Consider the following 72,089-nt stretch of genomic DNA (forward strand, 5'->3'; position numbering starts at 1 on the left):
TAGTGACTTTCGCACCGGGCGACAGAGTGTGGCTCTGGACTCCGATTCGACGTCGGGGACTATCTGAAAAACTTTTGAAGCAGTACTTTGGGCCATACAAAGTGCTCCGTCAGCATAGCGACGTCACGTACGAAGTGCTTCCGGACGGCTTTTCTTCTACTCGTCGCCAGCAGAAATCCGAGGTTGTCCATATCGTGCGCATGAAGCCGTACTTTTCGCGAGAAAATTAGCGCACCGCCTAACGCATGTTTCTTGCTTTATTTTTTTTTTCTCTCTGCATTCGAATTCATCAAGTTGACATTTCTTTTTTTTAGAGAGGGGGGTAATGTAGCGTGTGCAACAGCAGCCGCTAGGCGGCTGCTCATCGAGAGTCTCGTTCGCGGACTCGAAGAAGTGGCCCCGTGGCGTTCGAGAAGAAGCTGAAGTCTGCTGCTGTCACTCAGTGCTCTCTGGACCTGCTCTTCTGTGCTTATTAGGTCAACCCCCCTATTAAAACCAACCTTCTGGTTACGGGCCTGAACGGCTACGTGACAATATCTTCAGAAGTTTTTTTTTTCAATTCGATGCCTAAAGAACTGAAATTTGGCCAGCAGTCCCCACAATTAAAACCACTGTGGGTCGTAGGTACTCACCGCAGGCAGACTTTCATGCGGGGGCAGTGCTCCCACCAGTTATACCAAGATTGGGACACAATCCAATTTTCGTACAGAATGCCTACTGGTCTTGAATGCGCATGTGCAATAAATAAATAAATATATAAACGGTTTCTCGCTGCATACAGCACACAATTCTTAGCCAAGTTAGAGGACGAGTCGGTAGAGGGATTCGAACCGACAACATATGTACCTTCATAGAAGGATGTGTGACTATTGCTCTATAGCTCGTTGTATATACAGTATTCTACAGCCAGCTAAAACGGGTTATATGGCTCGCAGCCTGCAGCTTTAGAGGCATTGACATTTCTATAGACAGCTAAAGATAACTTTATGGCTACTAGTTCATAGCTTCAGGAGCATGCACATTTCTGTCGCCAGCTAAAGCAGCTCATATGATTTGCATTCTATAGCTTTAGAGGCATTTTCATTTCTATAACAGCTAAAGGCAGCTGCATGACTGCCAGTCTATAGCTTTATGAGCATACACTTTTCTATAGCCATCTTAACTAGTTTGTATGGTTCATAAGCCTTAGGCACAGTGGTATAGAATTTTTTATAGCTGCCTATTGATATTCCTGTAGCACTTTGGGGCTGACTATAAAAGTTCATAGATAGGCATAGTTGACCTTAAGGTTTCCATTGAAGTACATAGACCATTTTATATGGGAAGCTAGTAGCACTCATGAAGTATTTATATTAAACATTTGCATTGAAAAAAAAAAATCATTTTATGCATTACGGTAAGATATATACTATTTTAGGGCTGTACCGCATTTAAGGTTTTCACAAGTATTTGTCAGATTTTCCCAAGATTTTTTTTCCTTTCTATTATGCGTTTCGTATTTTTCAGGTGGAATGCTTATTTTATCTAAATGAGTGGTTAAAATCTTTTCTAATCGTTTTGAAATATGCATGGCTTATTCAATAGAATACCGACACGTATTATAAGCAATATTTTGAACTGAAAAACAGGGAATTATGTAGAGAGAGCATTTAAATATCAAACACCTGCTCTTTCAGGCTAAACATAAGAGCTAATCGATTGACAGGTTGTATCGACATGAAACTGCTTTCAACTTTTTAGTTGCAATACCACAGATATCCCTACGCTTCGGTGTGCTCGAGGGCCTAGTATAGCTTGCAGAGCTTTTTTAGTCTCATACTACAGGATATTGATTAAGTGTATTTTGCCATCTTCTTACGAGTATATCGAGAGTTGCGTTAATTGCGACTGCAATTCTGTTGAACAGATCCAATATTTTGTTTTGATACCTGATTTTAAATTTGCGGATTGTAATTATCTTTAGGTGGCATGTATTATAGTAACCTTTCCAAATTATATTTGCAAGCATATAGAGAATGAGAATATATTATTAGCACACCTATCCGTTATTGCTGTCGTTTCAAACTGTGGGAGGGAAAGAAACTTTTCGAGGCATTCCACATATATCTTGTTTCGATTCATATTTCAGAAAAAACATTAATCATATTTGATTTCGAATAAAAAATTATCGGCATCGGTGTTGCGTTGTCCTTCCGCATTTTGCAAGAAAAGCTTTTAAAAACATCAGCTCTGCTTACCGTGAAGTGAAGGGACAATTCCGCTAGAAACAACTTCTTCATCGTATAGGCACTGAAAAATAAGCGTAAAGAAGGGTTGAATTAATGTTCACGATGGAATAAGCTAAGCTATTTATGGTATTTACTGGAAACGAGATCCCTTGACTGCGTCTGAATACCCCCCACAAATTCATGTGTCCTTCGGAGATGCGGTACTCGGGTACAAATTTACTAGCGAAAGATATTAGTCACGCCAGAGTTGCTTTGGCGAAATAAGGTCAACCGCGATGCTGACCGGACCTTTGCCTTTTGTTGTTCAGGTGCTCGAGCTCGGCGGTGGTCTTGCTGGCCCTGCTGGTTGGTCATAGCCACCGCGTCGGTTGGATTCATCGTCTTTAAAGCTTCCGTAATACTGCACACTCGGATTAGTGTACTTGTTTCATGGCCATCTCCTCATTAATGTCAGCATGGCGTTGAGACCTCTGACGTCATCCTCGGCCCATGCTGTAAACCTGTCCACGACAGCTGCACTTCAGTCATACAGAAATATACCTACGTAAGTAACGATCTGACAACTCGCCAGGCGGTGAAGCCATATGTGCGTTCACTTAACATCGAAGGTATGCTGTTTATCAACGTCCACCTGGTTGCATCCATGCGTCCCATTTTGATATAGATGTTGGTGCTGTGCCTGTCATAAGCTGCCGGTTGCGCCCACCTGACCGCCAATTTTACCGCCTAGCTACCTTTTTCCGGTAAGCGATTTTAAAGCGGCAGCTTTTTTTTTTTTTTTTGAAGGTATGAAGGTTTATTAAAACGAAATACAAATCAATCATGAAGGCATAAAATGTTTGTACAGTAGGAGGTTCCAAAGTAAGACTGTCTGGGGACCTCCCATCAGGGATACATGAGTATAAATAAGCAAATGTGGCAGATGATCTGGAAAAAGATATAATCTAATTGAAACCCATTAGTAAAATTTGGGGAATGAATAGGCTACACAGTAGTTACCCAACGTAAGTTTAACAAGAAGCATTATGAAAAACAAAAAAGAAATCAGACACAGAATGGGCAATGGAAGGATGCAAAGATAACAAAAACAGAAGCGGAGAGAGATAAGAATGTTAACAATGACAAACACTTTGACCGTTTGCTGTCGGAGTGGGCAACAGAACGTGCGATTAAGGAAACCTTAGGTAAGGTATGAAGCTGAGTTGTTTGATAAGAGACGCATTTTCAGTAGAGTGTAGAAAGCTGGTTGTGAACGTGCTGATTTAACTTCTTGCGGTGATGAATTCCAATTTTTTTATTGCGGAGAGAAAAGTGGATTGTTTTTGTAATTTGTGTTGAATTTTGGCACTAGCATATTGCTTTGTTCAGAGAATCGAATGTTATTACTCTTAGCGAGGAAAGCTTCAGAGAAACAGAGAAGTTGACATTTAGCAATGCGAGCGCGGTAAATTAAAAGGCCTAACCTAAGATTAAAGATGCATTTCTAGGGAAGAATGTTTAGATCAGAGTAAAGGCGTGAAGCAGAGGCTGTGTAACGGCCTAAAGATATAATTCGAAGCGCTTGGTTTTGAAGATGAGAAATACATGATAAATGGCATGAATATACATTACCCTATAATAATATGCAATAATTGAGGTTGCTGTTAACGACGGCATATTATAGTAATAACAGAACATGGCGTTGAACAAAAATGTCTAGTTATTATCACCCTTATTCCAAATGAGATTATTTTACAGATCGATTTGGTGTGTAAATTAAACTTTAGATCACAATCGAGCGTGATGCCAAGAAATGTAACGGATTCGGAGACAGAGATATGATCCTCCAGACAAATGTGTGGCTTCATGATAATTTGCATTCGAGGAGTGCAGAATATCATGAAGGTGGGTTTTGTCGGGTTAAGTTGTAGCGTTTTATCTTGGCCCCATAAAATAATATTCTGTATGTCTATGTTTATTTGTATATTAGGCGTGTGAGATTACTACCCTGAGTGAATATATTTGTATCACCCACGAAAAGTATACACTTAGTGTTAGGGACGAAGGCAAGTCATTGATATAAATAAGAAAAAGAAGTGAACTTAATTGGAGCCTTGTGGCAATCACAAATTTATAGTTACAAGGTTAGAGAGAGTTTCTTGCAACCGGTCAATTTGTGCATGGTTAGTAAGATAACTACGTAAAAGAGTTAAAGCAGGTCCAACAGATGCCAAGGGATTCTAATTTGATGTACAGTATTGTGCTGTGAAGAGTGTCAAATGCTTTAGTGAAATCTAAGAAAACAGCGCCGGATAAAAAGCCATTATCTATATATTGTTTAATTCTGTCTGTGAATTCGATTAAAACAAGCTTTGTGGAGTAATTAGGGCGAAACCCAAATTGCTCATCTGCTAACAGTTTGAACTTAAGGAGGCAGTTACGATCACGATTACGGTTAGCTTTTCTATTATTTTAATGAAAAAAGTACTATAATAATGAGACATTAACTAGTTACGCATACTTTCTTGCCTTTTTTGAAGATCGGTATGACTTTACCCTTTTAGGTTGAGCGGGAAAAACACCAGTCCTAAATACTAGATTAATTATGTGACATTTCGACAGCTCAAGACCAACCAGCTTTATTTTGAAAGACGGAATTGCATCCACTCCAGGAGTAGTATGTTTTTTGGCTGGAAATTATCTGATACACTTCGTCTGGTGAAGTAGCGCGTAAGCAGAGTGAATGAGGGCATCGACTTGGGCCACAGAAGCTGCTTGGAGGCAAGAAACCGCGGCGGAAGAAAAAGAAGTTAAATGCATTGACAATGTCGGATTGATTAGTTAAATTACTATCGCCACCGGAAACTTTTGTTATGCTTATTGTATTTTCAGCTAGGCTTAAAAATTTTTTGTTTCCCAATTTTTACGAGTGTCAGTTCCATTTCTAAGTATCTCATTTGATAGCATTCTTGTTTACAGCGTTTAAGTGCTGCGGAGAAAATATCCGAATATTTTTGAAAGCGCTGCTCAAGGTGAATGTTAAATGGCTGTGTCCTAACCTTTCTGAGAAGGTTATTTTTTTTATACAGTTGAGAAGGCTGTTGGTGATCCATGCGTTCCGCAGAACTGAATATCAATGAGTGAAGCGAATTATTGGTGTGCATGAGCTAATCAATTCTTTGAGTTTGACGGAAAATTTGCTGAAAAATGACTCTGTTATCAGCAGGGATGTCAACAAAAATATCCCGCTTTTCCCGCTTTTCATTGGATCAATCGAGGTGTGACGTCACAGGCCGCGAATTTCAAACGAGACCAACTGTACTTCGATGAGTATTCACCTAACTAATTAGAGGGTTGGTGAGGTAGGACACTGAGTGAGTCTCGGTTGATTTAGTTAATTATCCAAACAGGCTAATTCACTAAACTGTACTAATGTGTACCTCGTCAGTAGCCAGCAGTAACTAATATTAACTAGTCATTACAACTTCTAATAAGTCCTTAGTCATGACTAAATAGTCATGAGTAATGACAGATGACTGAATGTGACGTCTCAATTGGCTGTGTCTAATAACCGGAAGTGATAATGACTTCACATCCGGTCATGACGTCATGACACGGGAGACGAAGGGCTCCTTTTTGGTGGAAATAAAGTTTTCATTCATTGAATCCTTAATTCACGCATATATCAAGCTTACCCCGCCGGGCGTCGATCGAAGCGGATCCGTGCGGCGTGTTTCATTTGGCGTTTGCTCGAACGCCGCACCAAAGAGCATATAGAAATAGACGCAATGCTTCCGCCTTGAAGCACTTTAGTGAGATAAAGGGCCCCCTGAATTTTTTATTTGATTTTTATTTGTCTTGATGACATAAATATGGAGTATGTGAATAAATTTCTACACAAGGTGGCCCAAAGACAAAAAAACGGGAGGGGGCCTCTTTTGATTAACGATGATATTATGGCAAGCCAAAGATACATACGTGTGCCCGGGAGGAGGCCTGAGCCGAAACGAAGAGGCGTCCGTGTGCTGTGCGATGTCAGCCCACGTTAAAGATCCCAGGTGGTCGAAATTACTCCGTAACCCTCCACTACAGCTCCCCTTTCTCTCTTTCTACTTTAAGTCCCACCTTAATTACTCCCTTCTCTTACGGCGTGGTTCAGGTGTCCACAGACAAAAGTGTGACAGATACTGCGCCTTTCCATTCCTGTGAACCAATTATTATTATTATTACTTTTGATTAAGTGCAACATTTAAGCGCGAATATAAGGCAGTAGAACAAGATAGGTGCACAGAGAGGACTTAAATCGTGAAAAGAAAGCAAATGGAAGGAATGTATGCACAAAGGTCGGTACAAGCAGATACGTAAAGAAATTATAGAAACAATAGTAAACGATAACAAAAAAACTAATCAATACTATTGGCAAGGAATGCCTAAAGAGGAAAGAATGTTATCATTATTACAGAAAAACTACGATATAAAATAATATGAATACATATTTGTCAAAAGAGAGCATAATATTTCGGACACTAATCACCAGCAATAAAAAAAGAAAAAGGAAAATGATTCACAGTGGTAACGCATTTAATAAATAGTTCTTCAATGATTGATGAAATGATCGTGGGTTGGTAATTTCTGAAAATTTGTTATGTTTGACTGGAAAAGGGTGCCAATGAAATCTAATTTGCGTTCATTATTACGAATGCAACATATAAGCAAGATAAATTAGCCTTAAGTTGAAGGTCGAGAGGAAGAATATTTAGGTTAACGTGTCCTTGGAAAGTAGTCGATCTGAATGGGGCAAAAGTGATTCTACGGATGGCGTGATTTTGCAAATCACGAAAGCATGAAAGTTGAGTGTTTTAAGTATTTCCCCACGATTATAAGTAATAAGTTAGATGGCTATGTACGAACGAATAAGAAAGAGAGCGAAGAATATGCAGCTGAAAAGAATGACGTGTTCTAATTATTAAGTAAATTCGAAATGAACATTTAGAAATTATATACCCAAAGTAAAAATCACAGGTTCTTCTTGTTCTTCTTTAAATCTTCCGCACCTCTCCAAGCTAGGTGCTCCTCGATTCGGCGGGCGACGTGCAGTTCAAACGCAAACACAATGAGACGAAGGCCGACGAACTTGCCTTAACAAAACAAACATTAACTTTATAGAACAAGAACACGAAGCACAGGATACAGAAAACTTAGTTAAACGAGACAGAGAGGCGACATACTTTACAAAAGAGACTGAGCTAAAAACTAACAGCAAAACGAGCGCATCACTCTTTTTAACGACTTCTCAGTCGGGGCCTGCCTGCTACGCTGTCTTCTCCGAGCGAGAATCGGATCAGAAACAGAACCAGAACCGTCAGTAACTGCGCGGCGCGCTCTTAAATAGCCAGCGCCGAAACTTCTAGCTGCGGGGGAGGAACGGAAAACAGCTTAGCGCTGCCAAAGCTATGCCTTCCCCCCTTGGCCTTCTGGAGAAGGCTCGAACGTTCTCGAACGTGGTCAACACGGGCGGCCCTCCCGCGAGAAGCGAGGAGGAGGGCCGGGACCGTGCGGGGGGATGCACGCTTGCCTCCGCGCATGGCGACGAGGGCGAGGAGGCGCAGCAGGGTGGCCGAGATGACGCAATCGGTCGCGTAGATTTCTCGTAGCTTGGGGAAACTTCCATCGCCGTTTTCTGCGGCGCGCGCGCCGGAACATTAAAAAAAGGGCCACCGCGGCCTTACACGCCCCACCATAAGAGGATTGCTGGGCTTTTTTGCCGAGCCAAACCGAATACACACTAAAAGGCCGCGGCTCTTCGTCCGCTGACACACGGTCTACATGCACAGTTCCCTTTGCTCACAGTCTCAGGGTGGCACGAATGACATTCAAAGTTGGTCGCAGTTCCTGGCGCAGAAAGCTCACAAGCACGAAGTTCAAAAGCACTTCTCTCGCGCACAGTCACTACACAGCAGGCAAAACGTTCAGGGTAAGTCCCAGATCCTGGAGTTCCACACACATTATATGCGGTCAAGTCCGGCAAGTGTTCTTCGCGCGCTTCGCTTGTCACTCCGTGCTCGCGAGCGCACACTCAAGCACAGGCGAGCAGGACCGCTCACGCCCGCCGGCGCAACGCTGCTCAGGCACAAGTGGAGAATTTATTTCATCTCGACACTCGTTAGAACTAGGGAGGGGCGCGGCATCATGCGGCTCGTGTAGGTCTGCAACAATGCAGCCTGCCAAACACTCGCCTTCGAATGGTAGACTCGTCGCTTTAATGAGCGTCTCGTGATCACAAGTGGTAGCGGCGGCCAATTCCGCGGCTGTTGCGGTGTTGACTGATGTTCGCGACAGCTGCTGGGACTTCTTCCCTACAAACCCCATCACTCGTGCCCGCTGTCACTGAACCAACTGTGGCGCCCTGTTCTTGGTAAGCGCTCGCGCCCGGTGTCGCTGTTTCAGCCGCATTTGCTACATTTAACGCGTCGGGATCAGTTTGTAAACACGCTGCAGCTTTACGTTCTTCTATTACCTCGTCTACAGCGAGTTTTAGTTCGGTCTCCTGCTGCCGCGCGTCTTCCCATGCACCTGACAGGATGCTGACGCCTTCGGTAATCTGAGCGCACGTGGGCACTTCTATCGCTACGGCTTCCACAGTTGTTTTGGGGTTGTTTACTTCCTTAGCCGACGACGCGCCGTTCATGCCGACTGAATTTCTCTCCTCGGCGAAGGTCGTCTCCGCCGGATCTATGCTCGCGGTAGTGTCTGACGCTGAAGCTGCAGCGTTACCTGACACATTCCCTTCGAGCACTATTCGGGGCCGCTCTTTCGAAACGCTCTTTGTAGTTTCTTCTACTTTACTTGCTTCAATTTGGCGTCCGAGGGGCATTTGTCTTACTTCTAATAACTGGACCTCTGCTGGTACACTTAGAGCTTCAGCTATCGCTTTTTGAGTTTCCAGTTCGTACTTTCTCAATTCTGCCTCCATCGTTCTGAATTCTATCTCCATCTTTGCGATTTCCAATTTAGCTGCTATCTTTCTCCTTTCCACCTCGGCTTCCATCTCCATCTTTCTAATTTCTAATTCAGTCTCTGCCTTCACCTCTGTCTCTCGACGCTTCGCTAGGTCCTTACTATTCGTCTTTGTTACGCAATTCTTCCGTCTCAGTGAGGCTATGGGGACTCTTACGGACACTCTGGTCCATCCGGAAAACACTGACTTTCTAGTGTTCATGTTTGCTAACCTAACTACACGTCGACACCGCGCACCTCCCGCTCCCAATGCCCGAGCCACGCACACCAACGGACGTAAGAAATCCCGCTCACCTGAGCAACGGTCCCGCCTTTCTCGCCGCGTCGCTCCTCGCTGTGGGGCACCTCCGATCGTCGCTGCCTCTGACCGTCACCGCTGGGGGTCCCTGGGTCCTTGCACGCGTCGACGAAGCTCCTTACCCGAACGACCGGGAGATCTCGACACCTCAGCAATGGTTGCTCCCTCCTTGCCGCGCCGCTCCTCTCTGGTGGGCACTCCTATTCGCCGCTGCCTCTGACCGTCTCCTCTTGGGGTCCCTAGGTCCTTGCACGCGGCGAAGCTCTTCCACCTAGAACGGCCGGCAGACTTTGGTGAGCGCCGATAACGTTGCGACGGCTCGAGTAACGGGCTGGGCTTGCGGAGTGCCGCAGTTGCCGAATCGTCCTGTCGACTGCGCCAGTAAAAATCACAGGGTTCTTCTTCTTCTTCTTCTTCTTCTTTAAATCTTCCGCACCTCTCCAAGCTAGGTGCTCCTCGATTCGGCGGGCGACGTGCAGTTCAAACCCAAACACACTGAGACGAAGGCCGACGAACTTGCCGTAACAAAACAAACATTAACTTTATATAACAAGAACACGAAGCACAGGATACAGAAAACTTAGTTAAACGAGACAGAGAGGCGACACACTTTACAAAAGAGACTGAGCTAAAAACTAACAGCAAAATGAGCGCATCACTCTTTTTAACGACTTCTCAGTCGGGGCCTGCCTGCTACGCTGTCTTCTCCGAGCGAGAATCGGATCAGAAACAGAACCAGAACCGTCAGTAACCGCGCGGCGCGCTCTTAAATAGCCAGCGCCGAAACTTCTAGCTGCGGGGGAGGAACGGAAAACAGCTTAGCGCTGCCAAAGCTATGCCTTCCCCCCTTGGCCTTCTGGAGAAGGCTCGAACGTTCTCGAACGTGGTCAACACGGGCGGCCCTCCCGCGAGAAGCGAGGAGGAGGGCCGGGACCGTGCGGGGGGATGCACGCTTGCCTCCGCGCATGGCGACGAGGGCGAGGAGGCGCAGCACGGTGGCCGAGATGACGCAATCGGTCGCGTCGATTTCTCGTAGCTTGGGGAAGCTTCCATCGCCGTTTTCTGCGGCGCGCGCGCCGAAACATTAAAAAAAGGGCCACCGCGGCCTTACACCCAATACAACTGTTTCCTTTTGCCTTCAGAAATAACTTACGGGATTCTTGGGCTACGGACGTGTTATCAAGTCATTTCCAATGCTTATTGAGCATATTTTGTAGACGTAACATAGAATAGGAGCCGTGAGGATATATACACAGTAAAAAATTTTACACCCTTATGGGTGCTCCTGCAAAATACACCCACTGGAGCACCCTTCTAGCACCCTAATTCTCATATATACACCCTTCATTTCAGCTCAAAAGGGTGCTTTCGCCACTAAGCACCCTTGGTTTTATGTAGGGTGTTGCAAAGGTGCTGAAAGGGTGCTAAAAGCCTGCTCAGAAATGAGTGAAGATTGCATTTCAGTACTTACATATACCTTATACAAAAATGAACAAGCCCGGAACCGCGGTTAAAGAACCGCCAGTGAAGTACAGTTTTCCAAAAGTGCAGCTCTAAAGGGTAATTTGTCTAAATTACATGCTGGAATACTATCTTCGAAACATAAGCTTTCCAAGATCGCACGCCATAATGAGCATTCCGAACGCGCCATCTTACCGCATTGATGACATGGAACAAGCTATGCCAACAATCATCCACTTTATTAACTCTCTTCTTTCTAGCGCGATATTCGTCATGTATATATTCATGTAAGTTACAGTTATTCTTCCATCAATATAAGAATGGATATAATCTTTTTGACTGTGACCTTTGCATTTAGAGAGATTCTAGTATTTGATGATTAAATTTACATTTTATTTCAATCATCAGCTAAACAATCAGGCACAAAGGAATGTCTTTCAACAATCGCTATTTTATTCATATGTAGTAAACCAATGCATAAAACATGGATATAAGAGAGAAGATGCCTAAGGAGACACCCCGGCTAAAATATCTGACCGCCTCACCTACGGTCACGAAGAAAATGTGAAAACCTGTCATGTGCAAGGAAAAAGGGCCATATTTAATTAGTACTGCTTTTATACCGCTCTTCATGGAATCGCGCTGTAGGATGTACAAACTATTTCAAAAAATAGTTTATCTGCGAGAAAAAAAAACATACGCCATCAAAGTTATTATCCAGCCTCATCCCCACCATTTGCGCAAATTGAAGCCGAAGAAACTGTTCGTCCACTGCAATTAATTTCTCTAAATCAAAACAATGAGCTGGGATACAACCTTTTTGGTGCAGGGCTAGCGCTTAGTACTATAGGCCAACGCTGATCTCGTGCACTTCAGTGTACAAGAACCGACCTGAATCAAGAGTGAAAACTGGGTCTGATTAGCTGCAGCATCTTTCAGTCGAGCATTAAACAGATTACTTGCAGCCTTAACAGCATATCGTATCGAAGCCTGGAATGCATCTGCTAAAGATAAGGAGAGAGCCGAGTCGGTCTAGTAGGTGGGTAATAACAGAAACGACAGAACAGCGCTGTATAAGGGTTTTTGAAAATACGAACTAAACTTATTAACAAAGTAAAACCTGAATTCGCACAATATAAGAAAGCTCGAAAGAGACAAGCTGGGGCGTCAAAAGTTCAAGGCGATTGAACAGCCGATCATCGAGGGATTAAAAAAAAAAACGGCCACCTGCAACGCTTTTTACAATGATCCATATATCCAACAGCTAGCTGCAACACGATAGAACAGGGGCGGAACAGCTTTGCTAAAGCCGACAACGTGCGCTCGCTGATAGCCGATACGGTCCGAGCTGCCAAAGCGCATACGTGCGCCAGCAAAACACGTGTGGCGCTCGTGTTTCTGCGTTTCTCTACTGCCTTTTACTTTTGTATATTTCGTGGTTTCTGCAAGGCTTCAAGTGTACAGCAGAGAACGGTGATGTGAAACCGAACCGGTGCGGTAGTCCAAGAGACGACGGTGACCCTATGCCGCCGTGCACAAAGGCCCCAAGTTATTCTATCCGAGTGATACGCGTTGAAAGCGCCACGAAATGCACTGTGCGCTCTCAGACGCTGGCCATTTATTTTTATTTATTTATTATTTTTTTTTTGTCGCTCCTTTCCTCACACTCATGTTGGCTAGCTCTGCCTCCTCTGCTTGGGTGGAGAGGAGGGCGCAGCACGACGCCGACTAAAGCCCCTCAATAAACTAAAAGTAGCGCCATCTCCTCTCTCCTCCTCCGGCGGCGCCGCTCCTCCTCTCGCATTTCGACCGTGGCTCCACCTACGGGGTGCGCGACTAGCGCGCGCTCTCCGGAGCAGGCGCCCTTCACAGCCGTCTCGATAACGGCGATATGTGCCGGCGATATGTGCCGCGCGCGCGCCGTCCGCCCCGCTGGAAAGGAGGAAGCTGCACGCCCAACAAAAAAAAAAAAAGCGCGCGCGCACGTGACGGCGCTCGGCCAATGAGAGGGTCGAACGACGAAGGAGAGCGCAGGAGAGGAGGCGGGCGGCAAACTTTACATGTTGGCGCTACTTTTAGTTTATTGAGGGGCTTTAGACGCCGACGCCTTTCCCACTTTCCCTCACACTAGGGTGCCTCGATACCAGCGCCGCCGTACCGGGTGGTGACACCCTTTGGCATGCCCCGCGCCGCCACATTCTCCGCGCTCGCCATCTTGGGGCAAGTCGCTTCGTGCAGTTGCTGCAAAGTGTCCGAAACGGTTGTGTTCTGCGCTGGGCGATTGTGCTGTGTTCAGTCATGCAAAGTAGCATGCCAGGATGTAGTGTTCCATTCTGTGCTGGCTCAGCAAAAAAAAAAAAAAAAGGAGCCAGATCATTTTGTTTTCCACGACATAAGAGACGGAGAAATGTATGGGAGGCGAAAGTGAAGCGTGAAGACTGGACGGCGAATGGCAACGCAAAGATCTGCGAGGTAAGCCACAATACCTGTGCTGCTTTTATGCATCCATAAAATTTCTTTTGAGCGAATAGGTGCATTTCGATTGTGTAAAAAAAGGTCTAGTGCAGACACAGACCACTAGAAAGATGACAAACACACACAAGCGCCTGCGTATGTGCGCGTGTCGTCTTTCTTTCGGTCTGTATCTGTTTATACGAAAGTGTTTTACAAGATATTTTTGTACTTTTCTAATGCAGTTACCCACTCCTGTATGGAATAACATTATCTCACGCCGCTTCACCCATCTGCTTGTAAGCACGAGCTTTGTGCGATTTTTGGCTTCCCAATCTAGCATTGTGCGCAACAGATTTTGGTCTGCCTTCTTAAACGTTGAAGCAGGTCGAAGCATCGCATTGCCTGGCATCGGGAGTAGCACGGAGTGTTATTTAAGTCTAAATTTTGAATTTTCAGCGTACGTGATGGCTTCTAAGCTAAATATATGGACAATTGAGTCTATGTTGTAGTCACTCGGGAAAATTTAGTGTAACTGTCAGTGAGTGGCACTCGACCTTAGTATCATTCGCGTAGTGTCACACAATAATATCTGTTGTTGAGGATCTCCCTTTCTGTGTTCATAGCCGCAGTCGAGCCTGGTATTTGTCAAAGGAATGCACCATTGCGCCCTTTCGATCGCTCCCCTTTACACTCGATCTTGAAAGCTAACGTCAACCACCGAGGCTTCAGATTCACACGGATTACATTCCCTCTCCCCTTCTCGGGAAATATTACAATGGAGACCGACGGATGGCATGTCACCTCGCGACAGAGTAGGAAGTGAAACGCAGTTTGTAACAATTACTTTGGTCGCAAAAAAAAAAAGAAACTTCCCGTGAGTGGGCCCGCTGGAATTTGGTAAGTGGGCTTATCGCTAGTACAACATTTCGCGAAACAGAGATAACAGGTCGTCTGAAGCTGCTTTTTTTTATATATATACACAGGAGCAGATTTTCGCGAGGTTTGTGAGATTCGCAATAATATAAAAAGTTGGGTTCTCGTGAAAATTAGTTCGTTTTAAGTATATGATTGGCAGCTCGACAAGTCACAAAGAAACTGATCTCGTGAGCTGTAAGGTGTAGCGGCATCATCTTGTGAAAGCGGTCGTGAGGAAGCAAGGTGCTTGCGCAGTACAAAAGTTCATCCCGAATGCAGCTTTTCCTTCCCTGTGTAATTAATTACCTATCGCAAAGCGATGTGCACACCCTGTTGTCCCCGCAAGTACTCGTCTAAGGTTAGGCCAAATTTAGGTGAAGCTAAATTTGACCGCCTGTCACCCGAATTGGTGCTGTCTCTTGCTTGGCATCCATAAAATAATTGTGCTATCGCACATGTAAATATCGCATTGCTTCTATAATGTTTTTATTATTTCATTTATTTGCGTGCACACTACAAAAGACGCAAAATGACTGTTTCGTCGCCTATCTCATTTCAGCGCCAGTTCGAGGGCAAACACTGTATGGACGGCGGCTCCTCAAGTCAACGGCTGTCTCGACATCGTTTGATTGCGTGTAAAACTTTATTGGAATAAAACGACATCTGCCATTTGAAGAGTCTAGTAAAATCCGTTAAATGCCTTATCGAACAAACCGCTCCGATTCCAGTGGTTAATTGCGCGGAACACCCAAAGCTGATCAGCAGACTGTTAGAGCGGTTTGGGACGATGCGCTTGCACATTTACTTGAGTTGGCTAAGTCAGCCAGAAAAATCAAATGATCTAAGAAAATCGAAATCAAATCGGCAGCTAAACTGTAGCTGGCGCCAAACTTGATTAAAAGATGTCTCCTAGGCGTGCATCCAAAATCAGCTTCGAAGTCTTGATGAGGGTTGTTTTGGAATAAAATGCCGTGTGCATCAGCCTGCGGCACGTGTCAAAGGTTTATTTACGTATTGTTTTTTGCTGTGTCTTTGTATGGTTTCTGCGATACAAATAATTTGCGATATACGGCTGACTGAAACGTAGACATGGTTGTTGATCTATAGCAATAGACGCAACTGAATGTTATGCACCTCATAAACTCATTCATATCCGGCAGAGCAAAGTGCATTGCTTTATAAAACAGCCAGTCTTCAAAATAACCGCATTTGAGCATTCGAGACTGCGAACGAGTAAAGGCTTACTATCTGCAATTTGATCATTTCCTCTTAGAACTACGTCGCATGCTAGCAAGCAGTAGTTGCTTTCACTTTTTTTTTGAGCAAGAAAGCGCTCAGGATTGCGAGTATGTGTGTAAAAACGTTAACTAGCTGAGCCTGCTAGCGCAAGCGCATGCTGAATAAGAAATCGGGCCGACGCTCCATAGCCCGCCGTGTGTACGCTTGCCCCAACATGGCGCCGTCGACGGCGGTACCCTGTACGGCGGCACGCTACATCGAGGCACCCTACCTTACACATAGAGAAAGAGATTGGTAAAGAGCGGTCACTCGGCGAAAACTGGCCCCAGGAAATGACGCGCGACTTTTTGCGCTGCCGCCGATTGATTAATGGCGGCACCAATGTGCGCATGCGCGGACGCGCGCGCGACGGCACTCGCTGCAGCGGTAACCCGCCGGAGCAGACGACAAGAAGTTGTCGAAGGGAGCGGTTGTGTGCTCGTGCCTCGCCGCGCTTGTGCCATAGAGAAAGAGATTGGTAAAGAGCGGACACTCCCATAGGGCCCAGCGGCCCATTTGACTGTAGTGCACCAAGCGGCCGGCGGCAACTACTTCCGGTCTTGCTGAAAGGCGCGCGATTTGAATGCTAGCCATGCGCTGCGCCCTTCCCTGCCCTTTTGGCGCATTATTTTGGTTTTAAATAATCTGCTAGTGTTTCTATTTATTTTCAGCATGCATAACAACAGGAAAAATAGATTCCCAGTTCTCTAGACTGGCCATCAACGCAGCTGCGCCACAGCCTTTGCAAAACAGTATTGCAGAAAAGACGCCAAGTGCTTTGTGAAATGAATTTATTTTGCTGCATATAAAACACGAGATGCAACAGATGTAGACGGATGCATTGACAATACTTGACACACATTAGGCGATGTGCACAATACAGAAAAATAAAAATACACAAGGTGAAAAACAGCACTTGGGTAGAGTAAAAAAATAGCATAACGTTGATTTCCGAATTATTGCAAATGATATTTAACAAAACGGGCATTATACATAAACTACACAGTCCCAGTAGTGGCTACCTTAGCAAGGGTAACTTGTATTGTCCAGGGCAGAGAGGAGTACTGACGCTTGAGGGAAGGCCACACCATTCACTCGTCGCATCTGCCGTGCTTCGGCTGCAGTCCGTGGGTCCATGCAGTGCTGTTGGAAAAGGAATGAACATGATGCAGAAGGTTGCAATGAAATGTAAGGCCACTGCACCGCGCACACATCTGTGCATGTGAGTGGGTACTGAAAACTTAGTGAGCAGCAGTTATGGTCCAGAACAGAAGAGCTGTCATTCGTAAAATTGATACAAAAGCTACTCTTGCAACGTAGATTCTACAGAGCGTGAAATAACAGCCACTAATCTAACAATATTCCTCAAGAGCACTGAACAGCTGAAGCAATGAAGCTTGCCACATAATAAAACATTTTTCACTTTAACGTTGTCCCGTTAAATGTAACGCGACACCACGCAAAAGTAGCCGTTCGCAAAACCGCGGCCTGGCCTCACCGCGACCGGCGAGCACGTCATGTTGGTTTGCCTTTTATACGCGACTTTGTGAAGCGCAGACCACCGCGCTGAGCTAAACTGCCCGAAATGCCTCGCAGTTTTACAAGAATTAAACATTTTTCACCTTGCGGTTGCCCTGTTAAACGCGACACCACGCAAAACTAGCCGTTCGCAAAACCTCACGCCAGGTCACATGTCATCGCGGCCGGCGAGCCATATTGGCGAGCGCCTTGTCATGCCTGTTGTCTGCCCTTCACGTGCGTCTTTGTGAAGCGCAGGCCGCCGCACTGAGCTACACTGCCTGAAATACTGCGTAGTTTAACAAGAAAGTCAAGAATGAAACGTTTCTCACTTTACCGTTGCTCTGCTAAACGCGACACTTAGCAAAAACTATAGCCGTTCGGCAAACTGCGTCAGCATGGCCGCACCGGCCGGCGAACACGCCATTTTGGCGCAGCGGTGTGCCTTGGTGCCTTCACATGCCACTTTGTCAAGCGTGACGAGCTAAACTGTTCGAAATGAAGCTGCTTCCCGGGAACACAACATATTACACCTCGCCGTGGTTGGAAACCGCCAGAATTACGGCGTAATGAACTGCGCCTGAACAGCCGGCGCGCCTGTTCACGAGCTGCGAAACTTATTGGCACCGGCCGACATGATCAGCGTAAACTGCTTGAAATGCAGCGTAGTTAAGCAAAAAACGTTGCTCACCTTGCCGTCGTTTCCAACCGCTGTCGTTCTGCGCAGCAGTCCACGAGAGGTCTGTGCCGCACAAGCGCGGCGAGGCACGAGCACACAACCGCGCCCTTTGACAACTTCTTGTCGTCTGCTCCGACGGGCTACCGCTGCAGCGAGTGCCGTCGCGCGCGCGTCCGCGCATGCGCACGTTGGTGCCGCCATCCATCAATCGGCGGCAGCGCAAAAAGTCGCGCGTCATTTCCTGGGGCCAGTTTTCGCCGAGTGTCCGCTCTTTACCAATCTCTTTCGCTATGCTTGTGCGGCACAGACCTCTCGTGAGCTGCTGCGCGGAACGACAGCGGTTTGAAACGACGGCAAGGTGAGCAACGTTTTTCGCTTAACTACGCTGCATTTCAAGCAGTTTACGCTGACCATGCCGGCCGGTGCCAATAAGTTTCGCAGCTCGTGAACACTCGCGCCAGCTGTTCAGGCGCAGTTCGTTAAGCCGTAACTCTGGCGGTTCCCAACCACAGCGAGGTGTAATATGTTGTGTTCTCGGGAAACAGCTTCATTTCGAACAGTTTAGCTCGTAACGCTTGACAAAGTGGCATGTGAAGGCATCAAGGCACGCCGTTGCGCCAAAATGGCGTGTTCGCCGGCCGGTGCGGCCATGGTGACGCAGTTTGCCGAACGGCTAGTTTTGCTAAGTGTCGCGTTTAGCAGAGCAACGGTAAAGTGAGAAACGTTTCATTCTTGACTTTCTTGTCAAATTACGCAGTATTTCAGGCAGTTTAGCTCAGTACGGCGGTCTGCGCTTCACAAAGTCGCACATGAAGAGCAGCCAGCAGGCATGACAAGGCGATCGCCAATATGGCTCGCCGGCCGCGATGACATGTGACATGGCGCGAGGTTTTGCGAACGGCTAGTTTTGCGTGGTGTCGCGTTTAACAGGGCAACCGCAAGGTGAGAAATGTTGCATTCTTGTAAAACTGCGAGGCATTTCGGGCAGTTTAGCTCAGCGCGGTGGTCTGCGCTTCACAAAGTCGCGTATGAAAAGCAAGCCAACATGGCGTGCTCGCCGGCCGCGGTTTTGCGAACGGCTAGTTTTGCGTGGTGTCGCGTTACATTTAACAGGACAACGTTAAAGTGAAAAATGTTTTATTATGCGGCAAGCTTCATTGCTTCAGCTGTTCAGTGCTCTTGAAGCATATTGTTAGTTTAGTGGCTGTTATTTCACGCTCTGTAGACATGCATTTTTAGATAGGTTCGGTTAGCCTGCATTTCCTGACCTCTACGTTGCAAGAGTAGCTTTTGTATCAATTTTACGAATGACAGCTTTTCTGTTCTGGATCATAACTGCTGCTCACCAAATTTTCAGTACCCACCCACATGCACAGATGTGTGCGCGGTGCAGTGCCATTGCATTTCATTGCATCCTTCTGCATCATGTTCATTCCTTTTCCAACAGCACTGCATGGACCCACGGACTGCAGCCGAAGCACGGCAGATGCGACGAGTGAATGATGTGGCCTTTCCTCAAGCGTCAGTACTCCTCTCTGCCCTGGACAATACAAGTTACCCTTGCTAAGGTAGCCGCGACTGGGACTGTGTAGTTTATGTATAATGCCTGTTTTGTTATATATCATTTGCAATAATTCGGAAATCAGTTATGCTATTTTTTGTCTCTACCTAAGTGCTGTTTCTCACCTTCTGTATTTTTATTTTTCTGTATTGTGCACATCGCCTAATGTGTGTCAAGTATTGTCAATGCATCCGTCTACATCTGCTGCATCTCGTGTTTTATATGCAACAAAATAAATTCATTTCACGAAGCACTTGGCGTCTTTTCTGCACTACTGTTTTGCAAAGGCTGTGACGCAGCTGCGTTGATGGGCAGTTTAGAGAACTGGGAATCTATTTTTCCTGTTGTTATGCCTGCTGAAAATAAATAGAAACACTAGCAGACCATTTAAAACCAAAATAATGCGCCAAAAGGGCAGGGAAGGGCGCAGCGCATGGCTAGCATTCAAATCGCGCGCCCTTCAGCAAGACCGGATGTAGTTGCCGCCGGCCGCTTGGTGCACTACAGTCAAATGGGCCGCTGGGCCCTATGGGAGTGTCCGCTCTTTACCAATCTCTTTCTCTATGCCTTACACATGTCCACAGCGCTGCGGTGTTTATCTGAAGCGCTGATCACATGATGCGATCCTTCCCGTCATCCCTCCGTTTTTCAAACTGATGCGCCGTTGCTGACGCTTGGGCTAACGGGTTCCTTTGTCGCCGGCCGTTCGCAGCTGGTAATGTTGCTTGTGCGTTGCTTTGCTTGGTTTCTGCGTTCTATGTCAATGCGAAGAGGATGTTTATCTCTCAAGGCTGCTAGCATACTTGACACAAGAGCAGCGTCATGCACTGTGGAGGTCTCGTCAACCCGTCGTCGGTGAAATTTCAGGTAAGCATACCTAAATTACGTCCTCTTTTTGTCAAATACCAATCTTGAAATGAGGTAGGCTTATGTTTGTGGAACTTTTATTTGTGCTTTGTGGATGTTTCATTCAGTTAGGCACTAACACTCACAAGTGAGATAGTTGGTCATGGCGCTTGCATTGTTGGCCGGTAGTGCTGTGGGTACGAACGACACTTGAGCGCTGTCAAAGTATCTTCTAGACCTGCCGAAAAATTTCTTTATTCCACATGGCTTTCAAGAACGCATTACGTGATAGTAAAAGCTTATAAAGGTAACACGTAGCACAACTGCGGATAGCAATTGAGCTTTTTTTTTTTTCTAGACGCACTGCTCGCCCTCACAGGAAGGAAATTAGAAGGGAATCCGTAGCGTGAGTGTTTTAAGCAGAGAGTTATGCGTGGGAAACGGGTGGCATTATAGTTACTTCGGGGCTTCGAATAGCCGACCGTTCTCATAAATAGAGGCGCACGGGCAGCGTGCCGCGCAGCAGACACGTTGATCTCTACAGCGAGTGCGCCGTGTCGTTTTGTGATTGCTTTTCTCTGGTTACTACATGCAGAAAGAACAAAATTGCCGCTTTTGTTTCTAGTTTAGGTTCCGACTAGCAATAGGCGGCAACGGACTAATTCTGTGACTCTAGACCTCTTTGCCTTGAATTCCTAATAGCTCACAGAGGTTAATGCTGTAAGCCGCTTTGCTTACCTCTGCAAGTTTGTCTTAAACATTCGGGACTACCGCAGTAACATGTTCCCCTGCTGAGTTCCCTCCTTGACGACAAAGCGCTAGCGAACATGACAAGCTTTTCCAGTCGCTATCCCAAAGTCGCATCATATGTCCGCGAATAAATTAAAATGTAAAAATAAATATAAAACTGAGCGCATGTTGTCATTCTATAAAAGTGCTTATGGCTTGCCCTTGTGGTGTTGGCGTCAAAAGTTCGATTTATTTGCTGAATTTAGCTATACTTTAACTTATGCAATATCCAGAGCCTTCTCAATGCTTGTAATGTCATTTTCTGCTTGTTGGTAGCGTTGATGATTGCTTAATGTGGAATAAATTCGCTATTTCATGGTACAAAGCATGGCTAACAATGCATTACAGCCTGCCTACACCAAATCCCGAATCATTAATCTGAGCCTCTGCCTGTGATTCGTAACTGACTGCAAGTAGCCGCATGCCTTTGTGGAGTGTAAGTGACGGCAGAAGTTTTCTCCATCCTGTGTACACACACACACGCACGCGCGAGCGCGCGCACACGCACGCACACACATGTATAGCTAGGTGATGTGCTATCCCCCCCCCCCTCTAGTTTATAATTATGCTATTTCAGTTCTCCATAACGACAAACATTGACAATGCCCTATTTTTGCAGACCATTTTTCTAATCTGCATATAATTTTAATCATAATCAAAACACTTTGCGGCATGACAGTTTAGGTAGAATTTTATATTTCATTATAGCAGTAGCACAAATGAGCCGAGATGGCGAGCGTTCTAGTCGACAGAGGTATATAGCCCAGAAAAAGACGAGCTAACACAGAGCAAAACCGCCGTTCACCTAAACTGCAGGTTACGTACACTTTGCAGGTTAGGTGGACAAGGGGTTCACCGCGTGTTGGCTCGTCTTTTTTCTGGGCTAGATGGCTCAGTCGTCAAGAATGCTCATCATCTCGGCTCATTCGTGTTGCTGCTATAAATAAATATAAAATTACAACTAAACTATCGTACTGCAAAGAGTGTTGCTTATGATTCTAATTATGTGCACATTAGAAAGATTGTCTTCAAGAACAGAGTATTTTCAATTTTTCTCATAAAGGAGAAATGAAATAATATAATTAGGAACTGGATGGATTAGCTCAGCTCTTAGCAAAAAAATAAAAAATAAGACAGTGAAAAAGTTCGTCACTGACGATGTCCCATGAAATTGCTAGAAATAGCGAATTCATTCCACTTTAAGCAATCATCAGCACTGCCAACAAGCAGAAAACGACTTTAGAGGCATTGAGAAGGCATTGGATATTGCATAAGAGTAAAATGTAACTAAATTCAGCAAATAATAAATCGAACTTTCGACGCCAACACCATAAGGGCAGGCCATAAGCACTTCTATAGAATGACAACATGCATTTAGTTTTATATTTATTTTTACTTTTAAATTTACATATTGCGGTACAGATTCGATACAAATTGAAAATGTGGCAGTTTTTCAAATCCGAGTCAAAGTTGTTCGTTTTTTTATAATTTTAAATTTCGGCCGATTTCAAAATAATATGGAGAAAGAAAAAAGTAATCTACAGCTTCAATTTTTGCAGAAAAAGAGAACTAGTCCTGCATAATGTAGCGAAAAAGTTTCAAGTGCAACTCTTTATTAAGTCGGGCCAGAATGTAGGACTATGATGCTGGCAATTTTCAAAACGAGCATTCAGTTTTATAACTTTTATAATTTTAAACAATATAATGCAACACTTTTTCAGGCTGTAATATTTATGAGGTAGTGAGGATTACTGTGAGGGATGTTCTTAAATATTGATGACGTTTCTCTATAAAGTTGAGTCTTTTTTGCTGTTTTCGAATCTTGGGCGAATTTTATGCGTTGTGGAGAACACACGTAGCAGTTTAGAGTTCCAAATTTTACCTGAAATTTAGGCAAATATCAGAATAAAGAACGGAAAAAAGACAATGCTAAAAACATGAAGCATCACGCCTGTATTTAAGGTTGAAAATGGACTTTTTTGCCGCACGTTGCTTCTGCAGCAATGTTAGAGATTTTTTACTAAACCAACTGCAACAACAAAACCTGTTTTTAATAATTCCAATACAAGTAAAAGTTACATACATTTAGTGGGCAAAAAACAATAGATTACAAAATTTTAGTACGCTAACCGCAGGTCTCCAAACTTGCAACGTTTTGAAACGGCAAAAATCGCGTTTTTCCACTGTAGTGAACAGTGATATAGGATTTTTTTTTTTCGAGAAAACTGCACCGCATCTTGCAAAAATAAAGCAAATTTCTTTGTGCTGAGACATTTGCCCACCATATACAAAAATTTGAAAAAAGAAAAAAAGGTCATAGAACTTCTATTACTGTTCTTATCTGAACACACCCTTAAAGAAAAAATGCATAATGAAAAAAAAAAATTGCCTAATCGGCACGCACAAAGTTTCTTGAGATGAATCACGTGAAACTGCTGCAGCGTAAAGTTGTGCAAATGTCACAATGATGTTCAGCCAGCAGAGAGACCCAAGAAAAAAGGTCCAATCCCCGGGAATGATTCGCGGACATATCATGCGACTTTGGGATAGCGACTGGAAAAGCCTGTGTCATGTTCGCTAGCGCTTTTTTGTCAAGGAGGGAACTCACCGGGGGAACATGTTACTGCGGTAGTGCCGAATGTTTAAGACAAACTTGCAGTGGTAAGCAAAGCGGCTTACAGCATTAACCTGTGTGAGCTATTAGGAATTCAAGGCAAATACATCTAGAGCCATAGAATTAGTCCGTGGCCGCCTATTGCTAGTCGGAACCTAAACTACAAAAGCGGCAATTTTGTTCTTTCTGCATGTAGTGACCAGAGAAAAGCACTTACAAAACGACACGGCGCACTCGCCGTAGAGATCAACGTGTCTGCTGCGCGGCACGCTGCCCGTGCGCCTCTATTTATGAGAACGGTCGGCTATTCGAAGCCCCGAAGTAACTATAATGCCACCCGTTTCCCACGCATAACTCTCCGCTTAAAACACTTACGCTATGGATTCCCTTCTAATTTCCTTTCTGTGAGGGCGAGCAGTGCTTCTAGATAAAAAAAAAAAAGCTCAATTGCTATCCGCAGTTGTGCTACGTGTTACCTTTATAAGCTTTTACTGTCACGTAATGCGTTCTTGAAAGCCATGTCGAATAAAGAAATTTTTCGGCAGGTCTAGAAGATACTTTGACAGCGCTCAAGTGTCGTTCGTACCCACAGCACTACCGGCCAACAAGCGCCATGACCAACTGTCTCACTTGCGAGTGTTAGTGCCTAACTGAATGAAACATCCACAAAGCCTAAATAAAAGTTCCACAAACATAAGCCTACCTTATTTCGAGATTGGCATTTGACAAAAAGAGGACGTAATATAGGTATGCTTACCTGAAATTTCACCGACGACAGTGACAACGGGTTGACGAGACCTCCACAGTGCATGATGCTGCTCTTGTGTCAAGTATGCTAGCAGCCTTGAGAGATAAACATCCTCTTCGCATTGACATAGAACGCAGAAACCAAGCAAAGCAACGCACAAGCAACGTTTCCAGCTACGAACGGCCGGCGACAAAGGAACTCGTTAGCCCAAGCGTCAGCAACGGCGCATCAGTTTGAAAAACGGAGGGATGACGGGAAGGATCGCATCGCGTGATCAGCGCTTCAGATAAACACCGCAGCGCTGTGGCAGGTGTAAGGGAAAGTGGGAAAGGCGTCGGCGTCGTGCGGCACCCTCCTCTCCACCCAAGCAGAGGAGGCAGAGCTAGCCAACATGAGTGTGGGGAAAGGAGCGACAAAAAAAAAAAATTAAATAAATGGCCAGCGTCTGAGAGCGCACGGTGCATTTCGTGGCGCTTTCAACGCGTATCACTCGGATAGAATAACTTGGGGCCTTTGTGCACGGCGGCATAGGGTCAACGTCGTCTCTTGGACTACCGCACCGGTTCGGTTTCACATCACCGTTCTCTGCTGTACACCTGAACAAAAGTAAAAGGCAGTAGAGAAACGCAGAAATACGAGCGCCACGCGTGTTTTGCTGGCGCACGTATGCGATTTGGCAGCTCGGACGGTATCGGCTATCAGCGAGCGCACGTTGTCGGCTTTAGCAAAGCTGTTCCGCCCTTGTTATATCATGTTGGAGCTAGCTGTTGGATATATGAATCATTGTAAAAAGCGTTGCAGGTGGCCGTTTTTTTTTTTTAATCCTTCTATGATCGGCTGTTCAATCGCCTTGCACTTTTGACGCCCCAGCTTGTCTCATTCGAGCTTTCTTATATTGTGCGAATTCAGGTTTTACTTTGTTAATAAGTTTAGTTCGTATTTTCAAAAACCCTTATACAGCGCTGTTCTGTCGTTTCTGTTATTACCCACCTACTAGACCGACTCGGCTCTCTGCTTATCTTTAGCAGATGCATTCCAGGCTTCGATACGATATGCTGTTAAGGCTGCAAGTAATCTGTTTAATGCTCGACTGAAAGATGCTGCAGCTAATCAGACCCAGTTTTCACTCTTGATTCAGGTCGGTTCTTGTACACTGAAGTGCACGAGATCAGCGTTGGCCTAGTACTAAGCGCTAGCCCTGCAACAAAAATGTTTTATCCCAGCTCGTTGTTTTGATTTAGAGAAATTAATTGCAGTGGACGAACACTTTCTCCGGCTTCAATTTGGGCAAATGGTGGAAATGAGGCTGGATAATAACTTTGATGGCGTATGTATTTTTTTTCTCGCAGATAAACTATTTTTTGAAATAGTACATCCTACAGCGCGATTCCATGAAGAGCGGTATAAAAGCAGTGCGAATTAAATATGGCCCTTTTTCCTTGCAGATGCCAGGTTTTCACTTTTTCTTCGTGACCGTAGGTGTGGCGGTCAGATATATTAGCAGGGGTGTCTCCTCAGGCATCTTCTCTCTTATATCCATGTTTTATGCATTGGTTTACTACATATGAATAAAATAGCGATTGTTGAAAGACATTCCTTTGCGCCTGATTGTTTATCTGAATTGAAATAAAATGTAAATTTAATCATCAAATACTAGAATCTCTCTAAATGCAAAGGTCGCAGTCAAAAAGATTATATCCATTCTTATATTGATGGAAGAATAACTGCAACTTACATGAATATATGCATGATGAATATCGCGCTAGAAAGAAGAGAGTTAATAAAGTGGATGATTATTGGCATAGCTTGGTGCATATGTCATTAATGCGGCAAGATGGCGCGTTCGGAATGCTGATTATGGCGAGCGATCTTGGAAAGCTTATGTTTCGAAAATAGTATTCCAGCATGTAATTTAGACAAATTACCCTTTAGAGCTGCGCTTTTGGAAAACTGCACTTCACTGGCGGTTCTTTAACCGCGGTTCCGGGCTTGATTATTTTTGTATAAGGTATATGTAAGTACTGAAATGCAACCTTCACTCATTTCTGAGCAGGCTTCTAGCACCCTTTCAGCACCTTTGCTACACCCTACATTAAATCAAGGGTGCTTAGTGGCAAAAGCACCCTTTTGAGCAAAATTGAAGGGTGTATATATGAGAATTAGGGTGCTAGAAGGGTGCTCCAGTGGGTGTATTTCGCAGGAGCACCCTTTTAGCACCCATAAGGGTGTAAAATTTTTTACTGTGTGCCAGCTGCAATGCCACACTTGAACGCCCGCAAAGGAACGCTACGCGACAGGAGTAATGGTGTACCATCCAAACGCACACTTGCCGGAGAAAGTGTGATACTGCGCCTTTCCTTTACTGTAAACCAATTATAATTACATGTAGCACTGCAACGAATACCGAGAAGAGGCTAACGATGAGAGGCAAATTATAGGATAGGAAGGGTAGGCTTTCGCCTTTCTCCTCTTAAGAGACATCTAAGAGACCTACTAATTTTTTCAAAAGTCACTCGTAACACCTTCCGCTAAAAGCACAAAATTTAGTATCCGTGGCTTACCCGTTTAGTAAAACAAAGCTTTTATATGGCGCTCCTCGAACTGTCTAATGCTCATTTGAAATTATTTTGTGACGGCTGTTAACCACTCTATATGCATGATGCATGCAATTCGGCCAGATTAGAAATGGCGGCTTTACTTCACGTGTTCTTTCTGGTTTGGTTTGGTTTGTGGGGTTTAACGTCCGAAGACGACTCAGGCCTAAGACAGGCGCTGGAGTGGAGGACTCCGGAAATTCCGACGACCTGATGTTCATGAACCTGCACTGACAGCGCGCGATACACGGGCGCCTTGGTTTAAGCCTACATCGAAAAGCGGCCGCCGCGGCCGGTATTCAATCCCGAATACTTGGGCAGAGGAACCGAGCGACTAATCTCATTCCTAAAACATGCTTTTTGTGATTTGAAAAGCACTGGTGCTGCTGAGGGCCTGCATTTTTGAGCCTATATATTGGTATTTGTCACGTAGAGTAGGCTCTCAGTAATACTAACGAGAACTGTTGTGACCTTTACTTCCTGTCGCGAACAGCGCAGAGCTAAAGCCTTATTTCTTTTATTTTTAACGCTCAGACTAATCTAAGCAATGCCAAGAATAAATTCTGCTCTTTTGTTCTGCCATTTTCAAGCCACCAGGCACGGCTTTATCATTTTTCCCGTCGCACAAGATGCCTCGAGACGTATCTCGAATGATAGCAGCCACTCGTCTCTGCTTCCACACTGTTCCAGATTGCTACAGGCTCCAAGCTCCAGTTCCAGGTTTTAGCATATTTTCTTTCTTGTTGCTCTTAGTATTATTACGAATTTTATGTGACCTAATATTTTTCTCTGCAATTCTTATGTAAACGAGAAAAAAGAAACTTTTTTGTATGGAACCATGGGCTTTTATTTTGTGCAACTGAAAAATGCAGCTCAATGACGGCAAAAATGTACAATAATAACTCTGATCGCAATATTAGAACCTGCATGAACTAATGCTTTGCTTAGATTATTCAAGAATGTTGGCCGTATTTCCAGTGAAATTGTTGCGATCCGCAACTGCATTAAGGCGTAAGCATTCTATCGCCCTGTAGGCGGGTTTCGCATGGAAATGACTTTGTCGGTGGTGTAGAAGAATATTGTATTGAAGAATACTGGTGTAGAAGAATGGTATATTAGAAAAAGAATAATACCATCAAATAAAGCGTCACATAAAGTTTTGCAAGTGACAAATGGGTTATGTGGGTTAATAAGGCAATTATTAAGGACAATTAAGTGTGTAATTGGGAGCCAAACGGCTTTCAGCCTACATTCGGTTTCGGTTTGGAGCTTCCGGTAGCGCGTCTCAGTGGATTCTACGCGTCTCATTGGAACGCCCCTTGCTCCTTTGAAAGCATCAAAGTTCACCGGCAGTTTATAATGGGCTTGCAGGAAAGGTGTATCTGCCACTCGCGGAATCCCGCTGACACATCTTGCCAACAATACAGCAACCCTCCGGCCTATTTGTCCGGTGCAGATTCTGTAGTTATCACGGAAGAGTTTACATCTATTTGCATGGCATGCGTAGAAATGAAATATTAATTCCCTTCTGCTCCGCTATAAATACTCTAGCTGAGTATTTTATTAAGCAACGCTAGATCAGTGTCGAAATTATTCCTATCGAAAAAGCTAAAGCACGAGCCAAAAAGCTCGGAGGATGAAATTATCGGTCTGACCAGTCGCACAGGCGCTAGCGGCAATGCAGTATCTAGGCTCTATATGTATGCTTTTCTATGCTTCAGTTTGGTTGCTGAAAGGAAATCAGCTGCAATTCTGAAGAGACCTTTATTTTTGTTGTTCAGGTTTGTTACGCATCATACGTAAAGTATGTTAACAGAAGTCTTATTTTGCCGAGCCGATGCTGTAGGCGCCGAGCCGAGAAGTGGCTGTAGGCTCCTGAGGTGATGAGGTGACATGCTGGGCTCCAGTCGGGAGGTCGTCAGCAGAGTCGCTACCGTCCGATGAGTATGAAGTGAAGCGCTCCCTTGTGGCGAGCAAGTGCTGCCGGTTGCGCCTCAAGATGCTTCCGCCGGTTTGAACGTGATAGGACCGCGGTCCGGCAGGTGATATCACTTTAGCTTTTCTTTCCCAAGAGGACCCTTTTATCCGTACGACGTCACCTTCTGCAAGGGCTGGCAGGTTCCGCCTGTTCTGGCTCGACTGCTCCCAGGCAGCACACCAACATCGCACCAATCCCGGCCCAACGTCGACAAAAATTGGTACCAACATTGGCGTAACACTGGCTTTTTGAGAAATTACTACATTTTTATATATTGGTCCGGCTTATATGCCAACATTGTACCTGTCTTGGCACTGCCAACATAGGCTATCAGCTGGCCGTGCCCCTAGTGTCACGTATTGGCATGCCACTAGTATTCATTGGCCCAACTAACATTGGCAATAATCCGGCCGTGCCGCTAGTATCATATATTGGTATTAATTGGCATGCAACAAGTATTCATCGGCACACGTGGCCTGCCACTGTTAAGCCACCTTTAGCCATGCAGTTATTTCACCCTTGCCCTTACTGCTGCCATTTGCTCAACTGTCACTCTGATAATTGTGGTTTTCTTATGCAGTCATTTCCCAATACCACCTTGCATGTCATCTCCCTAAGGAGCCATAAAAACCATGCAATTAAATGAGGCAAGCAAAATATTTTCCGAAAACATTTTATTGAGAGCTCATATACATGTAAATGCCACAAGGACATCAGAGGGCCAAAATGCAGTGCAGGAGGCATTGGATACAGGGTTAATATGGGAGAGGCTAGTAGGTGTAGTTGGAAACAGGGCACTAAGCAGCACATGACCAGGGAGTGCAGGTAGAGGTGATTGGGTGCAGTGTGCATTGGTCATGATGGAAGGGGCTGGACATGTTGAGCAGGGTTGATGCACTATAGCCTTGTAGTGCGAGAGGTGTTGCAGGAATAGGAGGCTGAGCATGGGTGCATTTCAGGGCAGTGTCCACCATGGATGGAAAATGGCAGTGGACTGTGTTGAGCATGATAGTTGGCAGTGAAGGGTCAATGGATCAAGTGATGAGGTTGAGGGGGCGGGGGCGGGGGAAGCACATGGCCCAGGTAGTAAGCTGGGCACCGCGCAGGAAACAACCGTTCAGGAACAGTTTGTTGAGGAGATTGGTCCGTGGGTCTTACAAATCACATCTGCACAGAAGACAAGCATATATCACAATAAGATCTAACCTCACCTTCTCAACACTTATCCAAACACATATTTGAAGTCTGGGTGCTCTATACGATCGAGTACAAAATACAGAACCCCGCTTAGTAAAACCTCTGATATAGTAAAGTGAAACTGAAGTCCCAGTTCATCTTCCATAGGCAACTGTACATTTTCCCCCTTTATAGTAAAGATGTTTTTGGTAAAAATCGGTTAAAGTGCTTCTGACCCTGGCGACGACTCCCGCGCACTACCTAGAGTCGCGAAGCCAAGACTTTTTGTATTTGAAAACAGAACAATAACCCCGAGTGTTCGTTTAGGTGGCTTTACTACTAGCCGTAACAGCAGTCAGATGAAGCCTACTTTACAGAAGCCTTGGAGCCGTGAGGGAAAGCGCACAACGCGAAGAAGAAAAAAGTAAAGCTGTCTACAAACATAGCAAGGAGGCAGCGTGTTCCATTCAGGAAGTAAAGGAGTAAACGTGCAGCAAGAAATAGGGAAGGGAAAGAAATGGGTCAACATTCACTGCAGTGTGCAGTACAAATCATGAGGCAGTGGTGGCAGAAAGTGGAGGTGCAGCGAGTAAGGTCTTACAGCACTTGAGTGCCATGCGAATTTATTACTTATTGCCTTTTAAAAGACAGAAAGAGCAAAAAGGGACACCATGTTCATGCAAGGCTTTAGTTTTTACATGAAATCGAACTTGGTTGCATTCGTAATCACGTCTTCATGCTTCAAAGGTACTTCCACAATATGTAGAGAAATTTTATAATGAAAAAATTACACAAAGAGATGATAAAAGCGAGATGGAAGGTATTTAGGTTTTTTGCATTAAGCAACAAGACGTGTTCAGTAAGTGCCTATTTAACTACTAGACAGCACTTTCAGGACCATGTCATCACAGACCACTGATACAGTAAAGACCATGATATAGTAAATATTTTCGCTGGCCTAAGTGGCTGTACTATAAAGGGGTTTTACTGTATACATTGAAAGCCTATTGCCACACATTCTTCTTTTAGAGCACTTTGCGACAGGTTTCTGGGCCTGCAAAGGCATGCAGCATCTTATGACGTAGGGATGATAAACCTATATGCAAAATAATATCCATTCCAGATACAAAAGAAAGATATTCGGAAGTAAAAACCTGCTTCCGGCAAACCGATAACTTCAGGTAGATGCTTAGTGTTCATATAGAATTACAGTTCCTGAAAATCTGACGGTTCAGGCTCCAGAACTTTCAATTTTTAAAAAAATCTTAAACATTCCTGCAATAGACAATATGGATTACTAAGCATGCAAGACTGGATGATATTAAAGAACACATTAAAGAATATTTTTCTGCAGTACACCAGTTACAGGCACGCATACATTACTGCGGCCAGAATAAAGAAATAATTGCCCTGACAGAGTCAATCAAGCTATCTTCAATCGGCTAACTGAAGGAGATGTGTAGATCGCAGATATTATCAAGGCTGTGTACGCATATAATATTCTCAAGATAACCGTACCATTTCAAGTTCCAGCTTTTTAGTTTTCACAGCTTTATTGCTTGCTGCATTCTACTATAAACAATTGCCTTAATTGTAATGTACCAAGGAATAGTTTTCATATAGTGCTCATTATAAATTAAAGATACCAGAACAACATGCACACAAACAAGAAAAAAGAACGGGACAGAGCGCCATTCACAACTGATTTATTGTGCAGAATAAAGTACATATATATCTCACTGCCGGCATATGCGCAAAGAACCCATTCAGCATCATGTAGTTTAAGATATGTTCAAGAAGCCCATGCCTCATACCACAGCCTCTTTCTCTGAGAAAGCATTTCTTGAACATAGCTTATGTTAAACTACATGATGCTGAATGTGATGTAGCTGAATGTGTTCTTTGGGCATGTGCCTGCAGTGAGATATATATGTACTCTGTTCTGCACAATAAATCAGTTGTGAGTGGAACTCTGTCCCGTTTTTTTCTTGTGTGCGTGCATTGTTTTGGCGCCTTCAGTTTATAATAAATAAACACGAACAAGCCCAACAAGAAGTTCTAGTAATCATACAGTGCATGCTTGTTCAGCTAAAATTATTACAGGCAGCCTGCAATGAGCAATTGAGCAAGTACTAGAAATTTACTTTGCATAGGCAGGAAAATGTTATGCTAGATCTAAGTACAATGATATTGTACTTCCTTATCAGCTAGCAGCCTACCAGGTATGCATTTTCTTTCATCACAGCTAATCATATGGCCATACCATCGGCAACCTTCCACGTGCAAGATTATATTCAGTTAGGCATACATGGGTGATTTTATGTCCAGGTAACAGGTGTGGTGCTCGGGCATCTGATTTCTTAAAACCAATTCATAGTAGTTGTTGGTATAGAGAATAGTAATCTGCCTGAATATCTGAGGCCAAATATTATTTTCATTGCTTAAGCACACCATAAATACAATGCTTGATGTGACTATGGGATCATAAAAAAAACGATACATCTAGCATGACAGTGATTTTTCACTTTCACCCTATCACAATAAGTTCCTTGAAAACCCAGTTTAATCCTGAGCTGAAAAGTTGTTTCGCACACATTTTACATTTCAGTATCTATAAAATGTTGCTATTTTGTGAATATATTTCAAAATCAAAATTTCTTAACAGACTCACAAATTGTTTTTTTTTCAAAAATGGACAATATTTTGTACTCAAATTAAAAATAAGATTGTGTCTGGAGAAATAGTACTGTTTGCAGAACAAAACAGCACATACGCAAGAAAGCACCAATATCACTCAAATTTAATGTGCAATACACAAAATGAGAGTTCACCTAAAATTACAAGTACAATAGCCCTGTTTACATGGACTCGACAGCACCGGGTTGAATCAGCCTTGAGTAAGCAAGGTCATCATTCTCGACCCGGCTGATGTCTACATGAACTCGCTTTCTAGTGAGTAAGTATCGTAGCAGAGCGTTGCATCGAGATTCGAAGTTATTGTGCAAGTTTATACTCGTATTTGATCCCATTGCCTTTTACTATCGAGAGCTTCGATTATTTTTTATCGTTGATGAGCGCTAAAAAGCATTCATTTTGAGTGACGCTCGTCGCCGCTCCAGAGGATTTTTCATAGCCCAGAGTTCCCCATAACTAGACTCCCTGACTGCACAGCGTCTACATGCCTTTAGATAAGCGGGTCAAGCGAATTAACCTACCCCCTGCAAGCGAGTTAACGCAACCCGCTCCGCCGCCTATTTTACTCGACCCGACTGTGTATACATGAACCCCAGAACTGATTTTTCACTCGACAGATGTACTCGACCCAATACTGCCGAGTTCATGTATACAGGGGTAGAACGCACGTGTAACAAGTAGCAATGCTGCTAAGAATCCAATCTGCTTTCTTCTGGCTCCCCATCCAGTTTTCTAAAAAAATATCTTGTCTGACAAAGGAGGATATTTGGAGCTAAGCAGCTAAGCAACACAAGATCCATATGCTTGCTCTAACGCATGACTCCTCAGTGCACTTACAGTTGCAATTTGCTTGGTCATGTGGCAGTTCACTAAACTGTCTGACTAGACATGACAATCAAAAAAATAATCGGCGGATCATTTCTACTTTTATTTAGACATGTAAAAGCTTTTTGGTTGTTGACTTAGCATTTAGAGACTGTGGGAGTTTGGCAGTTTTATACGTCTTACTTCGTTTGGCAGTTGCAAGGGGATGTAGAAGAAGAAATATGAGTAGGGAATATAAGGGGTGACAACATCCCGAAATGAAACTAATGGGCCAATGATGCACACTGCGTATCTTAAGTGACGTCACTGGTAACATCAAACACAGAAAATCGTCCTTGAGTATGACAAATTTGAAGCCCAGGAGATGAGTTGGTTGTGGGCAAGTAGTTTGTAAAGGGCAGTCCCCCTGAGAGGTGGGCGGCAAGATCACTGCCACCCATTATGGGGAAAGCCCTGGCAAGCATGCAGGCAAAGGTGCACATATATAAGAGCAATAAATGCACAAGGAATGCACGCCTGAATGAGCAGCTGCACTAATAATTTCCTTTTGTCTTGCAGCCCACCCCTCCTGCACTGTAAGCTAGTCTGCTGTTTTCCGAACACCGAAGCATATGCAAAAACAAACAGAATGTCCTCTAAAATTTACAAAATTTGCACGAGTATTGCATGATGATCTCCTTTCTGCAAATGTCTTGCTCTAGGGTTACAGAATAAATTCATTGCAGCTGCGAATAAAGCGAGTTGGGAGCTAATGGCAAATCTCAATGGCTTGGGGAGAGAATTAATTATAATTGTCACTTTGAGCAAAGTAAATAGCCTGGTTTAGATCAAAGTAATATTACATCTACATGACTGAAGCCAGTGTAGGCAACCAGAAATGTACAAGCAGTCAGTAACTGCATGTCTGTATGAACAAATACATACAGTGCAGGCAGCAGTAATGAAGGGAGAGTGGAAGGCAAATAACCTGAGGAATACGTAATGGCTTTCTTCTCTGAAACCTCAATACAGGCTTCCTGCGAATTCTTGTAATGCAAGCATAATCAAGTATGCTAAATATTCCATCACTTAAAGCACCTGCTCTCCCGTGTTACGCAAATGACAACTACTTCGTCAGTTCAACAAGCTATGTCTGTTATTGTGCTATTACACCACAGGTTCACTCAATCATGCCTCAACTTGAAATAGTCACATACTGTTGAAATAAAGCAACGAAATATAGCAGCAGCTATTAAAACACTGCCAGGGACATGAAGGATATTATTTTCTGCATACTGTGGGCAAGACTTCTGAACAAGTAAGTCTTGAGCTAAAAAGCTAGAAAAAGTCATATAGCATGCAATCATATAGCGAAAAGCCAGCAGAGCCTTTTTTAAAGCCTTTATATAAAGCAAAACAAAGGCAATGTATCATACCTACCGAGGCAATGCTTCCTTACACACAGCATGTTTCATGGCAAGGCTCCCACAGTTGTTGACAGGTTATGCAGCACCAAAATGATGATGATGTTGTCTGCCTCACATTCACGCAGCACTCCTTTGATGGCAGATGATTGCTTGTGCAAAAGCAGTGCGATGATACAAGTGGAGCAGCTGGACTGCGGGCGTTATAGAGCAAAGAGCCCTAAATGCAAGGAAAGAAAGTCTCCATTAAATCGATGCCTCTAAATCATGATAAAAGCATACCACGATTGCAACTCTATGTTACACATGGTATAACATAGCTGTGCCTGGGCCGTGGGGCGATCAGTTAGCATAACGACCGGAAAATGCATACTGATGTTTCATGCAGTCTTGATGCTGGAGCAAAGTGTCATGGTGCGGAGAACAAAATTAAAAGCATGCACGGGCGCCAAACGTGTGCTACACAACCGACGCGACTAGAAGTGTGCACGGGCATTAATTTTGAGCCCGACCCGGGCCTCATGCTACAAACCCGAACCCGGCCTGGAACTGAAATTGTCTGAGCCCACCCAGCGCTCACACTGAAGGCTCCCGCCCTGCTGGACATGCTATAACAGACCAGTTGCAAAACCTACAAGTCGGCTTCCCTATGAGGCAGGAATTCATGCACAGTGGCGACAGAACCTGATTCAGGGATAATAGTTAGGTGCAGTACATGCATCTACCACAGTCCACGCTGTTTGGGATGCAGTTCCCCACGCACAGGCCATTGTCAGAGAAAGGTTTTCAGGCATTCTTAACACTGGAATAAAGGGGGGAGCACTGTCACCCCCCGCCACCCCAAAAAAATGGTCCCAGCGCAGCGGCGTGCTACTATACTGCGATGCAGACATGATTGAAAGCAGTGGCGTTTTTCTGCAACTTTCGAAAATTAGCAATATCTAGCCACACTAGCCTTTTTTTTTTTTGCAATACTACCCTACCAAGCTTTTACTAAACCGTCTCGATGCGTTCATATATGCACGGATCAGACGAAATGAGCGTCTGCAAGATTTTCGCTCATACCGGACAAGGGAAACAAACTTTGCATGCAAAAAAACAAACAAAAAAAAAACAACGAAGGTGAGTACCCCAAAGCCTTTTGCGATTGGCTGCCTCGCGAGCTGGTTCCAGCATCATGAGCGATTTCTAAAAACCCAGAACCTGGGAGACAGCGCCGAGCGGCAAAGCTTTAGCGGTCCTCAGCTCACTGCGCATAGTGCTGCCGCGCGACTCATGCGGTTAGCGTTTTATCGCACCAGACACGAAAATATATGCTTTTGCCCGGACTCCACCGACTCCGCCCGAGGTCACCCGAGGGAACCCGAGCGGCCGAGCCAAGTGACGGCTATACGCCGTTCCAGCCACTGTAACGCCGTGAATATCCGAAGTTGGCTTTTAGGGCTACGATGCGACGCAGTTGTTTACTTTAGGAAATCAGTACTCTGCAAAACAGCAACGGTTTAACTTGAAATAAGCTGCAAAATGATCGGAATCATGTCGCGCATACTTGAGAACCACTTTTGAAAAGTTAACAACGTAAGAAATATGCTAAAAGAAGACAAGTCTCCCTAGCACATGGCTTACGCAGCCTGCAGCAACAATGAAATGTAAGACAACGCTTGTAATTTAAAAAATGCTCAATCTAAGAGGCTAATATTTTGCTCCAATATACACAAACGCTTTATAAAACCTGAATGAAAAAATTTGAGAACTTACATGGAATATTTCTTGAAGAAAGAAGCATTTTCCGTGCGCGGTGCCACCGAACGTCGAGCCGAGCGAACGAGCGGCCGTTGGATGGACGAAAGAACGGAGCGCCCTCTTTGAAACAAAATACAACTGCCGCCGCCATGCCGGCTAAGCGATTGTCGCGTCATCCTTCGAGCTTTTTAGTAATCGCTTTTTCAACAGATCGATGGTCTCGGTTTTGTACCCTCCGTTTAGCAAGCGTTTCCTAGATGACAGGACTTGAATCAGCCTTGCTTCTGTTGCCGCTCATCTATGTAGGGCTCTGTGCCAGCAGCGAAGCGCGTCGTCGTCCTGGAGAGGCGCCTAGCTGTTTTGTTTACAACACCCAAACCTGTTCAAGTTGTATTTTGTGAATGCTGTGTTCTACTACGAATAGTTTGCTCACTTTTAGCATACCAACGAAAATGCTTTCATACAATAGTGCTCAATCGAGTGGAATATTTCAATCACCCTGAAATGAGGATTTGAAGCAAGTTTGTTGAAAATTATTGAGCTAAGCATCTCAGTACCACGACTTGCCACCTCTTTATAAGGTAGTTGCATACGATGCTTACATTTTTTCTCATATATCCGCACCGTCAGCATCATTCTATCTGCTAGATTAGTCGTTTGTTGGCCCGATTCATTAGGCGCTTGTTTCTTTCTCAGTTTAGTTTCTTGCATATATTTTATTGGCCAAGAAAATGCGGTAAAAGCACATTTCTCTATGCAACCTGTTGTGAGAGCCCGGAAATGTTTGAAAGAAGTCTCGAGTCTGTTAGCGTTTGTCTTTTTATTACTGCGCAATTCCTTCCCCTGGGCGGCGGCCGTCCGCCCCTTGGACCCTGAGTGGTGCGTCGACCCGTCCACCGCTTTGGCGCACCTGCGTGGATTTCGACGCGCGTATGCAACCTCGGACCTTGCTCGCATCGCATGCGGTGAGAGAGAGCGATCGGGGAACGACAGGAGTGCGAAGTGCGCGAGGACGGGATTGAGCGGTGCGTCAGCACGGAGAGCAGGAGAGCAGGCGTTGGAAAACTGTGCGAACGAGCGTGTGCGAAACAAAGATGTGTCATTGTAATCCAGTTGTTAATATACCCATTGTACCTTTTCGTATTTTATTTGTGTTTCCAGTCTTTTCTTTCACATTTTTTTTCGTTCAAATGCTAACAAGTCAGTTTACATGTGGGTATCTTCTCTCCATACACAATATTTGTAAAAAAAAAAAAAAAAAACTACCTTCCCCGCGCACGCCTGTAACTGTTCCACCACGAAGGTAGTTAGAGAATAAATAAGCTTTGATACCGAATTAAGCTTAATTGTAAAACAACGACTGCTTTATTTAGTTTTTGAACTCTACAGTTATTCCTTGTTGCCATATGTAGCACAAGCATTGTATTGCAGTGAACGACGACGGAATCGCGAAATTGGCGGTGTGAATAAAAGCGGAGAAACGTTAGACTTCTTTTTTTCGCACTTGTGCGAAAAAAAGAACAAACAAACGAGAAATTCTAAAATTATGCTATCCATGCACTTGGCATGGCGTCGAATCAAAGCTGTTCTGCTTAGCTGCCGCTCTTGTATACTGGCCGCTACACGAAGCTATTTTGTGTTCCTATGAAATTCAGTGTGGTAAAGCCCCCCGCGGGTATATTTCGCGTTTCAAGTTCTTGTGAAATGTGGAAGCCGGCCCGCCGCCGTGCCGCGGGCGACTCTATAGCTGGCTCTGCGATCATTTTTGCCACTGCAGTGATTTGAATATTCGCGGCCTGTTTAGCAAATAGCTGGCGTACTCTTTTGCCGAATGAGTGTTTCAAGATAATCATAGAGCATTTACCAGTACCGTATGTGCGCGATGTTCCATCAGTGATTAATGCGCCATGGTCATTGTAGTCGTATTTTTGATTTTACACGCATGGAATGGTCTACTCTTGCAAACCCTAAGACGTCAGTTACGCTAGCTGCACGTATCTCAAATAGGTATATGAAAGAAATAGAGCCTTAAAGTATAGCGGCTGACGCACTGCGTCGTAAATTCCCGCCCGGGCGGCGGCCGTGTGCACCTTAAACCACACGTGGAGCGTCAGGGCCTGCGTCTTGGATTGCATCGCGCAGCGTGTAACCCGACAACCCCACCTGCAGAGCGCATCCACTCGGGCAAGTCGGCGCCGCTGTTGCTGGCGCCGTGCCTCAATGTTTTTCTTCCTTTGTGATGTTTTCAATGCACCCTAGCAAGCAGCGAACAGAGCGTCCATATTTCGGCGCGAGTGAGTGCCCTCAGTGGACTGGAACAGAAGTGCGCGGTGTGTCGTCAACAACAGCGGACGCTTGAGAAAAAACAAATGTGCGAACGAGTGCGATGAAGAAAAGTGAAACTGTAACCCAGTTATTTGTTTCAGCATAACCTTAATATTATTCATACTAAGATTGTACGTGCAGTGTTTTCTCTCCATTTTTTTCTAATACTTCACTTCTTAGAGCGACAACGAAGCAGGAAGCGTCGATACGATTTGCCATATGTGGGAACGTTCATGCATATGCGGACCGACGTTTAATTTACCGCTCAATAACCCAGCTTTAATTTAGATCACCATTGTTGAATCGTTTAAGCGAAAGTATGTGCTGCGATCCTTCGTATTCGTATAGCTTGAACGGCCAAGTGTATTGTTAAAGTGTATTTCGATGGAAGCGCGCTCGCCATACTCGATCTGAGTCACGTACGAGCCTTAATAGGCCGACGCTTATCGCTCATTAATTGCATCGCACTGCATGCCTGTCCTGCGGTAATCGTCTGTTTGAAGCCACTGTTGTTAAAACTGATACACTCGGGGGCAAAGAAATTTGCTAAAACTTTTGGAATTCTCTTCACCCAGAACAGCAGGAATCGCCACGCGAGCAGACATGGAAGAACCTAGACCATTGCCGAATAGAATACAAAAAATAGCAACCATTGCCTATGCACGATATATGACATGTCGTTTTGATTCTTTCTGATCTTTCGGTTGGCGTGGAGCTATTTATCGCCGCCGCCGCCCGGACCAGCAAACGGTGGTGAACTTATTTGATGCCGTTGACCGATCGTCGGTCTCATCCAAATTCGTCACAGTATACATGTGGATTGATTACAGTGCCAGCTTAAGTCAATGAAGATCTAGTGTAAAAGAACATGGTGTAATCCCAAGCAACATCAACAACAGCTAGGTGGAATTAAAGCAAACACGACGGAAACCAGCACCGCGGAACTATAACTATTTAAACACAAGATTTCCGAAGCATTAAAAATTGCAAAGGTAACTTGAAAACATCGATTATAACAGCACAGTTAACGACTCCAAGTATTAAATGAGCCTGCCAACCGCAAAAGCATGCTAATGCGATTTCCCACGGAATATTTCCAGCCACATGCTAATTTGCATCTAATATTGACCAGTAGGTGAAATAGACAAGACAATGTTGACTAAAGTGTATGCCAATGCATCTGGCGGGACATGGTAACAGAACTAACAGTATTGTCCAGCATATGCCATATAATAGCCAACGTCAGTGGAGTAATGGCTAACGCTGTTCGATATAGCCATCCTTATGAAAGGGCAATGCCAATACCGTTGATATGTAAGTTATGCCAGTGTATATCTGACATTGGCGGGCCATTGTAACAGAGCTGACATTATTGTCCACCATATGTCGAATATTGGCCAACATCAGTGGACTGCCGGCTAATGCTGTCCGTTATAGCCATCCTTATCTCATGGCAGCGCCAACACCGGTGATACGCCGGACATCCAGGCCCATCGTTGCCATCCTTGTATAATGGTACCACCGATATTGTGAGGGCATCGGATATGACGGGCCAATGTTGTTATCATTATAAATAGGTACGAACAATATTGGTTACCAATGGAATCCTCAGGGCCAGTGTTGGACGTGTTATAGAATGGCACAACCAATACCAGCCATAAGATGGCAGCGCTGGGCCTACATAGGGCTGATCTCTGCCAACTCACTGACAATATTGGCCCGGGCTGTTGTGCTGCCTGGGCTTGTGCTTGCCGACCTGGATGGTCGGCTGCGGGCGGAAGACAGGTAATGGAGTGCGAAGACTTTTTCCTTGAAGCAGCTCTGCAGGCGATCGGCCGTGTTCCAATGGACTGGTCCTGTAATTTATTACACCAAACCAAATATCTTCATTTCTTTCGCTTGTCTTCTTAAGAATCCTTTTGATCACCTGCACGCCCTTTTCAGCAAGACCATTTGAGCGCGGAAATTGTGGGCTGGATGTAGTGTGATTAAAGTCATACAGTGTCGAAAAACGAGCAAACTCGCGGCTAGAAAATTGAGGTCCATTATTGGTGCAAAGTTCAGCTGGGATGCCATATCTTGAAAACATTGCACTGAGCTCGTCAATGACTGTGCTCGCACTCAGATCAGAGAGCTTCTCTACATCCGGGAAATATGATATTGCGTCATAGGCGCACAAATAGTACTTTCCCCCGTACTGAAATATATCGGCACCAACACGCTGTCAAGCATGATTCGGCGTTAAACGAAGCATTAGTGGTTCTGCTGGCTCACTGTAAGCGTACTTCCTGCAGATTCCACACTTCTGGTTCAATGATTCTATGTCAGAGTTCATCCCAGGCCAGTAAACCAGTTGCCTAGCTCTTGCTTTGCTCTTGGCTATACCGAGGTGGCCTGCATGATTGCGCTGCAATATCTCGGCACGCATGCTTGTGGGAATTATGACCCTGGTGCCCTTCACGAGTACGCCGTTCACAACTGATAGCTCCGGCGCGATAGGCTTCAAACACCCGTCTTTAGGCCCGCCTGTCGAAATGCGCTCGATCACACCCTGCAGATAGGGATCCGCCGATGTCTCGCGCACAAGGCGCGTCATTGTTCTTTCACTCACGGTTGACATTGATGGCGTGCACTTCGACATCATCCGTGTCCACAGCAACATCAGCAGGAAGCGGTGACCTTGACAACATATTGGCGAGCTCCGTCTGTTTGCCAGGAATATACGATAACACGTAGTTGTACTTCAAAAGCCGCAAAAAGAAACGCTGCACTCTAGGCGGCATGTCCCCAATTGCCTTCTTAGCGATATCCATCAGCGGCCGGTGATCACTTTCTGAAGATATCGGATGGGCATACACAAAATGATGGAATTTTTCGCAACCAAAGACAAGGGCAAGTGCTTCTTTCTCAATTTGTGAATATCGTTGCTCGGCTTCTGTCAGGACTCGAAATGCATATGCTACCGGTCTGAAGGTAGCCCCATGACGCTGTAACAGGGCTGAGCCTATGCCAGCTTGTGATGCGTCTGATGTCACTTTCGTTTCCATAGTTGGGTCAAATATTGCCAGAAGAGCAGCTTTGGTCAATGCTTTGCAAATGTCCTGCCAGTCCTTCTCATGATTAAGTGTCTACTCAAACAGAGCATTCTGCTTGACAAGGGACCGCAACGCTGTCGTTTGCTGAGATAGTGCTGGTATTTGCTAAGGTAGTTCACAACGCCAAGCATTCTCTGCACCGCTTGTTTATCTTTCGGTTTTGGCATTTCTAGAAGGCACTTCACGAGGGTGTGGTTTGGTCTTATGCCTCTTCTGCTAATAATATCGCCCAAAAATGCAATTTCTTCCACACCGAACTGACATTTTGCCTCGTTAAAGGTCAGTCCTGCCCCTTCAGCCGCTCTTAGGACGTTATGCAGCCGTTCGTCATGCTCTGCCCTAGTTGCATCCCAAATTATAACATCGTCGACATACACTCGCACACCTGGGAGGCCATCAAATATCTCATTCAGGGCTTTCTGGAACACTTCGCCGGCTGAGGCTATGCCGAACGGAAGGCGTAGAAAACAATAGCGTCCGAAGGGCGTCGCGAAAGTGCATATTTTTGACGAGTCCTCATCGAGCGAAATTTGGTGAAACCCCGCATTCGCATCAAAACGAGAGATTGGATTGGTAAAACGTTTATTCGGGGTCGCCTGCCAGCTCCGCCTCCAATGTCCTCTCGACGAGGCATCTGGTAGTGCTCTCGTTTCAGACTCTCGTTAACCTTCCTGCGGTCAAGACATGCTCTCAACTTGCCGTCTTTTTTGCGCACAATGACTAATGGGCTTACCCAGTCGGTCGGGTTTCTCATTTTCCGTACGATGCCCTCTTGTTCCATCCTGTCCAGTTCGGCATGCAGAGGTTGCTGAAGAGACAGTGGCACTCTTCGCGCCGGCTGTACGACGGGAACGGCGTCCTTGCGGAGCGTTATTCTTGTTTTCGCTGAAGGCATCCTGTCCCCTTGAACAGTCCAGGAAACTGCTGGGCTACGCCTCCCGCTGTGGTCGTGACTGCCTCTACCTGCTCGTTGGATCAGGCCCAATCGTTCGCTTGTTTCAAGTCCCAAAATGGCTTGGTGGTCCTTTCTTACCACAAAAAAGTCAGCGGCCACCTCTCTGTCTCCAACTATTACGCTTGTTGCAACCACGCCGCAATGCTTGATGAGCCCACCGATACAAGACCGGAGTGTGGTATTACTGGGTTGCAATGTAGCCATCCGTAACTTGCGGTACACCGACAAGGGTATGATGTTAGCTTGTGAGCCAGTGTCCACTTTAAACACCACTTCTCGGCTGCCCATCTTCGCCTTGATGCGCCACTCGCGGTTGCTGTCGATGGTTCCAACAGCGACGGTTAGCACTTCGAAGATTTCTTCTTGCTGAATCTCATTTACACCCGCAGTTCTGCAGCAAGACGCGAAGTGGTTCAGCCCATGGCACGAGTAGCATGTCTTTCCATATGCTGCGCAACGGCGAGGGGCGTGTACTCGGCCGCAGCGAGTACACCGGCTGTCTCGTTGAGGACGTCTCGAGGCTTTTGAAGTATGTGTGCTCGAGTAAACGGCATCCACGTCCGTCTCTTCTTTTCCTGCGTTCCAAACTTCGTTTTGACGGGCTGCAGTCTCCGCCGTCTTGCATAAAGCAACAGCTTTTTCAAGCGTCAACTTTTTTTCCCTTATCATCTTCTCCCGAAGTTTGGGAGAGTTTGTGCCAAAAACGATTTGATCGCGCACCATGTCGTCGACCATTGTGCCAAAGTTGCAATGCCTGGCTTGTTTCTTAAGATCGCGAAGGAACTGCTCGAAAGACTCCCCTTTTTCTTAAATGCGAGTGCGAAATATGTATCGTTCGTGAACGTCATTTTCCTGCTCGACGCAGTACGACTCGAACTTTGCGACCACTGTACCAAAGCCCTCTTTGCTTTCCCCTGTGGCAAACGTGAAGTTATTGAAGACTTCTAACGCGTCTTCATCCGCAAAGCTGAGAAGGTGTGCATATTTCACGGCACTGGATCTTGCCTTTTCACTGCACGACGTTGCTTGCCAAAATATTTCAAACTTCTGCTTGAAGATGTTCCAGCTCTTACCGCCGTCTGCGGTGATGCGCAGTTGTTCCGGTGGTCTGATGCTATCCATTCTTGCTCTTGTAGTCGGCAACCGCCACCGCTGCTCTCGGATGAAGGTGGCCATCCCACTTCTGACACCATGTAGCGAGAAGTCGACCGGAATGACGAACGGCACCGTCAGGGAACCACCCCAGCTTTATTACGGCTCGTGCATATATAGGACCGTGGGGAGAGAAGGCAGGGTTAGGAAGAGAGGAGGCAGTGCAGCACGTTTCACATGAGCTGGTGATAACAAACGGGCACCGGCACTGATATGATACAACCACCTTTTCAAAAAAATTTTCAGCGCCTCACAGTGCTAATCTTTACAAGCACTAGTGCATTCATTCATACACCTTTATTCATAAGGATGACCTGAGGCCTAGAGGGGAAGGGGGTGGGTTAGGTGAGGTTGAGGGCGCCAGACTCGGACATGAAGTCTAGCAGGGCACTAAGCTTGCGCTTGGCGTTGGTATTGGGGGCTGTCCAGTCTTCGTAGCTCTGAATGTGGTGAGCAGATGTGTAGCGTGCGCGGAGGCCAGCCGTGGCAGGACAGGTCCAGACCAGGTGTTGCAGGTCAACGGAGTCAGCAGGGCAGCTGATCTTGGTTCGGCGCCATTGACTCAGGATGTCCGGTGTGTACGCTGCACCGGCTCGCGCCTTGTGAGTTAGAACTTGGGCTGGACGAGAGAGGCCGGAAGGGATCGGAGGATTAATACCGGGGACAAGGTCCCGCAACAGACCCCTCCGCTCATGTTTAAGCCGCGTGATGACAGAGTCCGGTATGATGAAGGAGACGGGAGAACAGTAAGGGTGGTCCGAGTTGGACGGGCCCACATCAAGGCTATGCCGGCGGTCTTCCTCTAGCTGCGCGCCAGCGGCCTCGTGGGCCATTCTGTTCACAGTTCCTTGTGCGTGATGTCCAGGTGTCCAATGTATTCGTACCGAGACTTGTGAGGTCTCTCGCAGGTATCGGCAGCGCTCTTTGATGCTGTGTTGTACCGAGGTCTTGTAAGAACGGGCTTTCAGGGTTTTTATAGCCTCTTGACTGTCGGTGTAGATGTGGATGAAACGATCTGTTCCTTCGGTGCAGTGTTGAAGGGCCTCGTCGATGGCTGTTAATTCGAGTTCAGTTGCGGACCAGTACCTGCGACCACTGTGGCTAGTGGCGTGCAGCTGTGAACCCTCTTGGTAGTAAGCAGTGGTTGCAAACGTGATGCCGGTGTCATCGTCATGATATAGGGCAGCGTCGGTATAAATGCGGAGACCGATGTGCTGGTCTTGTGTATCAATTATGTGGCGTTGTCGGTGATCTCTTCCTGGTCCTTTGGTGTTGGTTGGAATGGGTTTTGGATCTGTTACCAATGTTTCTGTCCATGGTGCTGTAAGGTGGTCCAATATGGGCAAGTGTAGGTTAGCTTCGTCAAAGATTCGAGTGAGGAGGCGATGCCCGTTGGGTGTGTGACGCAGGCGAGTTTCATGATTGGCTCGGTGCGTAGCAATAAGTGCATCCACTGGTGGGAGCTGAGCGAATCTGTGGAGCTCCGTGATGCGCGTGTGTACGGGTAGACCAGTTATAACCCTCAAGGCAGAGTTATAAAGTAAGCCAAGTGTCTTGTAATTGGCTGCGGTCAAGTCAAAGTAAGGGGCACCGTAGCGGAGCTTAGCGAGCAGAATAGCGACGGTGAGGCGACGCGCTACCTCCGTCCCTGCGCCCCCACTCTTGCTGCTGAGCCGTTTGATTAAGTGGAGCGTTGGCCTCCATTGAGATTTTAGCTGAAGGATCCAATCCTTAGCAGTACCATACTGATTAATGGGAACGTAAAGTATCCGGAGATAACCTTCGGGGGGTTGTGCGATGTTTTGACCGCCGAAGTGAAGGTTGACGTCCACGCCGCCAGGCGGTGGATGTATGACCAGAAATTTAGTTTTTTCTGGGGATGGACGCATGCCTGTAGAATGAAGTTCAATCTCGATTGTATCTAGTGCTAGTTGCAGCGTCTCCGTTTGTTCTCGAGCCGTATTACGGTACGTGGTCCAGAGCGTGATGTCGTCCGCATATATTGGGAACCATAGGCCATCGATTTTGTCTAGTTGCCATGCGATTTTCGCCATGACGATGTTAAATAAGGTGGGGGAAATGACTGAGCCCTGAGGCACACCCGTGCGGTTTGTAAAATGTTGTGCCGTGTGATTGGTATCGATTTGAATTTCATAGGTTCTATTACTCAGGAAGGATTTCACAAAGTTGATGACGCGGGCTCCAACTCCAGTGTGGATTAGCGCGTCGACAATGGCTTGATGGCTGATGGTATCGAACGCCTTGTGTAAATCGACAGCTACGAGTATGTCAGGACGGCCTTTGCACCATCGGCGTGCTCTGTTCAGGTTGGTGCGTAGAAGATAAAGGCTGTCCTGTGTTCCTAGCTGAGGGCGGAAGCCAGTCTGGAACGGGTGAAAGTAATTTGAGGTCTCAAGGTAATGTGTAAGTCGATTGGTGACCATGCGTTCCATTAGCTTACAGACGGTTGATGTTAGAGAGATCGGTCGCAAGTTGGCAAGTTGCGTGGGGTGTTTTCCAGGCTTGGGAATGGGGACGACTACTGAGTGTTTCCAATGTGGTGGTAGGCAGCCCGTATCCCAGTGCTGGTTGATGAGGTCAAGCAATTTTTCCTTAGTAGGTGTGCTGGAGTTCCGGAGCATGCTCCAAGGGATGCCATCTTTGCCGGGAGCGCTGTTCTTTTGCATATTTCTTTTTCCCACGTTCTTGCTTTTCATACTAGGTGGAGCCACCTGCTAGGTTATATTGCGTTTTTTGTATTTCACGTGCAGCAATCGGAATGGAATCACGTGCGATTGATCCCAAGCTTTTTTACGGGTTTGTGGGGTTTAACGTCCCAACGCGACTAGATCTCCAGGTAAGTGCACATAGTGTGGCTTGAATAACTATATAAATCAGAGCTCATATGTGGAGAAGTGCTGCTGTGCAAATGACATGGATTATCAGGTCCTATTTGTGCTATGGCTTAGCTTTATGATGGTGGTCACTCCCGGTGGCCACCATGCCTGACGGGGCCTGTGTGTATAATTTTGCTTTTCCTTGCAGAAGCTCAAGTTGAACACATCCCCTGGGACACTGACAGTTATGCTGGCGGTGATGTGTCCAGTGATAGCGACGACGAGTGGGAGCCGAGCACTACTGCTAAAAGGCAGCGTGCCAGTTCCACGAAAGAAGCATGTGTTCATGCCGTCAGTGATTCATCGGACTCGCAAAGTGAAGAAGAAACGTCACGGACGCCAGATCCAGTGCCTATATGGAGCAAGAGCAATAAAGTATCGCCACCACTTTCTTTAATGCACCAAGCGGGAGTGTCTCAACACATCCAGGACCTTGAGGTGAACAATCCTTTCGATATGTGTTTCGCATTATGTGGACAGACGCGTTCACAGATTCGCTAACTTTTCAAACAAACCTATATGCCCAGCAACAAAACAAGCCCTAGCACCGACAACAGCAAAGGAGTTGTGCACCTTTTTAAGAATGAACCTTTTGATGGGCATCAAAAGAACACCGCGTTACCGTGACCACTGGTCTAGTGCTCCGGACCTTCATGGTCCATTCATATCACACCTGATGACAGGGATCGTTTTGGATGGTTGCTGTCTCATCTGCATTTGAATGATAATAATCTGCAGCCAAGCGGGAAGCCCGCATTTTGACAAGCTGTACAAAAGTGCGACCACTCGTCGATGAACTTTCCGCGACGTTTGCAGCTAGCTATTTGGCAACTGAATTTCTGGCAATTGACGAGTCCATGATAAAGTTCAAGGGAAGAAGCTGGCTTAAGCAATACATGCCAAAAAGCCCGTGTAGCGTGGATACAAAGTACGGATGTTGTGCGCCAGTAACGGCTACAACCCGAAATTTGACATTTATACAGGAAAGTTTGACAAAGACGTGCAACGTGAGTTAGGTGCCAGAGTTGTGAAAAGCCTTACAGAAAGCTGTGTTGGCAGGCACCACCAACGTTACTAGATACTTTGGGCACCACCGTGTGTTTTTTGACTTCTTCAGCAGCTACCCGCTCCTAACAGAGCTGAGAGATGCCTCCATATACGCCTGTGGAACGGTGAATGCCAACCGGAAATATTTGCCGCCGCTGCAGGCAGATAAAACAATGTAAAGGGGCGACACCGACTGGAACGTTAGTGAAAATGGCTTGACGTGCATGAAGTGGAAGGACAAGAGAACCGTCCACCTGTTCTCCAATTAACACGATCCGGCACTTCAAGCGCTCGTCGACAGAAAAAACAAGGATGGAACACTCACCAAGGTAGCTTGTCCAGATGCACTACAGGACTACAATCGGAACATGAATGTTGTTGATAAATTTTACCAAACAAAGAGCCAATATCAGATTGATGGGAAGTAAAAAACAAAATGGTGCATAGAATTTTTTTTTTAATTTCCTAGACTGCAGCATTGTAAATGCCTTTCTAATATACAGTGAACTAGAAGGGGTTGAGAAGACAACACTCAAAGATTTTAGAAAAGGCGCAATTTGCACATTGACCGCAGAAGCACAAGTCTTATCCCCAAGAGGAAGACAGTCGAGGAGCCGTGCAGTTGGAATAAAGAGGTGGAAGCCATATGTAGCTCCGCTTGTCCGGGCCACAGAATCGAAGCACCAGCCCAAAAAGTGTACACCGAGGCGGTGCGCGAAATGCAGCACAAAGGCAAATCCTTATGTGTGAAACGTGCAATGTTCCGCTTTGTCTAAGAGGGGACAGAAAATGTTTTGCCGACTTACATAAGAAGTGAATGAACCTTCTGAGATAATAGTTACGTGAGATAACCATCGTGGCCCCATTCCAGCATGGTGGTTACCTCAGGTGACCACCTCATATCATCAACACTGGCATGTGTGATTTTTTTTATTTTTATTTCCATTCTTTTTCTCAGTGCCCTTGTGCCGTTTGTGCAATAAAATTGGTTCTCTTACCAAAATAAACTACTGTGCCTCAAAAAGATAGGGTAATCGCTCGGTGCAAAAGCAAGTGTGATAGCGGATGATCACGCGATTCAAACACGCACCAGGCTAAGAATGCGAGGATTGGGCCTATTTGGTTTTTTGTTGGTTGCGTTGCATGAGTATTGTTTGATGACGTCTTTGCGCTGTGTTATCAGCTACAAGCGACACCGCATTTGGTATTCGTATATAGCCGGAAACTTGACTTGCTCCTCGCGAAAGCGCAGGGATGGTGAGTAGTGTATATGCAGAAACGCGCTTTAATCCGCTATCACTCCCGCTTTCTTGCCCGGCCGTTTCGTTGCACTCGAGAAACACGGCGGCATCGCTACGCCTAGCGACCATCACAGCTTCACAAATGCAGGTAGCGCGACCTTAGCGGCGCGAAAGGTATACGCAAGGCGGGGGATGGCCAAGGAAGCAATGAGAAGGCATCCCTCTAATTTGCCGCACATGCACGCGGCGCGCACAACTCAAGCTCAGAGCCTAACGTTATATGCCGTTTACTTGCTCCTCAGAGCGCCGTAGGCGCACCTAGAGAAGACTCTTCACCACTGTGCACTCCGGAGGCAGAGCAGCATACCGAGCGCCCGCTTTGTCCGCTGATTATTTATTTACATAAACTGATGTCTAGCATAACGAGACATTGCAGAAGTGGCTACATCTGCTAACAATCATCATAATATAGCAACAAGTGCTCAAAATAAAAGAAAGAAAACAAACATAGCCACACACTGGATATAAAAAGATCTGTTCAAAAACCACTGTCCCACATGTTTTTGCAGTCAATAGCCAAAGTCGTCATTCGGCAATGAACGGAAGGAAAAATTGACTGAATTCTACATTTCTATAGTGCGCGGAAGAACTGTATAAGAATCAACTGATGCCTGTAATGGAGCTAAGTTGAGAGGACTACAACAACGCGTGCGTAAGACAGAAGAATTGAAGAAGTGAATTGGCGTTTTGTACAGATAAAGTATAAAGATAAAGATGCATGCGGGCATGTATGCATGCGTCTGTGAGCAAGCGAGAAAGTATGCTTGTAAATTGCATCACCATCCTAATGATTACTGCAAAAATAAATATTTCGTAATAAAAGCCTGCGACCTCAACGCACCTGACAATGACTGGCCTGACATAACATCGAATTCACTTCATGAAAGTATTCCCTCTGATATTGTCACGGAAAGCAGGTCTGCACTTCACGAAAAAGGAAGGCGAGGCTTTATGAGCGAGCGTTCCTCCGACAGCGCGCGAACCCACTTCAATGTCCTTTTCCTTCAGGTGCCACCTGAGAACATCAAGTTGGATTGTCCCTCTTCCTAAAAAAAAATAACAGCTGAGGCCGAGCACAATGAATGGGCGGTACACGTGAATAGAAAAGATCAACACTCGAGTAGAAAAAATTCTAGAGGGCACAGTGAACCACTAAAGTGCGATGAGGCGAAAGCAACAATAGCGCGGTGGACCGTAGCCCTCCGCTACGGCACCTCTATCTCGACAAAAGCATTTTTTGGGCGAGTTGGTGTTTTTGATGATCCATAACTACAGCGCAAACGACAGGACAGGGATGAAGGAGGGACACCAAACAGCGCTATGTGGTGTCGCTCCTTCATCTCTGTCCTGTCGTTTGCGCTGTAGTTATGGGCCTCTATCTCTTCTTTCACTCCCACCTTCCTCATTTCCTTTACTGAGTGGTACATGTGTCCATGGAGAATTGTGGCAGATACTGCGCCTTTTCTATCCTATAAATCAATTTCAAACGCCGCTAATGCCTGCTCTACTAACGCCTCCTAGACATTTGCCTGGTTCTGTTTGCTCTATGGTGCGGCGTTTGAGGAAGCGGCAGAAGAAAGGCGCCGCACGACGCCTGAATCGGACGCCCGGCGAGGTCAGCTTCGTCTATGCATGAATCATAGAAAAACATACGCAAAGTGCGGACATTCGAGCCTTTTCGCAGCCGCGCAAGTAAGGGTCCGACCACCCGCGACGCGGCGTAGCGATGTTCGCTTCCACTCCACCTCAAAGGTAGATAGCTTATCATACGTACACCGGCTTGCATCAAAGCGTATACTTTCCTTGTTCTTTCCATATCCGCGTTGATGCTGCGCCGGTTATGTGCCGCAGGGTGCGCCCACCTCACCGTGCTTTTCAATGCGTCACCTCGTTTCTCCGGTAAATTGTTTCGTTTTGTGTGCAGAAATAATTCTGTTGTGTTTTGAGCTAATAACGCTTTTAGCAAGTCTTTTGTTGCGCAACGTGAACGTATTTTGCACGTGTAAGATAGAACAGGAGCCGTGACGCACTTTTAGTGTGCAGTTACGGCATGTTTTCTGGTCGTGTTTTTCTGAAGAACATGTGCTGTCCTTCAATTGTGTAATTTTCTATGACAGCATTAAGACAGATAATTTTCGGTGGCTCAGATGTATCTTAACACAATCTTTTATTTGGCAGTGCAGGCACTGTGTGTAGCGCATGTGGGATCGTTTTTTGAACGGTGTTTACTTCGCTGTATTTGCACAATGCATGGGCTTTTGCCGCTTCGTATACAAGCATCATTTTTACATTCCGAATTCCTTGTCATGGCTAAAGCATTCTTGTTGGTGTCTAAAAAGCGCTGCTGCCTGTTCGTGGCTAGCATTTTGGCGACATCTACTACTATTAGTCGCTAACAATGGATTCCCTGTAATACCTTTGCCATACGGGCAGAGGGCAATTTTGTCGGCGATCATGAGTATATGCATAGCATTGGGTTACCATTAAGTATTCATTGTGATGTATTTAAATTTCTGAACAGGCTAATTTATAAAAACTCCGCGCATGCTCTGCCTGCATTTTTTTCTCCTTACATATGTCTACCAGTTCACAACTCCTTTTTTGTTGTTCTCACGGATGATGTTTTAGAGCAAAAATACACAGCCAGTACGCGAAATTTTTTCATCGTGACACTGTTCGGCGTGCTTCACCATACCTTCAACCTAGTTGTTCTTTGTAATATGATATATTTTATAAAGTGTGTGATCCAGTATTTTTTCTGTGCCATTCAATGTGTAAATAAGAAAATAAACTTTTTTGCTTCGAACTACTGCCTCCTTGTGTGCCACTGAAAAAAGCGGCTCAATAACGGCAAAAAATTATAATAAGAACAGCTCTGATCGCATTATTCTAACCTGCATATACTAAGTCAGCCACGCCTATGTTCTGCGAGAACCTTGCCGGTATTTCCAGTAAAGAGGTTGCGATCCGCGACTTTAATACGTCCGTATGCATGGCATCGTTAAAGCACTTGAGCGCTACTCTAGACTATCTTGTTGAATATTTTAACAACTAAAGATAAGTCAGAATTTAAAGCATTTCTAGCGAAAGCGAAACCAAAAGAGAGCAAATCACGTGCCGAAAATCTCGGAGGACGAAATTAGCGGTCTGACCAGCCGCTCGGGGCGCTGGCGCTGATCGGCCGGAGTTGACAGTTGACAGCCGTGTGTGCGGACGCGTGTTCCATCGCTCCTCCGATTGCACGTGGCTACCGGAAACGGACGGACTGGCAACAGCGGGAGCTTCCGAAGCGTCAAATAGATGAGTTCTTTCTTTTATTAACTTTATTTCGTTTTCAGCTAGTTAGGTTAGGTGCAGCCTAAAAAATAGATTTTAGCTCTTGGTCCTAGCGGCCTGGTTTTTCGTGCCGGCAGCTAGGTTTTCTTGGCGTTCATTCTGTAACTATCTTGTTTAGATAAATACTTTTTTTCTAGGCTATTGGCATTCGCAGATATGGTTTTTAACGCGTGTTTGCTAGTCGTTTCTTTGTCTTCTATTGGCAATTTGTATATTCTGAGAATTCGTAATAGATATAGTTCAGTCGACGAGCGCTTAAGATGTGCAAGCAAAAGAAGGTGAAGTGTACTCAGTGTGAGGCGCAGGTTAATCTCAAAGAAACGCGTTTTGACTCTGTAGGTGAAGCGGAAGGCAGCGACTTTTTGTCTCGGTGTTGCGTACTGAGTGCGCGTCTAGATAGATTTGATCAAGAAAGGGGCAGTTTAGTGTCTGGTGTGGATGATTTAGAAAATGAAGTACGTTTGTTAAGGGCGGAAAATCAGAAACTGCTTGGACAGCTTACTCAAACTGAAAAAAAAGGGACCGACTTTATCCTTGGAACCAACGAGTACGAACATTCCAGTGTGGGCAACGGGGCTGGGACAAGCACTGACATGGAAGGCATAAGCAAAGTAGGTCAGCCGGATCCGAACCGACAGAGTTATTTAGAAGCAGCTACTAAGAAGCCGGAAAAAAGGAAGAAGTAAGGTAGAATGAAAATCCCAGAGAGAAGGACACAGATAACTGAAAGCAGGAGCCAACAGCTGGGAGAGGGAGAGAGAAGGCCCAGGTGCTTATCGCCGGAGATTCTAACATGAGCAGATGCAAGCGAGATATCTTGGAACCTGTAAAGGGTGATAAGCGAGTGTTAGTTGGAGCCTTCCCAGGGAGAACAATGAGGGCAGTGCTGAAAGAGTAAAAATAGGCTGTTGAAGAATTCCGCAGAGCGCAGCATGGTAATAGTAGCCGCGGGGCTAAACGATGTCCTAAATGGTGACGCTGCAGGAGTGGTGGAAAGTTTGGATAATGGAGTTGTCGAGATCAGGGAGATAGCACAGCAAACGCAGATAGTTGTATGCACAGTACCAGAGGTGCTAGGATTGAGCGGAAAGCTGGAAAAGTATGTGGTGACAGTTAATCAGGACATAAGAATGTTAAGCCTGGAGAAGCCTTTCGAAGTGGTTGAGGTAAACAGGGAGGTACAAAAAGCAGCTTTTGGTAGGGCGTTTCAGCGAGATGGCATTCATTTTAAGAGAAGGGTGGGAGCAGAGATCGGCTGGCGCCTGGCAGGCACGGCTGTAGCTTTTTAGGGGGTCCACGAGGACTCCGTGCACAGAGGTAGTTAGAAGTGAAGCAGAAGAAAGTGTAATAATGGAGGCTGAGCCCCCAAAAATGGCAAAGAGTGGGTCGAGAAAGAAAAGTACAAAAAAGAAATTTAACACTAGGATCAGCTACATAAACATGCAAGGAGGTAGAAAAAGAGCGAAATGGTTAGAGATAGAACAGCAGTTGAAGGATGACAAAATAGGTGTGCACGCCCTTTGCATTTGACTACCTCCAAGAACCTGACTATTTTCGAGCTTCTACCTGCGCTCAGAATATTAACAAATTCACATTGACGAATCTGAAAATGAAAACACCGCCTTTGCTACTCCCGATAGTCGTTATGCATTTAACCTGTTGCCTTTAGGGTTGTGCCGTGCGTCTACCAATTTCGAGTGCGTGTTCGACACTGTGCTTTAGGGCATGGAATGGAAGACATGTTTGTGTTATCTGGACGATATCATCATCTTTTCGTCAGACGTCACCGAGCACTTGCACCATCTGACAGATGCTCTCACATGTCCTGCGAGATCGCAAGAAAACCTATCAAAGTCATCGGCTGTGTCGTTGGAAAAGCTGGTATCTCACCCATTCCCGACACCATTGCTGTTGCAAATAATTTTGCTCGACCCAAACGACCGAAAGACCTCCGCAGCTTCCTTGAGTTGGCGACGTACATCGAACAATTTATCTGCAGCTTTGTTTCTTAGGGGCCGTTTTACACAACCGCCTGAAGTCTGAAGAACTATTCTTATGGTTCTCTAAGTGTGAACGGGCCTTCCAATTTTTCAAGGAAGCGTTGATTTCATGTCCTGTGTCTCGATATTGTGATGAAACAGCGCCTGCCATTGTTCATAGTGACGCCAGTGGGCAAGGCATAAGTGCGTTTTTTTTGCCACGCAACAGTGCTTCTGAAGAGCAAGTAGTGGCATTCGCTAGCCGTAGCTGAGCACACCTACACCATTGCGGAGCTAGAATGCCTTGCCATTTACTGACCAAAAGTTTCGACTCCACCTGTATGACCGCCACTTCACTGTCTCCTCTGACCATCATGCGCTCTGTTGGCTGTCGTCGTTAAAGAACTTATCAGGACGACTGGGCCGCTGCGTGCTACGTCTACAAGAATATAACTTCACCATTCCCTACAAATGCGGCAGAGAACATCTCCACGCTGTCAGCCTCTCTCGCTGACCGCTGCCTTCTACACCAACCAACAGCGCCTCACGTAGGCATTTTGATGATCATCTGGATGTTGTCCCTATAGATATTGTTATGGTGAAATAGCAAGGGGGTGTTTATTTACAGTGATATGGCAGTGAGACAAGGTGAAGCCTACTAGCCCCCAGGCACCAACGCTTTCTTCTCTTCTTCTGCCAGACCAGCACAATTCTTCCTCGTCGTCAGTGGCGTGACATTTCCGCCCTACTCAGCCTAAGCCCTCTGGGCGTGTTTGTGAGTCGTGCGAGGCTGACACGGCTTCAAGCAGGAACATGAAATAGTTCGGTTTTGGCAGACCGACGACCTGATGCTGTCAGGCAGGCTATTGCATAAGTTAAATCCCTGATGCGTTTGACAACCACATATGGGCCGTCATAGTGGGCCAAGACTTTTTGATGTAGGCCATGGCGCCGAATTGGACGCTACAGCCAGCCTAAATCACCTACAGAGTACGTGACCCGTCGGTGACTGGCATCGTATCACACTTTAGAACGTTCTTGTGAAGCACCAGACCGTAATCGGGCGATTCTCCGAGCTTCTTCGGAAGACAGAGGGTCTCAGCCAGGCAGGGGTCTTTACGGCTTGTCAAGGGCAGGATAGTATCCAGGGAGTAGCGTGGCGGTCTGGCATAGAGCAGGAAAAATGGACTGTACCCAGTCGTCTCATGCGTGGTGGTATTAAATGCATACTTGATGAAGGGTAGTATGGTGTCCCAATTCTTATGCCTTGCGTCCACATAAATGGCTAGCATGTTGGTAAGCGTTCTGTTGACGCGCTCAGTCAAGCCATTTGTCTGGGGAAGGTATGGCGTCGAGTGTCAGAAAGTTATGGCGCATAAACGCATGAGCTCTTCAACAACATCAGCAGTGAACTGTCGGCCCCGATCTGTGATGACAATTCGTGGCGGCCCGTGTCGTAACATGACTGAGTGCAGCAAGAAAAGCGACACTTGATGCGCCGTAGCAGATCGAAGAGCGGCGGTTTCACAGTAACGTGTGAGATAGTCCACGCAGATTACAATCCAGCAATTTCTACCCACGGACTTCGGAAGCGGACCTACGAGGTCAATGCCTACTTGATCAAACGGAGCTGTCGGGGTCTTCACAGGGTGCAGCAAGCCAGATGGAATTGCAGTTGGACGTTTGTGGCGTTGACATTGCTTGCAACTGGCAACGTATTGTTCAATCGTCGAGCGCATTCTGGGCCAGTAAAATCTTTCTTGAGGACGGTGGAGTGCCCGAACCGACCCCAAATTCCCAGAAGTTGGATCGTCATGCATAACACGCAATACGTCCGTCCACAGCGTCTTGGGAACTACGAGTAGGTATCGCTGGCCGACAGGCGAATAACTCTTTTTGCATAGGAGAGCATCACGCACACAAAAACGGCTTGTAGGTACGCTGGCATGGGCGGCGGCAAAGAGAGGCTTTAGACTGCTATCATTTTGCTGTTCTGTTTTGTAAACATTCGTGTCAGGGAACGCTGGATCGAGGGTCGATATATAATTGTCGAAATCGTCGCAGTCAGGTCTAGTCGTGGCCAGTGGCTTCCTATAAAGACAATCTTCGTCTGCATGACGCCTCCTGCTTTTGTACACCACGGCAAAGTCATATTCCTGTATCCGGAGGGCCCAGCGTGCGAGGAGACCACATGGGTCTGAAAGGTTTCGCAGCCAACAGAGTGAATGATGGTCAGTTACGATAGTAAACGACCCTCCGTACAAATATTAACGGAAACGCTGCACAGCGAAATCTACAGCCAGGCATTCCTGTTCGTTGACTGTGTAGTTTCGCTCCGGCTTGCTGAGGGTACGACTTGCGTACGCGATAACATGCTCTCGTTCATCGTGCCGTTGGACGAGGACTGCCCCGAGACCGATTCCACTAGCGTCTATGTGAACTTCTGTCACTGCAGCAAGATCGAAGTGACGTAGGATGGGTTTCGATATTAAAAGAAACTTCAGTTGACGAAATGACGCGCCGCAGTCTGGTGTCCGGTCAAAAGTGGAGTTTTTGTTGATAATGCACGTCAATGGGTAAGCAACATCAGCAAAGTGAGGTATAAAACTCTAAAATACGTACACAACCCTAGAAAACTGCGCACCTCCTTCACTGTCAGCGGGGTTTTAAAAGACTCAACTGCGGCAGTTTTCTGGGATCCAGCATCACACCATCACCATCGACAAGGGTTCCTAGCACCAGCGCTTGACGCTCTCCAAAGCGGCACTTTTTAGAGTTTAGAATTAGGGCGGCGTTGTTCAGATATTTCAAGACGCTTACTAGACGGTCATTGTGTTCTTGGAAGGACTTCCCAAAATATGACGATATCGTCCAGATAGCCAAGACAAATGTCCCATTTTAAGCCGCGCAAAACTGTCCATAAAGCGTTCAAATGTGGCAGGCGCATTGCACTGACCGAATGGCATAACATTAAACTCATAGAGGCCATCTGGCGTTACAAAGGCTGTTTTTTTCTTATCCGCAGGGTCCATTGGAATTTCCCAGTAGCCAGATCTGAGATCAAGACATGACAAGAAGCACCAGAGAGGCAGTCGAGGGCATCGTCTATGCGGGGAAGAGGATAGACGTCCTTTTCCGTAACAGAATTCAGACGCCGATAATCGACGCAAAATCGCCACGAACCGTCTTTCTTGCGTACAAGAATAACAGGTGCAGCCCAGGGGCTAGATGACTCCTGTATCACCTTCTTCCGTAGCATGTCCTCCACTTGCTCATGAATGACTTTGCGCTCAGATGGGGACACGCGATATGGCTTTTGACGAATGGAACGAACCGAACCAGTGTTGATGGTATGATGGGTCCAATATGCAGGGCGAGAGGTTGTTCCATATGTCTGAGAAAAGTCAAACATAGGCGAAAAGGGTAGAAGAATATCCACAAGAGTACGGCGGTGAGGTGAGCTGAGATCGGCGCTGATCATGCGGAAGATCGAAGTTTCATTTGCAGGCAGAGGTACGGTGGCACTCGTAGCATCTGTGACCAAAGCAATGATGTGGGGCGCATCGGGTCCACAGGAGGCAAGCTTCAATCCCGTTGGTAAAACTGCGGCCTCGGACGATGGATTGATTGTCCATAACGAGGCACTATCGTGATGCACGGAGATCATACAGTGAGGCATAACATTTTTATTCAGGAATGCTGAGAGAACTGGATGCACCACGGCCTGAAATGAAACTTGGTAAAGAAGTGGAGCGGCCAGGGAGACGAACATGGCAGACAAAGGTGGAACTACCGTGTCTTCGGTAATACTAAAAACTGTTTCTTCATTACGGCCACTTTCAAAAAGAGTCGGCAGATGCGAGCCGTCAAAATGAACCTATTGACTTCGGCAGTCCACGGTAGCGTCACAAAACTTCAGGAAGTTCATTCCTAAAATGTCATGCGTAGAGTGGGGTAAGACTACAAATTCGGCATGAAATTTTGCACCACCCACAGACACTTGCGCACTACACACACCCATTGGCCGCAACGCCTCTCCACTCACACCACAAAACGTTGAAGCACGGTCATACTCAGACATCACTTTGCGTCCCAACAAGCGCCTAAACTGATTACTCATCACAGACACAGTGGCACCCGTATCCACCAAAGCTAATGTACACACACCATCAATGAGCACACGAATTTTATTTTTGAGCATTATAGTTGGAGGAATGTTGGCACACAGCCCATTGGTCGCGCTGGTTAGTTTTCCTGCTGAGGCGACATGGAGCGCAGCCGCGGTGATGGAGAACTACGCGCACGGAAGGCGAGTCCCACAATCCCACTTCTCCCACTTCTTTCAGACCAGCACTATCCTTCCTTGTCGTCAGTGGCGTGTTCATATGTCTCCGCTGAAAATCACTGAGTTTCCGACCCTGCAGCAGGCTTATCCTTACAGCAGCACAAGCTATAGCCCGTCTCCGCGGTAAATCACCATCCTCCAACAATCGCATGCGTCGACAGCTCCACCTGTTCTGGTTTCTACGTGGAACGCTCTACCGCTCTTTTTCCCACCCTAGTGGTCACCGATGGGCTCTCGTGTCCCTGATTCTCTCCATCATTGTTTGTTGGAGGCTTCGCACGACGATACCACTGCCGGTCATTTAGGCCACCACAAGAAACACTACCGTATAAAAGGTCGCTGCATTTGGCCCAGGCTTTCTATAAGCATCGGGCAATGCATATTATCCTGTGCGTCTTGGCAGAATCGTAAGCGGTCAACCTCTCTACCTGCTGGCACCCAGCAACCTCTTCGTTTCCTATTTATGCCTTTCGGTTCGGTCACCATTGGCTTATTCGGCCCCCTTCTCGCACCCTCCGGTCACCGTTGAATTGTAACCGCCATTGATCATCTGACGCGGTAAGCTGAAACACCTCTCTTGGTTCAGGTACCGCTTCTGAAGTTATGGAGTTTTTCCTGTGGGCGATCGTCTTGGGCAATGGTGCTCCCCATATCCTGATTAGCGACCATGGGAAAACATTATTTCCCAAGTACTTGCGGAAGAACTCCGCGTCGCCAAAGCCGTCCTCAAAAAATCTTCATATATCACCCTCAGACTAATGCCTCATCGAGCGCTTTCACCGTACCTTGTCTTACAGTCAGTTCCATATACATCACTCCTGATCATATGAACTGGGACAACGTTTTTGCTTTTGTTGCCTATGCATATATTTCCACCGTACAACGCATCAACCGCTACGGCCCTTTCTTAGTTTGTGGTCGGCAACCCACAACATTATGCAACACTACCTTCTTCGCTTTTCCTGTCTCCCGATCTGCATGGTTGGGCGACCAGTTTCCTGCAATTATGGCCCGGTGACGCCAAACTGCTCGCCGCAGAACTGAAGCAGTACAGCAAGAATAAAAACACCACTTTGACCAGAACCACCGGACTGTCTCGTTGTCGCCTGGTGATGAAGTCCTGAATTGTGCGAGAAATTTCTGCATCGTTATATTGGCTCTTACAGCGTGCTGCAACAAACATCTCCCGAGAACTTCCGCGTTGTCCCCTCGCATACCGTCGCCGATCGGCATTGACCCCCAGATGTTGTTCAAGCTTCGCATATGAAGCCGTATGCTTGCCGACCCGCTTCCTTGTAAAAACGACCAGGGTAGCCACTTCATTTTCGGTGGGACTTGTTTGAGCACTGTGCACTAGGAAGATGAAGTGTCCTTGTGCACTCACAGCTTCTGTGTGCTGTGTGAGCTTTGAATTTTTAATTCCTCTCCTTGCTTGCAACGGCTATAAAGTTGCTTACGAAAACTGTTAAGGCCAGCTTAGCCGCCCGCGGCAAGAAGACAACAAAGAACTTAACCTACGGGTAAATAAATGATGAATCAACCTTTATTGGGCCCGAAATAAATCGATAGTGCACGTAGGCAGCAGTCGGGGTGGTTCCCTTGTTGCGGCACCCATATGTTTCCAGCAGCTCCTGAATTTGCCCGTCAGTGCGAGCTGAATAGACAGGGCGGTTCTCGATAACAAGGTATCTCATCGCTCGAGGGGTTGGCCTTTTGTGGTATTGACGGGAAGGGGAGGAGGGCGATCTAGAGTTGTTTGCATTCTACCAAAACGTGCGGCAGAGTTACCAGCAATCGACGTCGCACGGATGTTAAGCCTACTGAGGTCGCTCGGAGAGTTCTCACTGATGAGGCATTCAGCTTGGAGAAGATAATGGCCCTGCTAGTCGTGGCTACATCTTCGATAACACCGATGATGAGTGCCCGATCAGATCCACCCGTATTCAGCGCTGCAGATGGCCACGAGTCAAACCCTGGACCCAGAACATGGTCTCAGAACGACGTGGGGCACCGCACCAGCTCACAGCCGACCTACGTCAGCCATAGGCGATGCATGTGCGCGAAGCTTCTGCAGGTTATTATCAACGGATACCAAGGCCCGTCAAATTTTCAGGACTGCCAGTCGAAGCCACGCCGCCACAAAAAGGTAAGGACCGTCCTGAAGATGTCAGTTACTCCTTATCTAACTCCTGTCAACCAATCCATCCAAGTGCACATGAGATCAACTGTGCGATTTCATATCACCAAATTCCCAAACAAAACCATACAGAGTAATTAATGCCATACCTGGCACTAAGAAATACCAGGGATTTACAAGTGATGATCATCATTATCATTATCAGCCTGAATATACCCACTCCACGGCGAAGGCCTCTCCCATATTCCTCCAATTAGCCGGTCCTTTGCTAGCTGCTTCCACTTCAGCCCTGCGAACGTCTTAATCTCATCAGCCCACGTAACATTCTGCCGCCGCCTGCTAAGCCTTCTTTCCCTTGGAATCTATATAGTTTGTTACCCTGAGCTAACATCGGTTATTCACTCTTCGCACTTCATCTCCTGCCTCTTTCTTCTTGATTCCTACTAGAATGTGACCCACTCTGCCCTCTTCCTATCTCTCAATGTTACCATAATATTTTCCGTTTTAAAGTCTGCAGCGTTTTCCAAGACCTAAGTAGAAGCCTGTTCATTATCCTCCACGTTTTAGCACCAAATGTAAGTACAGGTAAGATGCAACTGTTGTACCTTTTTTATCTTGAGCGCTACAGGTAAGCTGCTAGTCATAATCAGGGAGTGCTTGTCAAATGCGCTCCATCCCAATCTTATCCTCCTTGTTATTTCTCTTTCATGGTCCGGCTCTGCGAATACTACCTGTCCTATGTAGACATATTCGCATCCCACTTCTAGTGCTTCGCTAAATAACATAAAATGATGTTCCTTCCCGAGGCTGGGGAACATTACCTTAGTCTTCTGTATATCAATTTTCAAGCCTACCCTTCTACTTTTCCTATCTAGGTCATTAATTTTTTTAGCAGTTCATCGCTTCAGTTACTTGGCAAGGCAATGTCATCAGCAAATTGCAAATTACTGAGGTATTCTCCATGTAGCCTTATCCCTAACTGCCTCCATTCCAAGTCTTTGTATACTTCATCTAAGCAAGCTGTGAATAGAACTGGGGAGATCGTGCCTCCTTGCCTAATACCTTTCTTTAAAGAAATTTTGTTACTTTCTTATGCACAACTATGGTGGCTGTGCAGCCGCTATACATCTCCCTGCACTTTCACGTAAGGCTTGTGTACACCCTGATTTCGCAATGCCTGCATGACAGACGATGTTTTTACTGAGACAAACGGTTTCTAGTAATCAAGGAATGCTATGTATAAGGGCTGCTTCGAGTATTTTTTCTATCACTGGGCTGATGATATGGACATGATCGATAGTAGAGTACCCTATCCGAAAACCTGCATTCTCTTTTGCTTGATTGCAATATAAGTTAATCCTGATTTTATTAGCGCCGCCGTGGTCAGTTGCTCCGTAGAAGCTGGTGACTGAGGGCCGGGTTTTATGGGGACTAATCATGGGAGTTTGCGGCCAATTACTCCAGTAGGGTGGCCATCTATTCTGATGAGGGAGTGCGTTCCCGGAGATGTTAACTGGTATCGGGTCGCACCCAAACCTGTTTACGCAATTCCATCAGCAAGCGGGGTTTTGTTTATCCAATGAAGAATTGCGCGGCACCGGGATTCGAACCATGTTCCTCTTGCATGCGAGGCGGACGTTCTACCTCTACGCCACCGCTGCACCCTCACACTAGTCAAAGGTAAATAAACCGCGTCACTGTACAGCCTTTCTAAAAAGTGTAGAGCCCACGATGTCTGCTTCCGAACCGTGTAGTGACGCTCATTTAGCATTAGTGGAGGTCCATCCCACTGGAGAGCGTAGGACAAAAAAAACTTCTTACCATCAAGAGATTCGGAACACTGGAAATGCATTATAAACCACATGAAGTGGCTCAGCAGCAGAGCCCCTGGGCTCTAAACATTTTACAAAGGCTGTACACTTAGCCCCTCGTGACTACGCTAAGAGGAGTATCTACCAGTTTAGAAATACTTTACTTCAGGTCCCAACACTTAGCGATCTGTCGTATACGACTTGGGCATAAAGGGTTCCACTAACACGGTGGTAAGATACCTGATATCAGCAACTCGTACTGTGTTGGCTGCATATTGTATGGAGAAATGGTACTTTTCTCGTCACTTTGCAGGGACCAGATATGCTGTCAGAGAGGTTTTACTAAAATGGGTGCATACCACGTCCAAAGCAGTATAAGCACAGATCAGTTTACTGCTACAGATGCTGCAGGGAAGGACATCTCCAATCATGTTGTCCCAATAGACCAAACCCGGAGTGCATACCAGAATCTGGGGAGCTGAAATACAGATGCGGACTATGCAAGTCAGATGATCACGACATCATTTCTTCTAAGTGTCCGACAGAACATCAAAAGAGTCAGCACGGGTTGGGCGATTGAACACAGGAACGCCGTTGGTATTTCGGGACAGATTCGCTGTGCTGTCCCACCAACTGTCTGATGAGATGAATGAAAAAGTAGAGCCATCATTCGAGTACGTGCAACTCAATTCGTGTTATGCTGCAAAGCTAAAAACTAGAAGAAATAAAAACGCGTTTCGGGGTGCTCAACTGATGCATTTCACGAGCTCGAGGACAACACATGCATACTAGATGACACACACCAACAAATTGCAATACTGGCATTCAAAATTGAAAAACTGTACAAATAAAAACGCGGATGGCAGAGCGCCGCAAGGAAAAATCACTTAGACCGATAGAAATGTCTGCCTGCAGCCCACCAGTAAGGCTGCCGAATATGGCAATTGGGAATTTTGGCGCTAATACTACAGTGTGGGAGGAGGTACTAAAAACGTGCGACCCTAACCTAACTTATTCAAAGCAGCATCCACAGTGACTAGACACAGCTGCAAACAACGCCAGGGTATAAGACGAAGAAATTGAGGGCTCGCGAATAAATTATGGACAATTAACAAAACTTGAAATTGGGCTAGCGCGTGTCCTGTGTCTGCTTCTCTTGTGTATGTTTCCTGTGCGCTTTATCTTTAGTCTAGGGAGAATTAGAACTAAGTTGTTATTTGGCAATTTGCATACCCTGGCATTCCTGCTACAACACAAAAGGTTGTATACCATCAGTGGATACATTGGCTACCAATGCCATTCAATTTCTGATAAGCGAGTAAGAACAGACGCAGGACTAGGAAAAGCTGCTATACGGTATATGTAAATATTCGCAAAATGCCCATTAATCTAGCGAAGTGGTGCAACAGTCAGCAGAAAGTCATTGTTGCACTCACGTGTCCAAATAAAACACCAATAATACTAGATTCAGTATACGCACGAGCAGAAAATAAAATAATGAATTTCGAATAGGTAAAATATATTCGTTTAACGTACCCAAGGACACCCGTGTTAATAGGTGGGGATTTCAACGCTCCACACAAGATGTTGAGATACTACCATGATTTAAGAGAATGAAATCAAGTTCACACTGTTTTGATCGAAACGCAGTTCACCCTGCTCAATTACCGTGGTGTCGAAACGCTGCCAGCAACTCTAACACACTATCCAAATTTGACGTGGTGGAAGGGTCCTGGTGCACGGTAAGCGGAGGCTGAATTAATTGTATGTGGTAGTGACCACACACTAACAAATAATCTTTATTTCAAGCATCAATAAAAAAATCTAAAGTAATGTATCGTTAACGCACTGGGATGACGTTTGACGGGATTACAGGATCAACGCTGTCACCCTATCAGAATTGGAAGCTGCTGTGAAGGAACACGCCATCACTACAACTGTAAAAAAGGATCACCTGACTCCCGATCTCTATCTCCAATTAAGGGCACGTAGAAAACGAGTGGAGATATAGGTCGATAGGCACACTGATGATATTCAAAGAAAAATAGCTACCAATGAACTGACTGCTAAGGCACAGCGTTATAAAAAGCAACTCACCCACCAAAGATGGACTGACTGGTGCAGTAATTTGGCCACAAAAAAGGACAGCAAAGCGCTTTGGAGGACATTAAGAGCAATGAAAAAAGGGAGGCAGAATAAAGGTCACGCCGAAAGTATCCAACTTGCCCTACAGATAATTTCGAAGGAGTTTGCCGATCAAGCCGCAGCCCTCTTTCTTCCAAATCATGCGCAACCTGCCGCCCTATCGCCGACAAAGGACTCGGCAGATAATTCAGGAATAACATCGTTTACTACTTTGGAGCTGATGTCTGCTATAGAAGAGTCAAGGAAAACACAATGCCGGGACATGATGGCATCTCAAACGAAGCGTTAAGAACTTAGGAGAAGGAGTTGCCGTTTTGGCTTTGATAATTGTGTCTGGGTAAAAGGCGAAATTCCCCAAAAAATTGAAATATTTGGGCGTCTTCCTGATTACAAAGGCTGGCAAAAGAGGTTACAGTCATTGCGTCCTACAGATACCCCGCTGCGATCTGCGCAGTGGGTCGTATACAGCAAATCGGACAATACGTAAGGTAGTCACTTAACCATAACAGACGAATAACCACCAAATTACCGAAAATGTTTTATATCCTTTAGGCGGAATCTCAAAGATACACGCATAGATGTTTGTGAAGTTGGCTTTCGCGCCTTGAGAACGCATAAAATGACATCACTCGTCCTATATCCTTAATGCCAACAATTTGTAAACTATATGAAAAGATGGCTGCCACAAGCTTATCGTGGTAGCTTGAAAGAGGAAAAAGATTCATCCACGCCAAATCGGATTTAGAGGAAACCTTGGCCCAGTAATAGCACTGGGACTACTGGCAGAAGAGGTTCTACAGGTGCCACCTCATAGCCACCCTCTGCGCATGGTGGTGGCTACAGACGTGAAAAGGGCATACGACAATCTGTCTCTACTCTAAGATAATTAGAACATGGAAATTTGGGAATTCCTTTGCTGGTTAAAGAGTTGTACATGACTTGCTTCAAGACTGGACATTCTCATTAGGCTCAATGAAGAACAAGTAGGCAATTAAACCTCCCACAGTACAGTACCACAAGGTCCAGTCTTAGCCCCTTTACTGTTTAATATAGCTTTCATACCATTGGCTTGGAAACTAGATGAAATACGAAATATAGAGTTCCTGATTTTTGCTGATGACATCACATATTCAACTAAATGAACATTTATTGACGCAGGCCTTCAATTACAAGAAACTTTAAACCCTTCGGACGGGTACGTACGAGAAGCAGGACTGGAAATGACATCTCAAAATCGAGCTACATTCATGTGAGAAACAAAAAAGGAAAAAAGAAATTTTAAGAAGATAACTTCACTTTGACGATTGGCAACTGCTCATTACAGGAAGTTGATGAGATGAGGGTACATGGGGTAGACATATATAATCGTGAAAAGAAACTCAATGGTTCCACAATACCAAAATGCAGCAGCGACTATGCTACATTTGACCAAATGAATCCCGTCTAGAGGAGGGGGGGGGGGGGGGCGAACAGATATACCTAGACGTCTTGTGCGCTCAGTACTTCAACCCAGGATGGTGTACGAAGCTCAGTTCCATAGACTGACGAAACTAGAGCAGGCGGAGCTAGAAACAATAAAAAGAACTTCTATGCGCACAATCACGGGTTTTCTAAAACTAACACCCACCCCTGTAATTTAGGAATACGTACAGTTGAATGCTCTAAAGAAAATTATTAAACAGAAAGAAGAAACAAGAAATTTAAACAGAAAGTATGTTTAGCCTGTTACAGCTTTATACAGTCAGGTGACAACGTAGATATCAAATATAATAGACTCCCCTCCATGCACCTACACAACAATGATGACTAACACAGCTAATAAGTTCCATTGTAAAGGACTTCCAACGAGACGTCTTCTGGTTGACATAAGTCTCGGAATATGTATAGCTTATACAGAGGCATCAGTGATTCAAAGTTTTGGGAAGAACAGCAACTACCAGCCCCACGCATGCACAGTTATTCACACATAGGGAATACTTAACGGACCCCCCGTACTCACTTGTAATGAAGCTTTATGCTATCCGCGATGTGATGGAGGCTATAAATGTCATACCGTCTAAAGATGAAGCTCGCATTCATACCGACTCTCTAGAGGCTACGAAACAGCTCAAGAGGGTCACAAACACCCTAACTAGAACAAGAGGAAGAAGATATGGTTTGAATGGGTACTGAACAAGGGTAGAGGTGAGTAAGCCTCAGTTCGCAGGTTGAGCCAGCGTGTAGACAAGCAGATTTGTCTTCGCCCGAGCGAAGACACGTCCACTTGTCGAAACGTTGGCTCGACCTGCGAACAGAGGATTCCTCCTCTACTCTTGTTCAATGCTCTTTCATACAAACGCCCTAAGCGTTACGAAGGAGATACATGCCCTAAATAAGAAAATAACAAAACGTGTTGAGAGGTATTGGAGACAAGAAGACGCAAATATTGATCATAAAAGCAGACACCGTTAAACATCGGGCACTTCACACGAGTTGCTCACCTACAACCCTCCCATTTGATCCTCGCTCCGCTTTCCCAATCTTGGGATCTGTTGTACGGACACGTGCACATGTCCTTTCATTTTTGCACTCCCTCCCTCACAACCTAACGATAATGGAGGAGGTGTCCCATACAAGGATTATGGTAGGGCGGCCCTTACCCCGTCGTCGACGTACCGATAGAGCTTTGAAGATGCAGCGCAGAACACATGTCCTAAGTTTTGTAAGCCAGCCGCCAAGGTGGATCATCGCCACTTTTATGCAGATGCCCAGGAATGCAGCAGCCACAAATAAGACAACTGCAAGAAGTTGGGCTGTCGGCTAGAAAGGAGGAAAACCGATACTTTTGGCTAATGGAGAATACTGAGAGCCGGAACTTCCTCCGGTGTCTCGAAGAAAATAGACTTCACGAAATACTTCCAGTTAAAAGACATCCTCATTTTATTCCACATGGCAAGTTTTCGAAGTAAAAAAATTTCCCCTTTTTTCACCTGTACATACACATCATCGTCATCATGCACTGCTGGTCGGAAGATCGCTCGCAGAATTCGACCTACAGCCTAGAATGAAGACGTTGGTTCGAGCAGTAGCTCACAATATTCAGTTCAGTTCAGTCGTTCAGTCGTGTCCGACTCTTCGTGACCATATGGACCATGTCACGCCACGCATTCCGGTCTCTCTCTATCTTCTTAACATCACATAACTTCATCTGCAGTGCCTCGAAGATGCCATCCAACCATCGCGTTCGCTGCCTACCCCTTCTCCGGCGACCCTCAACCTTTCCTAACATCAAATCTTTCTCCAGCGACTCCTCTCTTGTCATCAGATGACCAAAGTAGCTGAGCTTTAACTTTAGAATTTGACCCTCCAATGAGCAGTCAGGGTTTATGGTCGACAATATCGACTGATTTGATCTTCTGGCAGTCCAAGGAACTCTCAAGAGTCTTCGCCAGCCCCACAATTCAAACGCGTCAATGCTTCAATGGTCAGCCTTTTTCACAGTCCAACTCTCGCATCCATACTTCACAACTGGAAAGACCATAGCACGAGTTATACGGATCTTGGTTGGCAGACTAATGTCTCTGCTCTTCACTAGGCGGTCAAGGCTTGTCATTGCTCTTTCCCAGAAGCAGGCGTCTGCTAATTTCATGGCTGCAGTCTCCTTCCGGGGTAATCTTGGAGCCCAGGAAGAGAAAATCTGTCACAGCTTCCACTTCTTGTCCATTGATGCTCCAGGATTTGATAGGGCAAGACGCCATGATCTTTGTCTTTTTATTGTTCAGTTTAAGCCCAAAATTCCCACTCTCTTCTTGTACGCGCATCAGAAGTCTTGAGTTCCACTTTACTTTCTGCCATTAAAGTGGTATCATCCGGATACCTAAGGTTGTTGATACATTTTCCAGCAATCTTCACTCCAGCTGAAGACTCGTCCAGGCCGGCCTTCCTCATCGTGCACTCTGCATATAAGTTAAATAGGCAGGACGACAGTATGCAGCCTTGCCTCACTCCTTTCTCAATCGGAAACCAATCAGTAAGACCATGCCCAGTTCTGACTGTGGCCTCTTGCCCTTCATACAGGTTCCTGAAAAGACAGATGAGGTGAAGTGGAACTCCCATCTCTTGGAGAGCTTGCCACAATCTGCTGTGATCTACGCAGTCAAACGCTTTCGCATAATCGATAAAGCAGAAGTAGATGGGTTTCTGGAACTCTCTTGCTTTTTCCATGATCCAGCGAAGGTTGGCAATTTGGTCTCTAGTTCATCTGCCCTTGCGAAACCCAGCTTGCACGTCCGGAAGCTCCAGATCCACATACTGCTGCAGCCTACCTTAGAGGAATTTCAACATCAACTTGCTAGCATGCGAAATAACCGCGATCGTGCGGTAGTTGGAACAATATTTGGCACTGCCTTTCTTTGGAATGGGAATGTAAACTGACCTCCTCCAATCCTGTGGCCACTGCAGGGTTGTCCAAATATTCTGACATAATGTATGCAGAATGTTAACAGCGTCATCGTTGAGGTTTTGAAGCAACTCAGCTGGAATGCCATCAATTCCGCTAGCTTTGTTTTTAGCAAGGCTGGCTAAGGCCCATTCAACTTCACTCTTCAGGATGCCCGGCTCGAGATCAGTAACCAAAACCGTCTTATGTTGGGTTTGCACATCCTGGTCCTTCTTGTACAGTTCTTCTGTGTATTCCTGCCACCTCTTCTTTACCTCTGAGGCTTCAGTGAGGTCCTTGCCTCGTTTGTCCTTTATCACGCCCAGCTTAGCACAGAAGCTTCCTTTGATATCTTTGATTGTCCTATGCAGAGCTCTTGTGTTCCTTAATTGGCTGTTGTCCTCAACTGCTTGGCACCGTATGTTCAGGAAGGCATTCTCATCTCTCCTTGCTATTTTCTGAAATCCGCATTGAGAACCTTGTATCTTTCTCTTTCTCCCATAACTTTTCCATCCTCCTTTCCTCAGCTATTTGCAAAGCCTCTTCAGATAACTAGTTTGCTTTCTTGCATTTCTTTTGCTTTGGAACTACCTTAGTAGTGTAGTGTGGTAATCTTCATCGTTATTGCCACTGACATGCATCGCGTGCTGGCGCTCTCGAGGACGAAGAAGTTGGTCGTTGTCTTCGTGATTCGGTACGCCTGACGCTCCGCTGCGAATTCATCTTGAAGAGCTGAATCCCTCTGCTTGGACTGAATAAACACACCCCCTACAATTGGTGGAGGTGCTGGGTAGGGACGTCACACAAGACGGTATCACAAAGAGGTAAAAAGGAAACTTCCGCGCGGGCGCGTCAATAACGACATGATGAGTGGAAAGGAAATCGTAGCCCAGGATGATGTCGTGTGAGCAGCGAGATAGTACAATAAACTCGATGGTGTATAAGACGTCTTCGATGAGAACACGGGCCGTGCATGCCGCTGAGGGATGAATGTGCTGTGATGAGGCGGTACGAAGCGAAAAGTCGGAAAGCGCGGTGGGCACCTTACGAAGACGACGGCAAAGAGCTTCACTGATGACGGATACGGCAGCGCCCGTGTCGACAAGAGCGAGTATTGCGACGCCGTCGACAAACACTTGTATTACGTTAGTAGGAGAACACCGAGCACTTGAAGAGTTCGAACCAAGCGCAGTTCTTGCCCCGGGGACTGCGACTGTTAGTTTCCCTCAACAGTGCCGGTAGAACGTCGAAGTGGGGACGGGGAACGGCGACGAGGGGAAGGTGATCGGCGAGTGGTATACGTTTGATTGCTGCGAGATACAAAGTCGGAACCGGGCGGAGTTCTCGGCGAGGGCTGGTCCGTATCGCAGGAGTGGTTCCAGAGGTCAGCTCGAGAAGGTGGAACCGTTGGCGGCAAAGGCGTGCGACATGGCCTGGCAGCCCGCAAGAGTAGCAAATTGGCCGGTTGTCGGCGGTTCGCCAAGGGATCGTAGAGCGTTGGCGTACCATTGGAATAGGGACATGGAATGCAGACCCAGGCAAAGGCGAAGGAAGGTTAGAAGAAGTGGCCTGGTAGGAAAGAGATGCTGATGGCATTAGCGGCCTGGCCGCAACTTGGGCGTAAGTCAGGGGTGCCGTTACTTGCGCCGGCACGGGGCTGGGCGGCAGCACAGGGTTGGGCGGGAGCACAGGGCTGGGCGGGAGCATGGAGCTGGGCGGAAGAACATCAGCGATGTGATCTTGCACGGCACGCCGTATGGTAGGGGCCCAAGACGGAGCCATGTCAGGAACAAGGCGGCCAGTATCCTGTAACTGAGGGATCAGTGATAGCTGGCGGGCGACCTCTTCTCGAACGAGCGCTTTGATTTGTTGAAGCAAAGGGCTGTCTTCTGATGGAGTAGAACCGCCCAGCACTAGTACAGAGATGGCGTCGTCTCTACCAGTGGACCGCCGGGTAGAAGCGCGCTTTTTACGAAGCTCGTCAGAGCTCTGGCAAAGTTTGATCACGTATCTGAATGCGGCAGGACTTTTCACCCACAGCATCTGGCACGCGTCCTGAGAGATGCCCTTTAGGATGTTTTCGATCTTATCCGCTTCGGACATTAGGGGGTCGACACGCTTGCAGAGGTCAACGATGTCCTCTATATAACTTGTGAATGACTCTTCGGCATGTTGAGTGCGCTCGCGCAAGCATTGTTCTGCTCGGAGCTTGCGAACTGCAGGGCGGCCGAACAATTCCGAAAAATTCTTCTTGAATGCAGACCAAGATGGCAGGTCTGCCTTATGGTTGCGAAACCAGAGGTTCGCCACGTCAGTCAGATAAAAGATTAGGTTACTTAGTTTGGTAAT

General features: G+C 46.0%; 1 long non-coding RNA gene and 1 pseudogene across 1 annotated transcript; both read right to left on the reverse strand.

Moving 5' to 3' along the window:
- Positions 1 to 29,616: 29,616 nt before the first annotated feature.
- LOC146187868 (uncharacterized) lies at positions 29,617 to 36,901 on the reverse strand. Its single transcript, XR_014707450.1, has 3 exons — positions 36,814 to 36,901; positions 35,072 to 35,275; positions 29,617 to 30,124 (listed from the first exon to the last, which is right to left on the reverse strand). It is a non-coding gene; the product is annotated as an uncharacterized LOC146187868 (long non-coding RNA).
- Positions 36,902 to 41,347: 4,446 nt separating this feature from the next.
- On the reverse strand, positions 41,348 to 43,908 carry LOC146187869 (uncharacterized; annotated as a pseudogene).
- Between the last annotated feature and the right edge of the window lie 28,181 nt (positions 43,909 to 72,089).

Source organism: Amblyomma maculatum, chromosome 5 (genome assembly GCF_055883805.1).
Source record: "Amblyomma maculatum isolate TAMU_Amacu chromosome 5, ASM5588380v1, whole genome shotgun sequence".
Taxonomy (NCBI): Eukaryota; Metazoa; Arthropoda; class Arachnida; order Ixodida; family Ixodidae; genus Amblyomma; species Amblyomma maculatum.